The sequence below is a fragment of the Arachis stenosperma genome, chromosome 6 (assembly GCF_014773155.1).
Source record: "Arachis stenosperma cultivar V10309 chromosome 6, arast.V10309.gnm1.PFL2, whole genome shotgun sequence".
Classification (NCBI taxonomy): Eukaryota; Viridiplantae; Streptophyta; class Magnoliopsida; order Fabales; family Fabaceae; genus Arachis; species Arachis stenosperma.
In genome coordinates this window covers 142,991,321-143,063,409 of record NC_080382.1, presented here as the reverse complement: position 1 = coordinate 143,063,409, position 72,089 = coordinate 142,991,321, and the positions used below count along the sequence as shown (strand labels likewise).

The window sequence follows — 72,089 nt, the reverse complement described above, 5'->3', positions numbered from 1 at the left end:
GTCAAGAAGATAAAAAAGTGTTTGATATTTAATATATATTTTATAATAAGTAAGTCTGAACAGGATTATTAGTTAATGACCTGAATATATTATGTATGGTTTTTTTTTTTAGTTCATGGAATTATATATATGGTTAGACATTTTTTTAATTAGGAATGAGATTTAAATATAAATTTTTTTAAATAAAAATAAAAAAATTAAACCATTTAAGTTATAATTGGTTGAGATATATGGTTAGACACTTCCTGAAAACTTTAGACCATAGAATTACTAGATACACTATTTGATAACTTATTTTAAAGGGTTTAAACTTTTCAACAATGTAACTAACACATTTAGAATCTATGTACCTATCTATCTAGAGAGAGAAATTTGTTGCATTGGATAAATAATAATAAGTTGGCCTAAATTATAGGATTTTTTATTTTAATATGAAAGAGTTAATAGAGTTTTACTTTAATGTTATAAAAAATAGAGTTTTACAGGAGGTATTGTTCTGTACAAGCACAATATATAAATTATGTATTGTATTGACAATATGCAGTCTGTGTATTCACAATATACTGACTATATATTATAATTTAATATTAAAATAATACAATACGCAGTCTGCGTATTGTTTTTATAAATTAAAAAAAATTGATCTTGACAATTCACACTTTATGAATTTTATAGTCTCATAGAATTTTGTAAAACACCATAACTTCCAATATTAAAAGATTATACCAATTCTTATCCAATATCCAAAAAAAAATTAACGTAAATTATACAACAAAAATACTGTGTAGAAGTCAAATCGGTAATTATACATTTTGTATAAATATATATTATTTAATTTATTTTTAATATATTTTTATTTTAATACATATTTATTTTATATGAATAATTATTGAATAATTAATTTTCTATATACACCATAATTATTGATTCCATAAACTTGTATCTAATAAGCATTAGATTGCGTGTGTGGGTATATATAATATAGGAAAATATAATATAAAGTTACTGCTTCATATTTATATACCAATTGTTGTCTACTATCTAGATTATTAATATTGTCTAGCTACAGAAACTTATTCCTATTGATGACTTTGACTGATAAGTACATATGATATATAAAACTCAATATTTGTGTCATAATATTATATTTTTTTAAGTTTAAAATGATAAAAATAAATCATATGAATAATTATATTTTTAATATATTTTTAAAATAGTTTTTTAATTTATTTAATTTTTTTGTATAGATTTTTTTTATTTTTTATTTATTTTATATTTTTTTATTTTACTAAAAATCAAATTCTAAATTTTTTGAATATAAAATTCTGATATTATATTATAATATTATTTTTTTAAATTTAAAGTGATAAAAAAAGCTACATAAATAGTTATTATATCTCTAATAATTTGTAGGGGTGTGTATGTATGTATTCATGTATATATATAGTTGAGATTAAATGATCAATATTCATGTAGCTTTAAATAAAATTATACCATTTATTATTGCAACTAACTATTAAAAGAATACTTTATGGATTCAATTGTAGTAAATTCCTGAAATATTTCGAAGAATATACTTAATTATTACAGTTAATTTACAAATACAGTATTATTAGTTTATTATTCTTAACTCTATACATATAATATAAACATTAATACTATTTATAACTAATTTTTTTTATATTATATAAAAATATAGTTATTATTAATTATTTAAATTATTTTTTATTAATAAAACAAAAAATCCGTATTAATTGTTAAAAAATACTAACATTAAAATAATATCTACTTCAAAATGAGCAAACCAGTCAATACAATGCTATCATCACTGTGAATCACTTCTTCTTAAGCTAATAGCTAATAAATCCCTTAGGTAAGAGCTTAGCTTTTTTTAATTTTGTGTTTGTATGAATAATATTTATATAAAACTTATTTTTTTATTTGTTTTATACTATTTTTTTTAATTTATAATAAATAAGAATTAAATTCCAATTTTTTATACTACACAAATTTTAATATTATAACATAAAGTTATTCTTTTCAAAAGTTATAAGTTATAAAAAAAGATATATAAACAAATTTTAAATATATCAATACACCAATATTTTAATAATTTTTAATTATTAATCTTAATTATATATTTTAATTATTTTTAATCGTTAATATTATATATATATATATATATATATATATATATATATATATATATATATATCATATACATTTGGGGATGTAAAAATAATGACTTTATAGGTGGGAACTGAGAAGATTAACGGTCAAACAGATACGGCCAAGGAATTAATTACTTGATAGCATGTGCATCCACTTTCATTCTATTTTTCATAAGAGGAATTAATTTATAGACCTACCACACATCCAATTCTGACTAGCTACTATAAGTCTATAACTATAACTATATGATATGCCGTACCAAGTTAATTAGTGCCCCTTCCTTGTGAGTTACTTATTATTATCATACTCCCAAAACTTGAATTTGTTCTTCAACGTCTGCATATGCTAATTAAACAGTGAAGGTGATATCAATTATTCTCACTTTTGATGATCTGATTAACAATATTATATATTATATACATACAATACTCTTTATTATTATTATTCATGATTATTAGAGATATACACTAAACTATGACATTCAAAAAGTTAGAGATATAATTATGTTGTCTTTTTTTATTATTTTAAATTTTTGAAAAAAATAATATAATAAAATAGTATTAGAGCTCTATATATGTTCAAAAGAAAAAAAATTATATAAAAATTCAAATCAATTTAAAAAAATATATATTTAAAAAAATATATTAAAAATATTATTATTTATGTTATTTTTTTATCAGCTTAAATTTGTCAAATAGTATCATGATATAAAATATATTAAAATAATACAGTAACTAGCCATCAATGAATTCATAATAGAGTATCAACGAATATCCTGTATAATAATATCATCTAGTTATAGAAGAGGATAAATTTTTATTTAGAACACAATTGACATAAATTCAAATCACAACTTATTAGAAATATAATTATTTATGTTATTTTTTATTAATTTAAATTTAAAAAAATAATTTTATAATATAATATCAAAATTTTATATCTACAAAATTTAAAATTTGATTTTTGATAAACCCTAAAAATAAAAATAAAAATAACATAAGACAAATAAAAAATCGACAAAAAGAATAACTATACAAAAAAAAAAAGTAAATCCAAAAAATAACTCTCAAATTATTTGAGGGGATGGATTAAATATATAATCATTCATATTTTTTGTTAAAATTAAAGTCACATTTCTTTTATATTTTGATAACATTTTTTAACAACACTTTTTAAAAGATATTGCTGAATACTGAAAATGTGTTACTTTAATGTTAGCAATATTTTTTTAAAATATCATAACTACTGTAACTATCATAACATATAGACATACTAAAATGACCTATATATATATATGATAAATTTATTGTCTATTTTAATAATCATAATCACATATAATCAAAATAAAATTACAAGCTTCATTCCCTTACTTATTTAATTTGCTTCAAATGGCTAGCTAGTAATACCATTGTTGATTAATACATTAATAATGTACAGAGTATAATTATTATTGTACATGAAGCATGCTATTTCTACTATTGCTCCTCATGGTGGCTATAGTGCTATACTCTTGCAAACCACATTCTTCTGATGCCCTTACACCTTCATCTTCTTGGTAATTTGAAGAAGAAACAAGAGGGTGGTAAATTACTGAATTGCCACTACTATTCTCACCCCAATTAGGCCTAGTAGTAGTAGAGCCTATTATAATCTTATCCTCACTGAAAACCATGTCTCCATGGAAGAACTCCAACCCATTATTTAATAATCTTTGTGGAATAAAATTAGTATTACCCACCATTTCTTCTTCAATTTCATTGTTGAGGTTTCCTTTTCTTTGCACCATTTCATCATGATGAAGTCCATTATTACCATCATCAAATTGTATTTGTTCTTGATGATAAACTACTTGTTGTTGTGTTGAATTATTAGAATAATAAGTAGTAGTAGTAGTACCTTGTGATTGATGAAGATGATTCAATAATCCATCACCAAGGGTAGGATGGTAATTATCATAATCAACATCATTATGGAATCTCCCTCCAAGCTTGATAAGTAGTTTCTTGATGGAATCTTGGTCATTGAAAGAAGATCCTAAGTAGAATTGTTGGTTATTATTTGTTGTGCTATATGGCAAATTTGGTATTGGCAACACTGGCATGAAGTGTGGCCAATAACATTGTTGTTGAGTAGTACTACTATTTTCATGAACCAATAAGGAAGATAAGGAATCATCACCAATAATAACACTCCCTCCATTAATTGATGATGTTTCTTGTTGCTTGTTGATTCCATTATTGCTACATGCTTGTAATTGTTGCTGTTCTTTATTGCGGCGGTTCTTGTTATTCCCAAGAAGCTTCTTTTTGAGCCTTGTGTTCCAATAGTTCTTTATGTCATTATCAGTTCTTCCTGGCAATTGAGCAGCAATAACTGACCACCTATATGGATTATTTAATTTCATATATACAGAAAAGCATTAAGGAAACAAAATTAAAAACTATGATTTATATGATAAGTAGTAAATAATACTAATTAATCATAAGAAAATGTATGTATATGCATGCATGTATGTATGTATGTAGTAGGGTAATAATCAAAGTTGAAAATTCATTTAAATTTAAATATAGAATTTAAATCATAAAACTGAATTAGTAAATTTGGACCTCAACTTGTAAAATTCTCTTAAATATTAATAATGATGAGTGAAGAGAATTTATTATTATTAGTACCTGCTTCCAATACTAACATAGAGGCTACAAATAATGTTGTCTTCTTCTTCAGAGAAATCACCATGCTTGAGATTAGGGCGAAGATAGTTCAACCACCTTAGACGGCAACTCTTCCCACAACGCTTCAATCCTATAATACAATAATTAATTAATAACCCACAAAATTAAATATTAAATAAATTCCCTATATTTGAACTATGTACTATACTACAAAACACCATAGCTATATATATATATAACCTAGTTTAGTAACATATTATGTATAAAGATCAAAGATCAAGGAAAATAGAGGAAACCCCAGAAAAAAAAATATAAAATTTATTTCTGGGGTTATATATGATGATAATGATTGATTACCAATTTTTGGAGGCAAAGCAATCCAATTGCCACCAGTGCCATGTTGTTGTATGTATGATTTGAGCTTAGCATCTTCTTCAGGAGACCATGGCCCTTTCTTCACATTTGCTTTGTCACAGCAAGGAGCTCTCCCCATCTTTCTTTTGGTTCTTAACCCTATTTGCTTGAATTATAAGAGAGAGAGAATTTTATTAATATAAAAATTATGAGGGGATGGATATACATAACATGATTCCGAGGACAATAATCCTTATTCTCACTATTTTTATATAGTGTGGCAGCAGTGAAGAAAGGTAACTGTTTTTTTAATGGAAAAGTCTAGAAATTATTTAGTAGTGTAGTGTGTTGACAGAATAGGAGAATAAGCTCTCTTCTTCTTGTCTTTCTTAAACTAGAATCAAATTTAGATAATAGAGATCCAAAGTAGTGAAAATTGGTGAAAATTTTAAACTCATCAAATATAATAATAGAGACCTTAAGTGTTTAAATGAGTTATATATATAACTGGCTGAATGAAAATTGGTAAATTACTATTATGGTTTCTAATATTTGAGTAAAATTTTAATTTAGTTTTTAATATTTTAAATGTTTTATTTCTGTTTTAAAATTTTTTAACGAATTTAATGTTATTTTATTATTAAATTTTGATACAAATAATTAATAGAATGATTAATATGAATATTAACAGCATTATTGTTAAGTTATATTTTTTTTGTGTGTTAAAAAAAATAATCAAAATTTTTTTGTAATATTTTTTTTATTGATTTCCTTCTTGTAAAAAAAATTCAAATTTTATCCGTTATTAATCATTAACGCTCCAAAATCAAAACAAAACTTTGACATTTGGTGATTGTTGGTGATTATTGATAAATCGATTTTACTTATGTACTAAAATTAAATGTTATTGGATCTTTAATACATTAATTTATCGTATCAAATTTAATTGTGGCACAATATTTAACATGTTTGAAATTTTTTGAGATTGAAATAGAAAATTTAAAATATTTTAGGACTTAAATAGAATATTTGAAACATTAAATACTAAACTAGAACTTAGTCCAAACGTTAGAGACCAAAATAATACTTTACCTTATATTATTCGTAAAATACTTTGTGCATATAAAAAATAAGCTACTAAATTAGTTATCATATATTTTATATAAATATATATTATTTAATATTTTAAAATGTATTCTACACTAATACCTAAATTAATAGATTATTTTACTTAGAATAATTCTATATTATTTTAAATGTACAAAAATATTATTTTATATTATGGGCTTTCTAATAAAAAATCATTGATGATATGTTTTTAAAGATAATATAAAATATATAATTATTTATGTATCTTAATACATTCAATTCATTAAGTTGTTAAAAAAATTGATAATATGATATCAAATTTTTTATAATAAAAAATCTAAAATCTGATTCTTTTTGTTCTATATATAAATAAAATAATTTTGCATAAGACTAAATAAAAATATATCAATGCAAAATTCGATAAATTCAAAATAATAAAAAAGATTTATATAGATATATAATTATTTATATTCACTGAGCATCTTGAGATGCTTGCATTGGAGCATGCATGGATTTGAGTTGCACCGTACTGTTCTTTCTTTTTCTCCTTTGTCAACAAAATTGTTATATCTGCAATTATTTACATATACAGCTAGTTAAGTAGTTGAAACTTGTTGTTATAGCTTGCTGTTTATTAGCATGCACTACTTTTGTCACTGGTTCTAGCCTTTCCATAGCATTAAAATATATATTAAAAGAAAAGGTAATAAAAGTCTAAAAAGTTATCACAATTGTTATGATTCAGTTTGAGTAAATAGTTTAATTAAATTTAAAAAAATAACTTAAATAATAAATATTTATATTAAAAATAGTTTATAAATAAATTATTTTATATTTAATTTTTTAATTTTAAAAATATTTATTTTAAAAAAATATGATAAAAAAATTTATTATAAGGGAAGTTATTTTTTAATTTTTTTTATAAACATTTAAATAATTTTTTAAAAAATTATAATTTAATTTTAAAAATTATACCAAATATTAATATTACTATTTTTTATAAATAAAAATTTAAAAAATAATTTTTAAAACTTTCTAAAGAGACTTTACGTTTGATTATTATTTATAACTCTGGTATAACTTTCGGACAATATTTTAAATACTTTGTCATGTCAAGATTGTTTTATTATGTGCATGAAAGCAACAACTTATACCGATGTAAGTTAAATTCACTCTCATCTAAAGCGGAGAGATTTTGCATGGTAAAATTTTTTGTAAGTGATATTAATTTTTTTTAAATATTTTTGTGGTGTTTTGCTTAAATTTAGCGATTAGTAAAAATTTTGAAGATTTTTTTAGTGTTTATATTTTAGTTGTTTATCCCTTTTTATTTGAGTTTATGTAAATTTTTGTTTGTCAATCTTATAATAAACACGGAATACTAATCTTTTCTTTTATTATAAGTCGAGAATTTTATCAACGATCCAAAAAAAATAATAAGTGTTAAATAGACATATTTCTTGCTAGATGAAGCAAGCTTGTGCGTCATAATAAGTGTATTGTAAGATTTAGTTCAAACTAAGTAATTAACAATGGATTTTTAAAATAAATTTATCGCTACTACGAACATATATGACGGTCGTTTGAGTTTGTTAATTAATTTAACGATTTTTTTTAATTCACTAAACTTGCATTGCCATCACAGAATGCAAAGGATATAACAAAGGATTTTACAATTGAACAGTTTATCCCTAGTTAAAATTTAGGGGGAAAATTATCTTTCAATTTTTCGTCGACATTTTAGCTAAATTCGCCTCTAATTACTGATAAAAAAATTGTCACTAAAATTTGTTGGTAATCCGAAAAATTTTAGTGCTTATTCAAGAATATAAATAAAAAGGTGAAAACTCATGTGTAGTCGACTTCACGTGAAATTGATAGTTGAGAAGTTGATAATTGAAAGCTGTTAGATGAAAATTTAGTTAAATCAGTTAAATTATCTAACGGTTCTCAACTGTCAACTTCACGTAAAGTCGACTGTATCTAAATTTTCACCTAAAAAAAAGTGAAAATATGATAATTCATTTGACGAACCTTAAAACGGCTAAAATTTTTATATGTGAATAATTTTAATAAAAAATACAAAAATATTTGATCATTTTAGTGTTCTAGACGATTGTGGTAGTAGCATTGACGTTTTGTAATAAAAAAAAATTTTAATCATAAAAGAACAAAACGTTACTGACATTTTATAATAAAAAAATATTATTTTAATTATTAAAACATAAAACATCATTGACGTTTTATTAAAAAATATTATTTTAATTGAAAAAACACAAAATTTCACTGCCGTTTTGTAAATAGCCATAATTGTATTTAACACATAAATTAATTCATAATGAAAGATTTCACTTCTAATAATACAATATTAAAAAAAAAATTCCCTTAAAAGTTAGACCACAAGATTTTGAAATTTATAAGGGCATAATTCCGTTGAAAAGTCAACAAAGCTTCCCAAAGAAAGAGAAAGAGGGAAACGCTGACCGAAAAACTTGTAGACTTTTTTAAATCCTGTTATATTATTTTTGGTTGGTGACCAAACGAAGAATAATAATAATAATAATAATAATAATAATAATAATAATAATAATAATAATAATAAACTCTCTAAAAAAAAGAATATCAAATAGATTTTTAAGGATTTTACGATGCTAGTCCGTTAGAAAAAATAATTTATGAAAAATTAGAGCAGTAGATTTATAGTGTTTAATAGAAGAATAAATCGTGTCGTAATTTTTCAAGAACCTATATTTTATGCGTTTTTCTACAAGTTATTTAATATTTTTTAAAAACTTATAAATTTATATATTATCATTTTTACAAAGAGTTACCTAAAGTTATATATTTTTTATAATACTTACAAATTCATTGCGAAAATCCATATGTCATAACACAACAACATATACAACAACAATATATAATCAATAAAATATATTATTTTTTATTAATATTTTGTCAATAAAAAATTTTTATACTAAAATTTAAATTTTAATAATACAAAAAAATATTAATACAAAATATTAATAAAAATACTGGCTCACTAATATTTTAATAATAATAATAATAAGAATAATAATAATATTGTGAAAACCGAAGCAGCATGCATTCTGAAATGTTGAATTGCTAATTATTAATTAAGTAATTAGTGGTTGAGCTTAATTTAGCACTATCACTATCTGTTTCCATTGTACGGTATTTCAAAATCAAGGCACAATAAAATAGAAATATAGTGTAGAATTAAGTCAGTCGTCAACTCTAACTAAATTAATCGGAACTTACTTCAAAACAAATTTGAAAAAAAAAATATTTAATAAAATTTTTTGTTGCTATCTATGTTTTACTGTAAAGAATTCTTATATATCTAAAAACATTATCAGAAATACTCTTTTAATAAGAGTATTCTTTTTAGTTATATCCAAATACATTTAGATTCTTATAAAATGGATTTTAAAGCCAATCTGATAATTAGGTCTGATGTGTCCCTACAAATGAAAAAACCTAAGTGCAGAGTTACAAATCTCCCAAAAAGAAATAGGATTAGTGTTAGTTTAACTAGGAGACAATAATAAAAAAAATATTAATCACTTAATATTTTTCTACAATTATATTATCAAAAATTAATCACTGCATATAAAAATATATAATTATATACCTCATAAAATAATTAATTATATTACTAAAAATAAATTTAATTATCTATTTATTACATATTTAATTATTTTACTATGACATTAATTATTTTAATAATTATGTAGTTGAAAAATTTTATAAATTAATATGTATAAATACATACAAATAAATACTTACTAATTTGATGACCGAAATTTATTGTACTTCATCATTGCTACATGATGAAATAGTGAAATGCACAGCAGTTATATTAAAAAATTAATCTAATTAATTGTAATTTTTCAAAGTAGCGGTTAGATCAACCATGCTATAAAATAAGGTAGGCTATTATTATTTTATCTTGAGTGCAGTGAAACTGCAAGAATGAAAGTCAAGAATCAATTAGGCTAATGTAACAACAACTTAGACTAATGATTAGACTTTATTTGTTAAGGAAAAAGGGAGCGAATACTAGCCTTATATCCTTATTCTTTCGGAGTTTCTTATGTTCATATTGATCTTAATTAATAATCTTCAGAAAATATAAAAGAAAACTTATGTTCATATGAGCTAGCTTTATAGCTAAAACACAAGAATCAATTTGCAAACTGATATAGTGATAATTTAATTAATAAGGATAAAATACTATTTTAATCTCTCAACGTTACGCTAAATTCTAATTTAGCGTAACGTTGAGAGATTAAAATAGTATTTTAATCTCTCAACGTTAAATGTTCTATTTTTACCTCAAAAATTTTTAAATAGATTCAACGTTGTCCTACTATTAAATTTGACATTAATAATTATCGGAATAAGTGATATGAACATCAATAACATTACTAGTTAAGTCATATCTACATAATTAGAATATTTTTATAACACTTATTCTTTTTAATTTTCTTTTTGTATGAAACTTCAAATCTTAACAATCAACTATCAACGCTTCAAAATCAAAGAAAAAACTTTTATATTAGTGATCACTGTGGATCAATTTTCCTTAGATATTAAAATCGAATGCTATTAATTCTTCATCAATATGCATATTGTTTGTGTTAAATTTAATTGTGAAATAATGTTAAATTCGCTTAAAACATTTTTGAGATTAAAATATAATGTTTAAAATTTTTAGAACTGAAATAAAAAATTTTAAATATTAGAAACCAAATTAAAATTCGACTAAATGTTAAAATCAAAATAATACTTTACCCAATTAATAAATTAAGCCTAGGGACAAGGGTCTTCTTAGAATTTAGAAGGGTAGTTAGTGTGTTATCTTCACTTGACCCATGTTGTTTGAAATATCATTAACAACTTATTGACAAGTTTACTACTCATGAGCACTGATAAATTGACAAAAGGTGAGTTTTATGATACTTTTTATTATGATATCTAAATTGTCTAACTTACTTTTAAAAGTAAAAAATAAAATGTTTAAAATAAAAAATAAAATATTTAAAATTTATTAAATATTATTTATTTATCTTTTTTAATACGTTAAACACAATCTCAAAAGCACCATAGCATTCACCTTGACAAAATCATTGCAATGATTTTTGTATTTTATATAACAAATTTTAATGTCATTTTATTTTACTTTTGTGTTTTATATAAACAAATTTTGACGTCTTTTTTTCATCATCATCATTATTATTTTTTATTATATTTTTTTTCTCATTCATAATTTTTTTAAAAAATATACAAATAAATAAACAAATAAAAAAGACAAATAAGAATAAGAAATAAAAAGTATAAGAAGAAGAAGAAGAAAAAACAAAAACAATGATGATGAAAGAAGAGAAAGAAGTGGAGTGAAAAAAAAAAAGGATAACCGGGGAAGGCTGGCGCTACACACGCAGTGAACAAAATGCAGAGTGCGAAACACTACCTTATGCAATCAAACACAATTCTATCCTTCTAAACTCATCACAATGTTTTTACCAAAACAAACAAATTAATATCACGGGAGTATTTGAACATCCCGAGTAAGAGTGCATCCGAATCCAATTTTCATTAAATAAATAGGTCACTAAATTGCTGGTTACCGAGTAAAGTTAAATTTGAACATTCTGAGAATGCATCCAACAAAAAAAGGAGGGCAATTAATTGCAAAGTAGCAATGCAACTCAATTAAGTCGACCAAACTTAATATGCTTTGTAAAGAAGTATATATACACCAGCTCCAAAACTGCTAATTCAAAGGAAAAGAAATTCTTGCAATATGAACATTTAGTAACAATGCAATTTCCAAGTCACTGTTTCGGTATAACTATCATAGTGTAATCCCAGGAGTCGGAAAAAGTGTTGTCTTGTGAATGTTATCGAGGCCACAGAAGTGCATTACTAAACGCTCCAAACCAACTCCAAAGCCACCGTGTGGTGGTACACCATATCTGAACCATCAACAAAGCAATTAGATTTTGATATAAGGTAATTCAATTTGCTGAAAATATGAATCATTCCCTCTGTCCAGTAATAAATATTAACGGTTGGTTAGACAGTTGTAAATTCCAAAATTTAATGTATTTGGATGATAAACCCTCAACTCTCAAATTAGTTCGCTGACAAAATGACAATTCAAATATTGATAACTATGCCATAATAGACAGAATGTATAATGCTTCATTTTTGTTTTGAAAGTAATTCATCATTCTAGCAAACTCTGCCTATGTCAAGCTTGTTGCAAACATTATATAACCAGTCCCAAGTCCGGAAAAGAGAAGGATTGTGTTAGGCTTTCGATTGCCAATATAAACTTTGTTGAATCATGGATCAAACCATCATTTTTGCCCTAGAAATATCTAACAAAATAGTGCTCTCATTATGTGGGTGGATTTTCAGGTACTATGAAATAATTATCAGGGAACCATTTTGTCAACAAGAAATAATGATTTCTGTCAAGTGAAAACAATATTTCAGGTACCATGAAATAATTATCCATTTTTAAAAGACCAATTTGTCAACAAACTAATATTTCAAGGGTCAAGATAATGGGTTACCCATAAGGACACAAATTATGTCTAGATATACTGATTTTTAGACATAACAATTTTATTAAAATGATAGTAGCTGCCAGAGTTAAACAAAGATGAACTGAGCCGTGAAGAAAACCTGAAAGAATCAATATATGTAGATATCTTCTTGACATCAATGCCGCAAGTCTTAGCGCGTTTTTCCAACATTTCTGCATCGTGGACATGCTGAGCTCCTGAAACGATCTGCTCACCTATGGGACAAGCAACACAAAACTTTGAATAAAAACAAGTGACAAATTCCAAGCTTTTGTGGAAATACTTATATCTATGAAGAAGCAGTGATGGCTATGAGAAATACTTGCACAGTCCTAGAACAACCATATCCATTTATTTCCATTTATAATGTTTAAAAACTATATAAAATATCAAGAATAAGTGGCTATTGATGTTTTTAGAACACATATTAAATGTGCTCTAGGAGTTTACAAGTATTCTCCTGTTGATAACAATATAGATGAAAAGTTTAATGAAAACATTTCTTGTATTAATACAATGTATGGCAAAACCGCTTATTGCTTACCTCTAATAAAAACATTAAATGAGTTGGAGTACGGTGAATTATCATAGCAAGGCATTGTGTAAAATGGGCTTACAGCCAAGGGGTACCGGTAAAGGATATAGAACTCCATGCCATACCTATACACAAAAATGACAACCCAATGAAGTCCAAAATAATAGGTCATAAAAAGTAAATAAAATATTTGCACTTCTTTGTTATGTGTGCGCGTGTGAAAGAGAAGGAATTACCTCCCTAAAACAAGCTCCCCCAACTTCCTTTCAGCTTCAGTATTCAAGTCACCAAAAGTTTCAATCTCTACTCCAGCATCCTGTGAAGCAAAATTATTAGTGCGTGCAAGACATAACCATTTCCTAAAATTCTTATTAGCAAAGTTAAACAAAATTCTGAGTGTTGAGGTTTGATTCAACAGTTGCAAAGAAAACCGAGATACATCTATAAGAGGAAAAATAGAGAGGAAGCCTCAGCATCAATAAAGAACGGGAACCTAATTAGGCATCAAGACAATAATTTCATCCATTTTGAGACTATAAACCCATTTTAACTTGCAAGCACACGAGATTATGATATAGACTGCTAATAAGTATAAATGTTCCTCAAGCCCAGTTATTTTTCAATTAACAATAGGGACTCCATGACATTTTCTAATAAACCGTTGACTATTATGAATCATGTTGCCCTTGACATTTTAGTTGAGATTAGAAATTAGAAACTAAAACGACATAACTTTTCACAGTGCAATAGCACCATATGATCCATGTAGCCCGCATAAACTAGTGGACCAGGACTTTGTTATTATCACGGTTCTTGTATAATCCCTCCATTTTTTTTACGCATGTCTTACTAAGAATAAAGTCAACCCATTCAATAAAATATAAATTTTTGTGCATTATTTGTGAATTAGATACTAAGAAAATTTTTAAGCTTACCTTGAGCATCTGAACCCCTTCTTCATATGTTAGCCGCAGAGTCTGACGAAGATACTGCATATCAAGGGGATATATCAAATCATAGAAGCCTTTACGCATTGCATTCATTTGCATTCACAATTTTCAACTGGTGGTTCATAACATAACAAATACAACATAGGATAACTAAGAATATTTACCCTTATTTTTTTATGGAGAAAAAAATTTATTAGAATACTGGTGGTTCACAATTAGAAGATGCTTACCTTTTAAGGTTCAAATGGGTACTGGAGTGCCACAGCTTCAAGCTCCTTCTTACAATTCTAGTTCAAGCTATCGAATATTGAGACAAACAACCTATCAACCATATCCATAACCTGTTCAAAACTCAATATCAGTAAATTACATTATGTACCTCAACACAGATGTCTGGGTGTGAGGGAATCTTCAACCCTAAACACAGGACCAATTTCAAAAACACGGCCAACATCAGCATATATTGGCATTTGCTTGTGGAGGTGTGGTGATTCAGCACGGCATACAGGTGCCCTTTATAGTTCAAAAGAGCAATCAACTTTGAAGTGTAGATTTCAACAAAGTCTTCAGATGACAAGAATTTTCTGAATGCCTACCCAACAATGCAATGAAAAATAATTTGATCCTTCGACTTGGCATCATGGGGAATATCTATTCCTTTAATGTCTTAGTATGCATTTACCGAGTAAATTTAAAATTTAAAGCAACCAAGATCTTAACAACGTGTAATTAAAAAATGAACGTGAATAAGTAGAACTCTTCAGAAAAAAATTCAGATGAAATGCTTTACGTTTCCAACTTGTGACTGAATACGGAAAATTCCTTGATTAGCCGGGGTTCTGAGCTCAAATACTCTAGACTTCAAACGTGTATCCTGATTAACACGAACAGGTTGTTCACCAGCCTACATTCATTAAGGTAGCGTTTGTTTTCAGGGGCAGGACACGGAGACATGGACAACACTTGTTTAAAAAGTGTTTGGAAGCACAGACATAGACAGTGGACATATTGTCTCCGGGACGGTTTTTTATAATTTTGTGTCCACTCTTTTACGAAGGACAATGATGGACACGGAATTTGAAAGAGTGGACACGGACAATTTTATAAATTTTGTTTTCTTTTTTTTCCATTATTACCCTTCTTATTTTTTCTATTGCGTTGTTCAGAGATACTTTAAATGCAAAAACTAATTGTTTTTTCATGTAAAAATGGATTTTTTTAAAATTAATTTTTTATTTAAAATTAATTTGGCTTATTAACTTAAACAAAATTTTTTATTAATCAAACTCAAATTTATTTTTTTTGTTAATCTTAACCATATGTATTCCTACATATTAATAATAAATTTTAAAATAAAATAATTATATTTATAAATTTTATTTTAATATAAATACTAATATATTTTTTTATTAAAATTTTTTATCTCTTCAAATATTTTTTTCAAGTTCCGTCTGTACTCCTACGTACTCTCATTTTTTATTAAATTAATTTGTATTGATGTAGAAAATTTAGAATCACAGGGCTATTTTAGTCATTTCATATAATATTTTAGTCTTGTCCATGTGTATCCAAACGTAATACTAGACATTACATTAGTGTCTTGTCCATGGTATCCAAACACAATACACAAAAGATAATTTTTAGTGTCTCCGTCCTATTGTCTCCGTTTCAGTGTCATGTCCTGTCCTGTCTCTAAAAACAAACGTAGCCTAAGAGAACTAGTTAACCGATGGATGAAAAGAATTGATGTGCAACTGCGATTTTAGACATTCAGGAGAATTTAATAATACACAAAATAAAAGAAAAAAAAATAGATGATCAGTTCCTGGAAACAAATCACCCTAACAAAGAACGAGTCAAACAGGTTAACAAAGAACCAGACACCTCCAATCAATTACCTGAAGAGCCTTCTCAATTTCAGAACACAATACAACTTCCTCACTTGAACTTCCACCTATCAGAACAAACCACATAAGCTATAATCTCAAGCATTGATCCTCAACAAAATGTTCAAGTAAAGGAGAATAAGAGGAAGCGTTAGAGACCGTTCTACCATTTACTAGTACAATCTTTACCAGCAAGTGTTAAACCCTACTAAATGCATTGCCACTGTTTCCCTTTATTTCTATCCAAAATCAAATCTCAGACGCTAACTAACCTGCTGTGTGGCGCATTTGATTGGTTCCGAAGGGACCGAAACAAGACCTTCAACATCGATAACAGATTCGCGGCTCAGCGCCGCAGCGTACTTCACCATCTGCACGCTAACCAAATCTCGCTGCTCTTGCACCAAACACTGCACGGTGAAGCCCTTCTCTCTCACAACCAACAAGGCCATCTTCTTCCCAACGCGACGGATCGCCTGAACCCTAGCTCGGATCAGAACTTGCTTCCCTTCTAGAGACTTCTCCAGATTCACAACCCGTGTCCATGGTCTTCGACTGCAGGAACTCCATTGTGATGTCGCCGTAGTTTCCAGCGAGGGGGTCGTCCTCGTCGACGGCGAGCTTCGATGCGGCGGAGGCAAGGGCAGTGTCCTGCCGGTGGCGGAGCTTTTCCTGCTTCATGGCTTCCATTTTGGACATTGATAGTGATGTAGCAATTAAGAGAATGAGTCTCAATTAATACTCAAAATGACCTCTTAAAATTTTAATTGACTCTAATTGTACCTGAAATTTTGTGGTGTTTCAATTTGGCCCTTTCGTCATTTTTCGTTACTGAAAAACTGATTTGGCAATTTTGGTTGACACCTGATATATGACAGTTAGATGACGTGGCAAAATATTTGAAGACATCAACTTAACCGCTAAAAATTTTAAATAAAACCTAGCGGTCTCAATTTTTCTAAATCTCAAGAGTCTCTCCAAGAGTTGAGAAGGATGTTGGGGAGCAGCAATCAAGGCTCAGGAAGCTCTAGTAGAACTCGTTCGCATGGTGGCTGAGTTAAGAACGTATACCGTGACAGAGGTAAAAAAGTTTTCCATTGGTACGGTTGTGGGTTACGTCCTATTATTTGATGGTTTGTAAGTAATATCTGTAACTGAATTCGACTAAGTGACTCCCAGCATATTAAGGATACAAATATTGTAACCCCAACTCCAAACGGATCCGTCATCTGTCAACACACAGAAGAAAGTTATTGCGGCAAAAAATAAATTCCAATAAGATGAACATGCATAAGATTGCATCAGATACCTAGTACTCATGGTGCTACATATCTGTATAAGCACAAAATTCCAAATACATCCACATGATATTCACTCTTGCAAAAGCAGAGTATAGTAATTGATCCATTTTGAGAGAGACTGAATTTTTTTTTCCTTGTTAGCACTTATCAATATTTACTCAGAGACCCAAAGGATATAAAAAAGATAAAAATTGGATATATTTATTCACACCATTACACTTATAATACAATTAAGAAAATGCATAAAATTTGTTATATAGTCTCAAATATATTTTTTTATATTAATTTCATATAATTGATGTTAGCAATTATTATTGCTCAAAAAATAGCTTTACATGTAGTTTTAAAATGCAGTCAATAATACAGTAAGAGTCTGGCAATATATCATTAAAAATCATTCTAATGTCTTAGCTGACATAACAATTTATCATATATTCCTTATTCCCTTCTATAAGCTTATAAAGAAAAAGGGTTCAATTATTCCACTTTTGGTTAAATTAATTAAACATATGCTTAAAAAAGCCAGATACTACATTGTAGTGAATCTTTCGTTTATTTATTTATATTGATTAAGTTAAGAATTTTGCAATAGTGAAATATGTTAGAATGCATACAAAGCTTTAAATATCATATGACCAAATAAGTCTTTAGTATAAGCAGACGAAGGACTTCACAAAACAATTCAACTGAATCAGTCAAATATTATAACCGTTTTACTCTTGCTTGGTGCAATGAAAGCCATAGACGGTTGAAAAGGCTATATACCCTTCATCTTTAAGTTTCACCTACAAGTACCAAGTAGTGAAAATAAAAATCTTCTCACTTTCACTCTTTCTCTGTTGTCACTCAACGCCTTTGTTACTTATGTTCGAATACATAAAACTATAGCTTTTCATTTATTTCTTTCTTCCCAAAAAAAATATTTTTGAAACATGATCCAAAAAGTTAAAAGATGCAATCTGCATACACTATCAGCAGAAAGTTTTACCCAAAACCTAATCTAACAACAAAAATTTCAAACTTTAATACATACACTTTAATTGGTTATATAAGACAACAAATTTGATTAGATGACGCTGCAAACAAGTTTACACTACTCTTAATGTATCAAAATTAATTAACTTAAAAAATAATAATAAATAAAGGAAAATTGAGTAGGTGTGAAGAGTTACAGTGTTACAAAACCTACAAGAGTAAGATTATAATATGCACCAGAAGTAATAGCAACAATTTTGGGTGTGTCTGCTTTTCCTCCATTAGGGTAATAGAGAGAAAAAAATGAAAAACAAATCTCATGACATAGAGCGAAAAAAATGAAAAACAAACCTCATGCAACATTTTGTAAAAAATAGAGCATCGTATGTTGAGAGCAACGATTTTGTTACTAACCTGTTTTTGAAAAGATGGTGATTCCCAGGCAATTAGTCTTCACAATGGGGGGCGAAACAAGTAAGAAAAGCTTCAAATTTTAGTTACAACGACACCCATGGTTCTTCTCTAAGAGTACGTATATGAAGGGAGGAGGAGGAAGAAGAAGGGTCAATTGGGGGGTTTCATTTTGAGGTGATTAACGTTTGAGTTTTGGTTTACCCCCTTTCTCATGTCACACGACTTCGTTTTTAAACAATTTGGACGCCAAAAGTTAAACCACGTTGTTTTGATAGTGCCAGGTGTTAACCAAAATTGCCAGGTCAGCTCTCTGGTGACAAAAAGCGATAGAAGGGCCAAATTGAGGTGCGTATCAAAATTTTAGGGTATAATTAGAGTCAATTGAAACCTTGATGGCTAAATTTAGTCCGGGGTCAAATTTCAGGGGTTATTTTGAGTATTAACTCGAATTAGTCTACCTCTCATATTCACACCCAGTTCTTCAAAAAAAAATTTAAAAAAATTATTCACCAAAAACTAATTCAAAAATAATAACAAAAAGTTTTTAAATAGGTTCCTAAAAGATCAATCTAAAATTGAGTCAAATCTTTTTAGATATCCAATTTAAATTTAAATCTCTAAAGATAGTTTAATTTAAATCAAATTTGATCTTTATTGAATTAGATCAGATTTAATTTAAATTTAAAGTTTCTAAAAATAATATACTACTAAATAAATCAGAATTAAATCAAATCTTCAAACAAATCCTAATAACAAATCAAATTGGCAAATTAGAATTCTATGGCCAATTGACAGAGATAATACAATTAGGATTCAGGAAGACCTATGATTAAGAGACTTTCAAACAATTACTCCTAATCCTAATAACTCAGAAGGTCGAAGACTAGAATGGATCTCAGATTTGATGCTACCAAACAAAACATAGAACCAGATCTAATTCGTGAGGCATTCAATCCAACAATTGTAAATGCTATTCTAAATTCAACAATTCACCAGGAGGAGGATAGAATTACCTGAATGAAAAAAAATCTGGGACATATACAATAGCTTCCGGTTATGGGGTGGCCTTTCAATCTTTTCACCCTCCAACAAATTTTCTTCCAGAACACTGCAGAAAGAAAGAATTATGAACAGTCATTTAGAACCTCGGATGTCAAACTGAAAATTAAAAACTGTATGTGAAAAGTGATGCATGAGGGTTCACCTGTGAAACAGAAATTGGGACAAAGAATCCAAACAATGATACTGATTTGTCCAAGAAGCCACAATGAAGAAGAATCGGTTTTTCATTGTCTCTCAGCATGCCCTGACGCAGTTGAAACTTGGCATGCATGTGGCCTCCCTGTTCCATCTCACACAGATCTCCGATGGCAGTTGTGGCTAAAATTTTTTAAATGGTTCAGTGACGCTAACGGGAAGAAGATGAGGAATTTGGTAGCTATTACAACTTGGTTGAATTGGAAGACTAGGAATGCATTTATTTTTGAAGGAAAAAGGAAGTCCCCCCTCCTAGTTGCAGAAGAAGCTCAGTGAATCTTCCATGAACTTCAAGATTAAAGATGTTCTCTCACTCTCTTGAGACATTTATTCTTCTTCTTGTAAACTAATTTGTTTCTTGGTGGAACATTTTTAATACTATTATTTATTTGATGTACATTTATTTCTAGTGAAATAAAATGACTTTACCTTTGATAAAAAAAAACAACAAAAACTAAATATAGACTATTTTTTTAATACGTCTTATTCTCTTCCTTTATAAAAAAATTTATTCTCGAATTTTGTTTAATCACTTTTGAAAAATAATCTATCAACTGGGTTTACTGTGCATATTTTTTGTTCAAGATCACCTAAACTATATTGCACTTTATTGTATGTTAGACTACGTTTGTTTACAAGGATAAAACGGACACACACAAAAACATAAAATCATGTTTGATAAATGAGATATGAACAGAGACATTGTATTCAGAGACACTGACAAAAAAAATACAAAATACTAACAAAAAATATAACTTATTTTTTATTTTTTCTTTCATTATTCTTATTAATTTTTTGTAATTATATTTTTTATTATTATATTTTTCATCTCAAATTTTTAATGCAAAAAAGAGAATAAATTAGATTTTCATAAATTGTTCTACTTTATTACTAAATAGAATACAAGAATACTAAATTCTGTGTCTCTGTCTTTTATGTCTTATTCTTAGTGTCTTGTCTTGTCCTGTTTTCATAAACAAACGCAGTCTTAAATACTTAAGACATGTTTCATGTAGCCGCTCACTATAGAATGAAATTGGTTGTCCTTCACTTCTTCCATCCACATTAATTCCTTCAAAATTCACCAATAAATATGCAAAACCTTTAAAATCCGACATGTAAACACTAGGCAATTCATAGTTAGAGATATGAGAAACTGAAAATTCTTTGAATGCCATAGATACTAATGCATTATTGTCTAAACTATAACTTTCAAGATTTCTCTAACAAGTGTGTTTATTCTTATCAGTTTCTTTTTCTTTTAATGACTCTTCTCTCTCACAATTCTCTGTCATTTTCTCAAAATTCTCTCTTTTACTCAAATATTTATTCTTTTCATTGAAACACGCACTCTTTTTCTCAGTCTTTTCTTCTCTTAAATTATTTTTTTCTCTTATTTTTTAAATTGCTCACATCCTAAGGACCATTTTGAGAACTGTTGCACTTTTGGTTCCTCCAAATACTCATCTCTATCTATAGCATACTCAACAAATTCTTCTATCTCTGGCTGTGAAGTAAAATTAAAGATAGGATCAGAAGAAGTTTGCTGATGTCGATCTATAATATTCTTTTTGAAATCTGCAATAGTAAATTTTGTCGTATTCTCAAACTTTGCTCTTTTAGAATCCTGTGTAGAATTGGAGTCTAAAAAGCACCAAGTTGCTATAAATTGTTGTTGCACATCCACTTCAATTGTCAAATAGACTAAATCTTTCATTGTTGCATAAAGATAAAGTTTGATTTTATCTGCAATTTCTTTGTTTAATCCAATGAAAAAATTTTCTGTAAAAATTTTAGGACCCTTGTTAACGTTAATTTTGCACATCAAATATAGCAATTCCTTATGGTACTTTTTTATTGATGTTGAATTTTGTTTCAACTGACGAAATTTTTCAAAAAATTTATTGTGGTATGATGATGGCGTACGCCAATTTTTCATGATGTATGATGATGGCATTTGGATTAAGTCACTCGTATTTGTACTTATAATTAGCTTTTATCCTCAATTGAACATTTAAACTCAATATTTTTATCTTTTACCATTCTTAAAAATTCTTTTATGGTCGTACTTTAGAAATCAAATAAAAATATAAAAAAATAAAAAAATTCGATACAACGATAAAAATAATATAAATGAAATAAAAGACAAAAGATATAAGATGCAGAATACAAAGAAATAAAATAAAAAAAGATAAATAATTATTATTTTTATAAAAAAGAGATCAAGACTATTAGTTTATATTTCAAGAGAAGGAAGCATTTATGATGCTTATAACCTTAACGTGAGTTTCCCCTTCTTTTTTTGGTCGGAACCTCATCCCAGTCTTAGCTGGGTTAATTTATAACGTTTGTCAAAATAATAATGTAGTCATGACCAAAAAAATAATTTGTAACGTAGTTAAAACAAAATGTTGGGCTACTTTTATGAGTTTCACAAAATATGTTATTTTCTATTGTCCAATAATTATGGTTTTTATATACATAAAAATGTCTATTGGGCCTCGGCCCCGTTGGAAAAAATAACAATGTCCTTGAAAAACATGTTGAAAAGAGAAAAAATTGGTGCACATCTAAAATAATTTTATACATGTATTTAATTATAGAACAATACTAGAGAACCAAAAGAGTATTAGCAAAACATCAGCTAAAATATTTTTTTTGAATTCAAAATCTCTACGAGTTAATAAATATGGATATTTCTTCTGCTAAGTATCAGAATGTTTCTTTTTCATACTAAATGGATGTTTTTTATATATTTTTCGAATTTTTTTTGTATTGCAAATGTGAATGTCTCTATTTCTTTAAGAATTTTATATTTTTTTAATTTTATAGATATTTAATTATTTTTACTAAAATATAATTGGATGTTTCGTTTGTTAAGTATTATGATTTTTTTTTTCATATTAAATGAATATTTTTAAAATTTCTGTAGTTATGTAATTTGCCGTCTCTTTAATCATCAAAACGGCACCAAATATTCTAAAACGCAAAGAGTAACATCCTGACGATGATGTTACCGTGCTATGTTTCGGTGAACCATTTTCCTTTGATGGAGAATTTTAACCCTCATTCATCACCACCATCTTCTTTTCACTCAACCCTCTCACATATTCCTTTTTATTTGTATTCCTCACAGTTTTTCTTATTGGCTTTGAACTTGAAGAAGAAGAAAAAGAGGTATCACTCATTACTAGAATTACATACCACAAAATACACGTATAAAGTGTCACCACTGATCTACTAAACACCGTCAAGAACACCAAAATCAATATCATAATGACGATGGGACGAAATCATCATTGTCGGAATACGCAAATCGAACGACTTGGAATAAACCTTATTTCTTCTCTCATCGAGTTCAGCTAGAAGTTCCCAAAATTTGTCTAATCCACGTGTTGAGTATGGATTCTTGTTGACGGTGGTGAACTGGACGAATCAGATGTTGGTGATAGAAGATGAGTGGGTCGCGGTAGAGAGGCGGAGAGAATCTGACGGTGAGAGAGAGAAGTCTCTGTGTGATTGTTGGAGGTGGGTAGGTTAATGTGAGAGAAAAGAGGAAGGTTTTTATAGATTTTAATTAGGTTTACTTAATCAATTTTAAAATTTGAATTTAAAAATTTTAAAATTAATTATTAATATAAATTAATATGATTTTGTTTAGTTTTTGCTTGATAACCTTTTGATTCCATATATTTTTCCTTAATTATATAATAGCACATTAACAAAATAATTATATTTTTTATCCAAATAAATATGATTAGATAATTATATAAAATACTTTTACATTGTTCCAAAAAAAATTACGGATTTAGTGATGAAACAAAAGAATTAATGTCCCTTGTTTTATTAAATATACCATGTTCACGTAAACACTTTAATTATGTGTAATATTTGCCATTTTATATCTTATAAAACTCATGCAAAAAAGAAAAAGTCTTATGGAGTATATATAGTTAGATATATATTATTCTAATATGACTATATTATGGTGATTATAATATTTTAAAAAGTATTGTTAAATTTAAAATATTTTTTTATCGTTAAACAACACTTTTTTAAAAAAGTGCTGCTAAGAAAAAAATATTATACTATTATTGTTAGAAGTAAAGTAGTTGTGAGTGGTGAATAAGTGACTCAAGAGAGAGAAGCAAAAAAATCTATAAAAGTCTTTAATTTCGTGCAATCTTTGCATGACCACATTTAAGTTGAAAGAAAAACATTGAAAGAAAAGAGTGATAAAAACATGAAATCCTATAATTATTCTTGAGAAGAGGGTTATGCAGATAGTGAAATTTTAATGTGTCAATTATTTACATAATATGTAGAGAATGATACGCCAAAATTTTACTATTTGTATAATCCTCTTTTTAAGGATAGTTATACGATTTCAAGTTTTTATCACTCTTCTATTTCATTGTTTTTTCTTTTATTAATTTAAATGTGGTCATGCAAGAATTGCACAAAATTTAATACCCTTATAAATTTTTTCGTTTTTCTCTTTTCAGTCACTCATTTACCACTCTTAATTACTTCACTTCCAACAACATTATTACTCTTTTTTATATAAAAAAATAGTTTGTATGTCGAAAATAATTCTTTCGATAATGATTGTAAAATAAAAATGTACAATGTTGTGTTGTTCCTAACTGTGAATACATCAAAATCACAAGCTACTTAGACAATAATTAAATATAAAATTATGAGTTTTTAAAGTGGTTAAGAAGATAAGGAGTTTGGCTTTTTATCAATCAAGATAATAGATATGGCAATTATTATAGATGATCTTTTGTGATGTCCAATAATGAGGCAAAATTTGTAGAGCAGCAATAACAAGATATGAAGTCAAGTAATGCAATCATAACCCCACGCATATATTTCAGGCAAAAATATTTAAAAGATAATAAAAATTAGTCTAAAATTACTTTATTTTATATTTATTAATTACTTTTAAAATAAATACATAATATTAGATATAATAAATATATAACTTTAAATATTATATACATAAAATTACAAATATTAATTAAATAAAATATTTTAAATTATTGTGTCTATAATATTACTCTATTTTACATGGGCCAAGTCACACTCTGGGAGGAATTTTTGTTTCTTTTTATTATTCTTTTTCAGCTTTTTATGGGGGAAAATAGAAATGGGCGGTCCTAGTTATTTTATAAGAAGTTTATTGACTACACGTTTTCTTTCCTTAATTTGAAAAATGCGCTAATCGTAAAAATGTTTCTTCGATTATATTGGAGGTGCTTTTGCGTTTTTCTCTTACTATGCCAAAAAAAAAAAATGTCACCGTACTCAAAGTGGTGACTACTAATTACTAAATAAATAAATTTTAAAACATAATATATTAATAATAAATTTTAAAAGACAGTGATAAATTAATTCAAAAAACTGATAAATAATAACATATATATTGATATTATTAATTATTAATAAAAATTAGTTATAAAATTTAATGTATATTTTCATTTATAATTTTTTTGTTTATCTATCAATCTTTTATTATTTTTTTTTTGTGACTATCAATCTTTTGTTTATCTAATTTTTTGTTTTTTACTTTCGTTACTAAATTATTATAACTAATTAACTATGGCGGCGACCATGGTGGCTAAGTGAGTGATGACTATAGGTGGTTTTAAGTTGGCCCACAAATAAGAGATGGACACTTGGCACAATTTAACGACTCATTAAATCGAAACATGATAAAATTAATCCAACTATAGATCCTAAAATTTAAGATATGTAATTAACAGTAAAAAAATATTAAATCGTTTTTATAAATGTTAAAAATATAAATAAGATAATTTAAACGTTAGAGATACAAATGAGACTTATTTTAAATGTTGAGGATAAAAATAATATTTTATTTTTTTAAAATATTTTAAAAATTTTAAAGATAATAAAAAATATATTTTATCCAAAAGATATATTAATTTTGACTAAATAAATAAAATAAGATAAAAGTATAATTTTTAAGTTTGATTTAAAATGTTAGAAACAAATACCATTCTTTACTTTAAATAATAGTTAGAAGCATGACCAAATAAAATAAATAAGATCCAAGTGGGATTTGATTTTGATGATAAAGACTTAATTTATGGTGTTCATCGGATAGATGGTATGATGTCTCTGACGAGACCTTTCTGTCTCACTTTCGATTATCTTACTTCAATAATTATAATCTCTTGGTCTCTGTCAATTATATCAAATCAAATAAACATTATATTGTGTATAGTATAGATTAGGTAATTATTACACTATCTAAAAAGTAATGTCTAATTTACAAAAAAAATGTTGAAATTTAATATTTAATTTAATAAATATAAAACTAAATAATTTTTAAATATTTAAAATTTATTATAAAAAATAAATTAGACAAAAATTAGATATTAAATAATAAACAATATAAAATTGGTATATAGATTATTGCATATCATATTTGATAACTTATTATGATGTCCAAGTAAATTAAGTTACTATACTGAATGTAATAACATAAAAGGCACAGTGAGGTAACAAAAAAAAATGTCAAATTAAAGATTAGATTATTAGACGAAAGAGATTATGAAGATATTTTTATATACAATTTTGTATTGCAGTTTGTTATTATAATTTTGGTGAAAACTCAGTACAGTCAACTTTACGTAAAGTTGATAAATGAAAATCGTTAAATAAAAATTTAATCAAATCAGTTAAATTATTTAACGGCTCTCAACTATCAACTTTATGTGAAATTGACTGTACTTAAGTTTTTACTAATTTTTTAATTTAATTCAAAATTTTGTGATTTTTATTTAATCGATTTATTTGGGTTTTTGTTTTTAAAAAATATCAACTAAAGTTATCCGTATTAAAAGATAAATATAATATAAGTTGATAAGTGATAACAATAAATAATTAAATAAAAATTTATATCACATTCACAGACTAGTATTTAACTAAAAATAATGTATGATTAAAATAAATTATATAATTAAGCATATTGTAAATAAAAAAGATAAGTTTGAATGTTTGACAGTTAAAAAAAAAAAAACCCCGTTAAATTTCATGTAATGGGGTTCAGAAATTTTGATCGGTTAATGGATTCATATATTCCGTTTCACTTAATTCATATGATTTGCCAGATATAAGATTTATCTCAATCCAATCCAATTGTTTCAATTTTGATCAATTTAAAATTTGAATTTAATTATATAAACGATATTGAATTAAATTGGATTTAAATACCTTTGAGGTTTCGCTTATAGAATAATGCTTAATATATCACATGTCAATGATAGCTATGATCTTAACCAAAAAAGAAACCTTTAATTTTCAGCTCATGCTTTATTTTAAAAGTAAATATGATTGTCTCATAAGGTGATGAAAGTTGTTTATTTCCTTTTATGATTCATGTACCGACAGAAAATTAATTGGAGGCGTTGACAATAAGAAGGTAAATATCTCTAGTAGAAGCACTTTGATGTGGGTTATGTTATTTTTATTTTTGAACCCAAAAAAAATAATAATAGAAGAATATCAAATTTTATTATTTTTGTTATTAATTAATTATTAATATTTAAAAATATAGACTAAAGTATGTTGCTGAATTACTAAATTAAAAAAATTAGGTTAAATGTGATAGTTAAAAATAAATTTTGATAGTCATCTAGTAATTCTCATAAAAAAAAATAATAGTGTTACAGAATTAATAGATTTTATTATTTTGAATCATAAAATGTCGAAGAATAATATTAATTAAATATTAGCTAAAATTTATTAAAAAATATTGTCTTCTAAGACTTTTTGTTAAAAAGAAAAAAAATTGTACAGCTTATAGTGTTAAAGTGGACAATATCTTTAAACAAGTAAATTGAGCAATTAAAAAAAATTCATTTTATATATTGTATAGGCCATTCTTAAACAGTTCAAAAATTTTCTAATTTTTAACACATTTCATCACCTAAAATTAAATTTAACTACTACACTTGGTAACCTTAAAGTCTCAATAATAAAAAAGAAATGTTTAAAAAACACTGAAATTTAAAAAAAAAAATTTAAAGAGAAGCTAAATAAATTATTGAAAAAATAAAAGTTAAAAACTTCCTATCATATATAGAGCATCAAATTAAAGAAAATGAAATTTGCATGAGTATAATGATGGAGATTTGAAGGTAAGTTAGGAAATGGGAGGCAGATAAGGATTGTGAAGTGTGATGTGTTTGTTGAGCAGTGGGATTTTGGATTTGTGCTCTTTCCATCTTCCCATCTCTTCTATCTTTTCTTTTCTTCCTCACCAACCATTCATCCATTCATGTTCGCCATCACCACCTTTGTCTTCATTTAACTACAATATATTCATAATTCATGCCTTAGCTTTATTTGTTTATTTATAATTATTGTAATAATTGCTTTTATATTTTTGTCTCTCATCAGCTAGCATGCATATCTACCTCTTTCTCTTCTCATTAATCATTGCCTCATTCATTGAATACACAACGGATATATATATATCTCTTATTAGAAGTTTCCTTGAGGTATAAGTAATCCTACAAATGCTTAAACTAATTCTTATGTTGAACTAGCTTGCGGCTCTGATGGCTATGTGTGTGGTTGCTATACACGGCTAAGGTTGGAAGTGAGTTGAGTTAGATCAAGTTTAAATTTGCATTATAAAAATTGAGTTTGGTTCATGCTCGACTCATTAATTAATAATTGAGTCTATTTTTTAAACTTAAGTTCATCTCACGAGATCGCTCAAATTATAGAGACAACAAAAGATATATATATTTTCAATTAATTCTAATATTATGTTATATTAATTATAAACTTATTAGTTATTTTTAATCATATTTATTGGAGAATTAGAAAATAGATAAAAAATAAAACATAAAATTAGAATTTATGAACAAATTCAAGTTTAGGTTTGAATATCAACTTTTTGATAATAAGTATGTTTTTTTTATAAATAAGTGTATCATAATGTTTGATATAAAATTAAAATTAACATTAAAAATTCTTTAATAATAATATTTTTGATACTATTGTTTGAAAGTAAATGTAATCCTACTTGAATTGTTTTTTTTATTAGACATAGTTTTATTTTATTTTTAACATAGGCGGCAAACAATCAAATTAATATGAAAATAACTATTTTAATAATTATTTTTTATATTCACAACGTATTTTTTTTTTATGAAATTAAGTAATGTGAGAATTGAAGTTATATATGCTGCTTGCCTCCTTTTAAAGGGTCTAATTGGAATTCTTGATATTAACCTATAAGCAAGTTTATAATATTTTTAATGTAAATAAATTATATAAATATATATAAGTACTTAAACAATTAAAAAATGACATAATACCACACATATATAAACAAATTTAATAACATGTGTCATGTACGAGATGAATAAATAAGAATTTATTATAAAATAAATTTAACCCTCCCAAAAATATTTCAAGCTCCGCACTGTATACACAGTTAATGAGGAGTATGATTAATACAGTTGATGATACAACATAATCATTATTAATGTGAACATATCAATAGGGATATCCTTCAATCTTAAGCTTTAATTTCTTTTTTCTTTTTAATTTTATCTATTATTCTTAACTCACTTTTTGTGTTATCTAGTACTATTCCCTTTCCAGCGAGAGACTACTGTTGTATATGTCTAATCTTAATTATTCCTAATCATCCTTTGGTTTAAATTTAAGCATTACTTTTTGTATTTTCTCTACTGTGTCAAACTAAGTCAAAGTTAATTCCATCTCAATATTGACTAATTAATTAAGTGATAATGCTAGAAACATTACATATTTTAATGATTGAAGAACTTTAGTTTATTAAATCACGTACTATAGTGCTCATGTCGTGATGCAAGCATATTTTATACTTTCTAAAAGAAAAATGGGTATTGATGAAAAATCCATGTTCCTATAGAATCTGAAGAAATTAAATGCTTGCACATAATTATCTTTAACATGCGGTTCTAAAACAAAACTCTAATGATAAAAATAAAACAAAAATTATTGATGGATACCCTAAATACACATGCATCTAACTTTTGTATAAATTTTTTACATATGTGACTATTTTCACATACTGATTCCAGGAACATAATCATAATTAAAAATAGTTATAATAGTTAAAGATATAATTATTAATGTTATCTTTTTCTATTAATTTAAATTTTTAGAATAAATAATTTCATAATATATTATCATTAGAGTTCTATGTTCAAAAAATTTAGAGTTCAATTTTTAGTGAATTTAAAAAAAAAACATATGACAAATAAAAGAGAAAAAAAAGATCTGTACAAAAATTAAATAAATTCAAAAAAAATTTATTTGAAAAAAAAAGTACGTATTAGAGATATAACTAGAGGTATAAGTATAATTATTATTATCTTCTTCTATTAGTTTAAATTTATGGGATTAGTAATTTCATAATACCATATAATTCACCTTAAAAAAAATAAAAGACTTGTGCAAGAAGGTTACGCAAACCTAAAAATTAAATAGACTTTTGTGTGACCAAATGTTTTAAAATAAAAATAAAATATTTAAAATTTATTAAATATTATCTATTTATTTCTTTTAGTAAGTTAGGCACAATATAATACGTACCATAACATTCGTCTTTTTTAACTTGTCTTATGCTAATTTTTTTTAGAATTAATAAGCATTGAATTTTAAATCTTGGATCATAGAAGTTATACTGTTATAGTGATACTACGTTATAAAATTACTTTTCTCTCAAAAATTTAAATCAATAGGAGGAAGTATGTTAATAATTATATTTGTAATAACAATAGTAATTAACTGTAACGAGATGATAATTAATGATAGAACTTAAAACAAACACTAATATTAAAAAAACAAAAAAAATATTTTCCAAAAGAAAATTGCTTGGTCTAAATTGGAGATACACATAAGGCTGTCAAAAGGGATAATTCGACCAATTTAGAGACTGTTAAATTTGTGGATTAGATGGGTTAAACCGTTTTAATTTTTAAGCTTACTTTATTTGCAGGCCATAATTTTTTAGTTTGAATCGTTTATGGTCAGTTCGTTTATTATTTTATTTTATTTTTTAAAAAATATTTTGATAAAAAATATCACTTTTAAGTCAAAAATTTTTAAAAAATAATATTTTTTTAGTTGATAGGTCGGATTTTTGAGTCGGATAGAGAGAAATATCGACTAAAAATACTTTTAAAAAAATAAACGAACTACATATTTAGCCCGTAAATTAACCCGTTTAACCTATCATTTTTTCGTGTTAATCGGATTCAACTCGTTTAACACAAAATTTAAACAGATTTAATTTTAGAACCAAAATCCACTAATTTAAATGGATAAACAAAATAACTCATGAATTTAGTCCATTTTAACTGTCCTAAATCATACACACATGAAAGTTGAATGAATCATGAAGCATGCATTTAATTTGTTTCCCTATAAACAGCAAACTAACTATATTAGAATATTAAGAGCATCAAAGACAATAAAATGCAACAAAAAATCATCATAACAACTCTGACGGCTGAGATGGCAAGAAAGACGAAGCAAGGAAAGAAATGATAAAGATATGATATATACAGAAATTATTTTTAATATGGAAAGAGAGATGGTATTTTGGTTGAATATTGATATTTGAAGTGTATTACGGTAATATAGAAATCATTCAACACGCCCCCCACGTGTTGCAACACGCCCCCCACGTGTTGGCTAAGAAGCTGCCACGTGTCCAACACGCTCCCCACGTGTCCATCACGCCTCCCACGTGTTGCAACACGCCCCTCACGTGTTGGTTTCCCACCCAAAAAATTCACTCATCTGTGATTATATCAAATACTCTCATTTTCAACAAAAACACCAATATTTTTTCCATACAAAAAAAATTAGCCTCATATATATGCTGAAAGATTGAAAAACATTTTATATGTTTCGTCTCAGTGGATATTGCTTTCATATTTTAATTATTTCACTTTTTTTCATTATTGTTACTTTGCTCCCTTGGCTTCATGAGTGCGTGGCAACATCTATCAAACTTGTTTTGTCCTTTTAACTTTATTTATGCACTATCTTGCAATTGTCATCTCAAGTCTTTTAGGTAAGGAGAGGGGAGATACATGCATTATCCTCTTAGTGCAATTCTCTCCCAAAAAAAAAAATGTTCCATTTTTTAATGTTACTAAAAATATGCTAATTACAAGTCGAAAATTTTCGGATGATAAATGGTTAATAAAAAATTGTAAGATCAGAAATTAAAAATTTATTTTTACTGTTTTAATAAAATTTACGGTATAAATAATAATATATAGGTTGCGTTTGTTTACAGAGATAGGACACTAAAACATGGACACAGAGACATAAAATCATATTTGGCAGATGAGACATGGACAGAAACAGTGTGTCAAGAAACATTGAATTAGTGTATTTTGTGTCTATTCTGACAGGAAGGACATAGGGATATTAAAAAGGGGACACAACTTATTTTTCATTTTTTTTCATTATTTTTGTTAATTTTTCATAATTATATTTTTTTATTATTATATTTTCTTCATATCAAATTTTTTGAATAAAAAAAAATTAAATTTTCATAATTTGTTCTAGTTTATCACCAAATAGAATACAAAAATACAAAATTTTGTATCTCTGTCCATCAGTATTTTATCCTGTTATGTTCTCAGTATTTTGTCCTATCCTATTTTCAAAAACAAACACAGCTATAGTGACAATTTTAAAGTTAAATAATGGCAGTTTTTAACCGTCACAAAATAAATAATAGAGATCTATAAACTAGTTCAATATTAAAGTTAGAATGATTGGCGGTGATTTTTGTAAACCGTTAGAATGAACAACCGTCACAAAACAATAACAATTAAAGTTAGATGATTTTAAAAGAAAAATAAAAATAAAAAATTTGCCTAAATCAAGCCATCATGTATCACAACCTATTTGAAATTAAAGTTAACTAATATATATAAAGGAAGAGAGTTGGATTAAATAAATTGAGCCCAGTTCTAAATTATCAATTAAATCAATTTAATACATGTCATACCCAAGTACTTATCATCAAAATACAACTTGATAATTGATTATGTAGTCAAATTCCACAAGAGATAACTTCAATGGTGAAAGGATAAACAAAAGCTCAAAGGATCCCATATAAAATAGTAGTATATTTTTAATTATATTTCACAATAAAATATCATTAATAAAAAAATTGACGTGATGTATGTGGAGTATTATTTTTTAGCTGCTGTAATTTTTGTTTCTCTTAATATACGAGTTAATTATTAAAAAACAAAAAAATGATAATGGATAATTCCGGTAAAATGTAAGATAGATATGTTATTATATAATTTAATAATACTTTTGATGAAGATGCTATGATTCTTTTTTAAGGGATGACCTTATCCACTTATACGATCGAATAAATTGATTATATATATATATATATGCATGAACGAAGACAATTTCACAAATAGCTTAATAAACATCTCATTTTAACTAATCAAACAGAATAAACACTTTAATTAGTGTATTCATCAAGGGTTCTAAATTAGGGTTTTCTATGTTTTAATCGAATCAAATTAAATTAGTTAAATTTGTGATAATAATTTTAGAATATAATTAGGGTCAATTAGGATCAATTATTATTATTTAGCATATCTGAATATTTATTATAGGAGATTATATTTTTATTATTACGATTCTCTTAGTATCTATAAATACTCTTTTTATATTATATCATTCCAAACAACTTAAATACATTCAATAACAAACAAATATTTTTTTCAATTTAGTCTCTTGTTTCTAACATAGTACAGAGCCATGGTATTCTTTTTGAAGATGATAGATTATTTTTTTTGCGGTGAAATCACCGTAGTTTTTGTATTTTTTTTTATGCCATCTTTCTTTATCTTTTGTCACTCTTTTAATGTTTTTTCACCTTACCGACTAGCTTATTCTCTCCGTCTTGTGTCTTTTTGAGTCAAATGATCAAACACCAATGTCATCGGCTATTTTTCGATTCTCATGAAGATATCATATAGTTTTTGCTCTCTTTCAGCAGTTTTGTATATATTTTTCTCGTAGCAGTTACGTCTGCGTTCTCTCATAGCAGTTTCATCTATATTTTTTCAGCTCGTAGCAGTTTCATCTATATTTCGTTTATATTTTCTTGTGACAATTCTGTCTGCGTTTTTTATAACAATTTTATCTGCACTTCTTTCAAATAAATGATAGTTTCATCTGCGCTTTCACAGCAGTTCTGCCTGCGCTAATATAATTAAGTGGCCACAATTTAATTTATTAATTAATTAGATACAATAGAAAAAGAGTTATCCATCTGCATTCGAATATTGTATTGCACTCGTGTGGACAAGTTTTAAGATTTATAGAAATTCCTTTATCTTGTTCGCTAAGCAAAAGATTTTTTTAATAATTTTTAATTAAGCAAACCTTTTAATCAATTATTTTTCTATAAACTTTCGGTGGCCAGCCAATTTCTTGGTCAACAATTATAATCTTAATAAGAACGTTGTCTTGTCAGATTTTACTTACTCTCTTATTCTTATATATTGTTATATTAAAAAAAAACTTGTCAGTGACTTTGACTTAATTGGCTTCATGTTATAAATTAAGTTTAAGTTTCTACTTTTTCGTGTGAGTAAATTATAAATATATATGTTGTAAACATCTGCTGATGAGATAAGTGATATATGTATATTTGACTCCCAATAATACAAAAGAAAAATTTAATATTAATTCTGTACTATAATCCATTATGTAGTGTTTGTTTTTAAAAATTAAAATGAATATTATATTTAATAATTAGAGATTAGAATTAAAATTTTAATTTTTAGCCTAAAAATTTTTAATTTTTTAATATTTTCAAACATATGAATAAAAAAAAATTAAAACTTTTAAGATTAGAAACTAAAATTTTAAATTTATTTTTCAAATTTTATATTTATTTTAAATAATTAAACATAATACTTAGATATAACTTAATATAATATATTTTATATTAAATATAATACAAAAATTTAATTTAATTTAATTTAATTTTTTTATTTTTATCTTTTAATATTTATCTCTTAATTTCAATTTCTTTTCTGTCTTAGCAACAGGAATATATTGAAAGGAAAAAAAGTAAATTAAGAATGGAGGAGAATGAAGTGTATTATAATTAACAAAAAAAAAGGAAAAAGGATGTATTACGGCTATTAAAAAAACCATGTGACCGTACATGTGTACTATCCAGTACAGTTAGATGCAATATTCTAATATTCTTAATCTTTATGACCATACATTAGGTTGATATATTGTTTTATTTTTTAAAGGTTATTTCGCCGCACTCTTTTTTATGCTTATTTTTGTCATATTGTTGAAATTCTTTAAAATTATTTTTAAATTTTAATTTAATTTTATTTTATCTTTACTATTTTAAATTATTTTAATAATATTTTTGTTGTTAATTTTTTTTACAGTTAATAGTTAGTATTTTTTTTTGTCTAATTTTATCCTTAATTATAGTTTGAAATATCAAAATTGATCATGAAAAATTTTGATGTTAACAAATTTAATGATAAAATAATAATCTTTTATAATCAAATTTGCCAATATTATAATATTTCATTAATTATTTTTCTTTTATATAATCTTTCATTAATTGCTTATCTTCTATTTAAACCTATCATTACTGTGATCTTATCAATACTTCTCTTTATTATCAGATTTAGGTTATCGTTTTTTACTTTTTTTTTTAGGGCTCTTTTTCATTATCACTATTTCGTCGTCCTCTCACTGTTACTAAGTAGCCATTATCATAGTTAAGGTTGGAATTAAAGAAGTAGAATAGTAGAAACAAAAAAGATGATAATAGTAAATGATGATGACTTATATATTTTGACATGTCTAAAGTTTAGACTCGATTTTCGTGTGACTTAAAAATATTAGAGTTTTAATTATCATATTTATAATAAGATAGAGGTCTAAATAAATAATCTGATAAAATTATTGAGTGGAGTTTAAATTAAGGTAAATCTAATTTTATCTGATTTATAAATACTCTTAATTGTTTTGTACCGGCTAATTGTGCATTATCTATCTCTCTTTAATTTTATTAAGCTTTCATTTACAATACAACTTTGAAAATTATCATCTCTAATTCTCAAGCTTAATCTCTAAGCAAAACTTAAATTGTATTTTATTGCAAGAGAAGAGATATTTCTATCCAGCTTGTCCTTCAAACATGTGAATTGGGCCTTCTCTCAATTTTCACTGAACACACACATATCAAATAATACACCAAACAATTTGGACCATATATTCATGAACCCAACCATGTTTGTTATCACATAGATATAGTTTATTTTACTTCTCGACTCAACAAGAGATTTACAATTTATTCATAGAACCATATACCTAAAACGTTTTATGACAAAGTTTCTTTTAACTCCATTATAAGTTATAACTAAATTGTTGCATTGGATATACTTTCTTTTATAACATATTCTAAAAGTTATAACATTCCTCCTGTATTATTTCATGACATATATATATGCGCACATGGTATAAAAATCATTTTTAGTGACAATTTATTTTTTTTACAATAAAAATAATTGTTAATACATTTATTACTTATAATTAAAAAGTTTTTGTGATAATTTATTTTAATGTAAGTATTTTTATGTCAATATAATATTTTGAACTGTCAGATAATTTAATATATTTGATTAAATCTATTTGACTGAACTATCTAACGGTCAACAATATCATCTTTATATAAAGATGTCTTCATAAAAGTAATCACTTTATATAATAATCGTCGGTAAGAACTTTTTAATAATTATAAAACTCTTTAACGTGTGATATTAATATATAATAACAATGACAAATATATAACTGTCACAAAAAATAACTAAAAGAAATAATAATCATAATACTATAGCTATACCAAAAATTTGCTACTAAAGGCTAAAACTAGTTTTTTTTTTTCCATGTGAACTATTAAAAAAAAAATCAAATAAGCTTTTGAGATGAATAATTATGTCAAAATTGGAATTTTTTAACAACAACGTTGGTATTTTTTTCTCCTTAAAGATCAATGAGTGTATTAAAAATATCCCTCAAGAAGTCAAGAACTTACTCAATAATTTTTTTCACAGACTCCTTATAAATTCATCATCACAAAAATGTTATTTTAGATATCTACTCATCTATTACACAATAATTAAATTTGATTCTCTACCTTCTTTTAACATCTCAATGTGTCACACAAATAAATACAAGCCAGATCGCAGCCTTCTAACTAAACTGCCTAACACCCCCCATGAGTAAAATATGGACAAAGTAAAATTATTCTCAATGAGAGGAAAGTGCATGAAAAAGAAAGAAATTAAAGAAGAAAAAAAAAAGCTAATAATAATAATAATAAAAGGCCTGAAATATTCTGAAGATCATATTCTCTTAATTGTGCTACCCACTTTCCACGTGATTCCACGTATGCCATCTACCATATACACACTCATCATGCATGGTACAAATTAAATTCATCTACAATATACTTTTATTATTTACTACACTTTAAGGTGGAAACTCAGGTGTAGTCGATTTCACGTGAAGTTGATAGGTGAGAGCCGTTAGATGGTTTGACTGATTTGACTAAATTTTCATCTTACGACTTTCAACTATCAACTTCACGTGAAATCGACTGCACCTAAATTTTCACACACTTTAATTTAATTTAATTTTTTACCCCATGTTGAAAATTAAAGGGAGCTAGGGTGAGTCATGAACTTTCTATTGGTCAACGCATGAGCCAAAATTTGAGATGCAAAATTAAATTTAAGTTTGATTATTATATTCATATAATTATTGCCTCAAAGTCTTTCATCTCTTGCCTAATAAATAAATGAATTAGTCCCCACAAAGCACCCCCTATCACCTATTTTCAATCATAAACCCTCTTATTCCTTCACACCCTCCTACAAGTAATTAATTCAATTCCTATCATCATCATTTCCTACACTTACTTTTGTTGTTATATATATTATTATATCAAATACTTTCTACAAACTACTAAATTAAAGTAAAGTATATGCCCCATAATTTATGTGATCATGAATTTTGATCTTGGTCTTGCTCTTGGAATTGGCTTCCATGATCAAGAGAAGAATTGCATGAAGAAAAAGGAGGATGATCCATCAAGAAAATGCAATAATAAGGCATACCCATCTCTTACATTAGGACCAGCAATAATTGATGATGATGATAATCATAATCAAGGTTCAAAGATTATTGAAGACTCTAATAATTCTTCTCCAAGTGCAGTGTCATCATTTTCCAACTCTTCTATCATAATCAAGAAGGAGAAAGATCAAGAATTTGAGGTTGAGATTGATGAGAAGGCTCCATCATCATCAAGGGATGAAGATGGTAACAACACAAAAAGGAAGAAACTTAGGCTCACAAAAGAACAATCTACAATCTTGGAGGAAAGCTTCAAGAACCATTCTAATCCCAATCCGGTAATTAATTAAATTCCTTATAACATTACTCCATTTTATTTATTTATTATGTATATGTTAGCATGTTATTATTATTAAAGGAAAAATAAAGACTATCCTCCTCATCAATCTAATCTTTCAATCATAGTTATTAAAACCTAATCTTCTCTAACTAATATTTTCTCTAAAAGTAAAACTCAGATTATTAATTACCAGAAGTTAAAAATTCAGTTGCAGTTAATTTTATGTAAAGTTGATTGCTGAAAGTCAATAATTTAACATATTTGACTAAATTATCATGTAAAGTCTCTCGACTATTAATAATTTTATGCCAAGTTAACTGCAATCGAATTTTCGCCTTTATGAGAATCATATATAGTATTAGTTTGTTTTTATTGCAACACACTAATAAGTAATAACACCCTTTTTTTTTTGCCCTTTTGATATCTTGTATAATAAATTGATCACTTTTCCTGATCAGAAGCAAAAGCAAGAATTGGCAACACACTTGCATCTGCTGCCGAGACAAGTGGAGGTATGGTTCCAGAACAGGAGAGCCAGGTATGGTTCCCAGAATAATATGCTTCCATATAAATATTTTTATTATTTTTATGAAACTGTTTTTTTTTAATTATAATTAAAGCATTGTTTTCATTAAAAAGATTTTATTTGGGAGCTAAAAGATAATTATTGAATCCTTTAATTTAAAGCATGAAACAAATTTTATAAATTTATTTCATTTATCATTACTTAGTTAAAAAGTACTCGGTTTTAAGCATTTCTTTTTAACTTTTTCACCTTTTTACGGGAAAAGTTTATTCACCAATATGAACGTGAAAATAACTGGAATAGCACTAGGAGTCTCGTACTACTCTACACTAGCAAAAAGATTTTTATGTTTACACTATTAATATATTAAAATTAAAAACTTAAATATATATAAAATTTATCTTTTTAAAATTTTATTCATGACTTACTTTATTCGTAATCAGATTAAAACTCTTATATTTTTATATTTTTATGAGTAAATATTCTTTTCGATTTCTAATAATTTATTTACAAGAAAAGTTATCATTCTATAGTTCAAAAATTTTTAATCAGTCCCTATTCATTCAAATAATTGATTTAAGTAGGGATAATAAACATCTTTCCAAAAACTTAAACTGATTTTCGGATTTAACAAATATCGAACTCTTGACTTTTCAGATTTAGTACTCTAATACCATATCATGATACTACTCATCCCAAAAACTTTAGCGGATAGAAAAAGATAACACTAATGGTTATATCTCTAATACTCCATAAACCTTTATTATACACATTATACAAATATTCCATTGCCTTCTCATACTTTTCTTTTAAGTAGTCTCTATTAATAGTCTAAAAAATTCCTATAAATAATGACATGTTGACGTGTTAGAAACCGGTTAGATCAATAACAGAAATTAATTAGATTAATTATTTAAATAATTAAAAAATTTGTAAATTATGAAAAGACGGTCTATTCTTTAAAAAAATGTCAAGAATAATTGAAAAGAAAAGTTACTCTATTTTAATTTATTTTAATATATTATATTTGATGGTCACAGGACAAAGCTGAAACAAACAGAATCAGATTGTGAGTTCCTGAAGAAGTGCTACGAAAATCTAACAGAAGAGAATAAGAGGCTCCAAAACGAACTTCAAGAACTGAAATCAATGCAAACAACAACACCCTTTTCCATGCAAATTCCACCAACAACTCTTACTATATGCCCTTCTTGTGAGACAATTTGGGCTAATAATAATAATAATAATAATGGGGAATTATTGCTTATAAGTTCAAAAGCTCATCAACATCATAATCATTTCTACAAAAATAATGGATATCCATTATTCAAACACTCATCATCCGCAACATGCTAGATTTACATATAGAAGGCTATAAACACTATACAGAATTTTCAGGGGAATTATTGTTGTATTTTGTTATGGGTATTTAATTTTGTGATATGGTGGTGAGGTCAATTATTATATATCACTTAATTAGCAAAGTGTAATGTAATTAAATCTAGCTTAGTAGTATAGAGAGCTCCCATGTGATTTTTTTACCGTCAAATTTTAGATTATAATAATGCAATACATAGCTCAAACAGAGTTTTTGTTTTCTTTTTTTTTTAATGTATTTTGATTATATATTTATATGTAAGATATACATTTAGGAGAAACGCTACTATATAAGAATAAGAAAGCTGTCACTTCAAATAAGTTTTCTTCAGTTTATTATGATTGATTAATAATGTTGGGCATGTCAACAATATAATTAGTATTCTAGGTGTCCCTTTCACACACACATATATATATGAATTTAATTTTGATATATTAAAAGTGTAAAATTACACAGTCATATAAATATAATCGTTTTTTAGATAATTATTCACGTATTTAATATAAAAATAGTTATTTTTACTCATATAATTGTATGTAATTAAATACCCGTGTAAAATAATAATTTTATATAGATAATGCATCAAAATTATATATATATATATAAATCGTTTATCTTCAAAATTTAAACCGATAAAATGAGATATATGAAAATAATCATATCTGTAACATATTTTTTTTTATGTAAGAGTCTCTATTTTAAATTTGTGTAGATCTTTTGCATAAGGTTTTTTAAAAGTAGAATATTATTTTTGTTTCTAACGTTTGGGGTAAGTTTTAAATTGTCCCTAACGTTTTAAAATTAACTCAATGTTATTTTGTCGTTAGAAATCTGTTAACGAAACTGACGGCGGGATAAAATTGAGATGATTTTGAAATGTTAGGAACTTAAATAGGACGAATATGTTAGGGACATAAAATATTTATAGAATGACTAGTACATAAATTTGTGGAAAAAAATGATACATATACAATAAAGTAATGTGATTCTAGTTATTTTACAAATATTTCATTATAAGTAAAAATCTTAAGAGTAAAATTAAAAAAAATAAATATTTAGAATTAAAGTAATGTGATTAAGTGTAATTTACCTAAATGTGATTAAAAAATAATTGAATAACTATGTACCGTAAAAGATTGATATTAGTGAAGAATAAAATTAAAATTTATTTTTATGTATCGTTTTTGTCCCCAACATTTTCGTCATATTTAAGTCTCTAACATTTTAAAATCGTCTCAATTTTGTCCCGCCGTCAATTCTGTTAACAGATATTCCTAATGACATGACAACATTGAGTCAATTTTGAAACGTGAGGGACTTAAATAGAACGATTCAAACCTTAGGGACAACTTTAAGACTTATCCCAAATATTAAGGATAAAAACGATACTTTATTTTTTTTAATTTATATTATATTAAAACTCTTTTTTTTATTCAATAAAAATTGAACTCTAAACTTTTTTATTATAAAAATTCTCGTACTATATCATAAAACTATTTTTTCTAAAATTTAAGTTGATAAAAAAATTATATTAATAATAATTATATTTCTAAATATTATCAATTTAACCGAAAAGAAAATCGTAGTATTAATTTATTTTTGACAACTTAAATTTTAATATGAAGTGCATTACCGATAATCATTAATAAATGATGTTATTTTTTGTTACAACTACTGATGGCCGAGAAAACAATATTCACATCTTAAAAACTTAAACTTGATTTAATTTTTATTATTATTATTTTTTTAAAAATACGGTTGGCTAGAATATTGAGAGTCGTTAAAAATAGAATTATATGTATCAGAAAAAGATTTTAAAAAAAATAATTTTATAATATAGTATCATAATTTTTATGACCTAAATAAAAATCTATAATGCAATCTTTGTTGACTCCATCACCAGAAAAAAATTCAGAAGAATTTAAATTCTTGGCAAAGTATACTTTTTTGTTTCTAAAACTTTTAAAAAATTCTAAAAATACATCTAGGTTTAATTTGTTTCAGTTTGTTCCTAACAAACATTTTATATATGTTTTAATTTTATCCTTAATATTTTAAATTTATTTAAGAATTTTAATATATTAGAGCTTATCTTGCATAATTTATGCTTTAAACAAAAAAAAGTGACATTATTTTCTAGTTTTCTCTCTATTTTGTAGGAGTCGATCATAAGAGAAAAAAGAAAACAAAAGAATTTAATTTTAATAGAGCTGAATTTGGCTCAATTGGGACCATTATGCTCAGAGCCTGGCCTCAAATACAATAATGGAGGATAATAATTGATTAAATGAGCGATTATAACATCGGGTTAGAACTTAGATGCCACATCTAGACTCATAGAATCACTTTATATTATATACACTTCGATCCTTTAATTAATAAGTGAACAACTTCATTTAATTAATTTTCAACAATGTGAGACTTCACTTCTTGTACTTGGTATCTAATATCCCTTTTCCACTACCAAAAATAGATAAATAAATAAAGGTCCCACGATCACTAATTGGTGGTAATTTATAGGGTGTTCATGGATCGGATTCGATTCGCATATCTGCGGTGTTAATCCGAATCTGATATGAAAATTGTAGATATAGATCCGATTCGCAATATTTTTGGATCGGATCGGGTCGAATCCACACACTGATCGGATCGAATTGCAGATTTTGTGTTGGTATCCGTATATTCGCAAAAATAAAGAAATAAATAAGTAAATATTTTTTTATGTTTTATTTCAACTAATAATTATCATATATGTTATATTATTTTAATTTATTATTTAAAAAAAGTATGTTTAATATTATTTTAAAAGTAGACATATTTAAAAGAATAGAAAAAATAAATTTTATTGATATTTTTTCAATAAAAATAAATTTTTAAAAATATTTTTTGTGTTTTGCGGATATATCTGATACTCGATCCGATCCGATCCGCAAATGTGGGGATCGGATCCAACCTTAAAAACTGCGGATATTAGGATCTAATCCGGTGATTTTAGTGCGGATTGAATCGAAATTTTGACATATTCCAATATGATCCGCATTCACCCCTAGTAATTTACTAATTTTTTATTTCCATCCATGCATTTTTTTACAAAAAAAAAATATTTTATGTTTGTTGTTATTTTTTATCCTATAACAATTAACGATTCAAACTATTTTCCCACTATCTTTTAAAATGAAATTCAATGTTGTATGTGTGTATATGTACTAGGGTGTAAATTATCGAATCGGACCGAAAATTATCGTAAATCGAACTAAAAATTATAACAATCGATTTGAAAACCAAAAAAATCAATTTTTTTAGTTTTTTTTTTTTGACAAAATCGATCGGTTGTTGTAAAAGGAGCAAACTAAACAGTTGTTTATCTATAGGAATCGAATATATTGATTCAGTTGGTTTTTAGTCTAAAATCGAACTAAACCAAACCAATAACACTCTTATTATGTGCCTTTCAAATAAAAGTTATATAATATGCTTTTTTACAATAATATTAAATTTTAAATTTTAAACCCTAAATTTTAAATTTTAAATTCTAGCCTTAAACTCTAAATTCTCCAAAAAAATAAAAATTAATTAAATAATTTTATAATAAAAATATTAACTAATTGAAATTAATTTCCTATATTTATTCCTCCAGAAATTTTTTTCCATAAAACTATATATATATGGATGGGAGTATACATGTGGAGTCTAATCATATATGGCAGCAGATAATAATAAATGAATGAAAGAAAATTGAAGATGAAGCTTCAAATCTAAAAAGATTAGGCCGGTGAAGATAATATATATTTGACATCCACAAATGTCTTTGCATGCGAAAGAGAGTGAATTTCAACGCACAGCATGCAAAACCCCAAAATTTGGAGCAGCCAACTCTATGAATCCACTGAATCATCATGCCCTTCTAGAATGGGGTTTGTGTGTTAGCTTGAGTTTCTATCATTTTTCTTCATTTTGTAGAACCAATTTATGGTTATTTTAATATACTTTTAAATATTTTTTATTAATATGAAAAAAAATTTCCTTAATAATTTATAAAACATTAACAACAATAACGTGGATGTATCATAACATAGTTTAAATATGTGTAAAAAAGTGGTGATATATCATTAGTGTCATGTGTCATAACACGATTTGTTTATGCATTTACTAACATATTATTCTTACAAATAATTTAAATTAGCACGGAAATTTGTTAAATATCTCGATTTTGTCTCTAAAATAAAAAGTTGTGAATCAAATTAATTTTTGGATTAAAATTTTTTCAATTTTTTTTCTATAAATAAAAAAAACTCTCGTTATTTTTTAAACTTATTCATTTTCATCTATTTTTTATATGTAACTTAAATAAAACTCTTGCTACATGTATAATAGAAAAATTATTTAAAAAATCTACTGTACAACAAATCATTTTATAAAAACAATTACAACATAAGAAAATATTAAAAAACATTCTCACTACAAGAAAAAGCGTATTTTTTGATGTCAAAAATCGACGGCTATTTCTGCCGTCGATAATTTTCAACGGCTTGCTGTCGATATTACTAAAAAATAATTAAAAATAAAAATATTAAAATCGACAGCATAGTCGTCGATATTTTTATAATGCATTAATTTATTTCTCTATTATCGTCATATAATAAGTGAACCAGAAGTCGATAATAAAATCGACGAATACGGCGTCTATTTTATTATTTTAAATATCGACAATTTTACTGTCGATAAATTTGAACGGTCTAGATTACTTTCTAAAATGGAATGAACGGTCTAAATTTAATCTTTATAATAGACGTTATATGTGTTGTTTTTTTTATTAAAATCGATGAATATGGCGTCTATTTTATTTTTATATTTAAAAGTTTATTTGTATTATTATCTAATATTCTGTTTAAATTTTATTTTTATATTTAAAAGTTTATTTGTATTAACGGTTTACTATTTTTCAAATAGAAAAAAAAATTAAAACATATAACTATTAAAATCGACGGCAAAGTCATCGCTTTTAAAAGTTAAAATAGACAAATCTAAATAATTAAATCGACGGCAATGGTGTCGATTTTATTCAAGCACATATCGACGGCGTTGACGTCGATTTTATTAAACATATTATAGACAAAAATGTTGTTGATTTTATTGAGTGAAATATCGACACAAAGGCTGTCGATTTTATTGAATCAATTATCGACAAAGAGGACGTCGATTTTAAATAATAATATCGACGGCAATGCTGTCGATTTTATTAAGAATGTAAAATTCTCACACCCATATTACAGACGTAATGGATGTCGATTTTATTAAATTATTATCGACGGCCATGAAAGCCGTCGATTTTATTAGCATTTTGATAAATCGACAGGTTTTATAGTGACCAACTGCGCTATCTATTTTGCCGCGAATTTCAATATTATCGACGGCTAAGCCGTCGATTTTAACACGATCTCTTTATACAATTGTTTTCTCTTTTTGTTAAACTAAAAAAAATTTCATTGCTCAAATATAAAATTATTAAATAATTATTTTAAGAGTAATTAATATATTTCAATCAAATATAATACATGATCACCAATTAAATCGAACTAAACTTAAATTATGTAAACCTAATGGTGATAATGAAAAGCTTTGTTTTGTTGTTTTGTTTTTTCTTACATGATAATAATATATATCATTGTTCCTTTTCAAATTCTAATGATATATATTTTAATGATGAAAGATAGAAGGAAAAAAAATATATAAAAAGATATAATGTCTATATAAAAGATAAATTTGGTCTTTCTTTAACTATTTTTTAAACAAATTATTTTTTGGAATTTTCATATAGTTGGTCTTTTTAATTATTCAATCAATCAAAATTCAAGTAGTAATAGTAGTCCTCCCTTAAGAAGTTAAATAAGACTTAAATAAGTTTTTTTTTCCCCATAAAATATGCATGTTTTGAAGCAAAATTAAAAAAGTATCTATTTTAATCAATAATTATATTTTTTAATTAAAAAACTTTATTTATATATTGTCAAATTAATTAATATTTAATTATTATAAATCATTTGAATGATCAAAGTTTAAACAAAATATTTATAAAAATTTTATGTTTAAGTAGTACGTGATAAATAGAAAAAGAAATTAATGGTGGATGAAATATTAAGGATTTTGAATTTGTGAAAAAAAAAAAAGAAAAATTGTTCTAAAGACTAATTTGTTTTATGATATTTAATTTCAAAAATTAAAATAAGTTGTTCAATAAAATTCAAAAGACAATATGAATTTATTGCAATGATAACATACGAGTAATATGTGTCAACAAATTGACACATGAACAAATCATGTTATGATACGTGTATTATTTTATATTTATATTGATATATCTTGTGCCGCTAACTAACACATCATTCTATTACACATGATTGATTTATATTCTAATCCGTAGCACTAACTATTATTCATGTTATTTTATGACGTCAATACACTGTTAACAAAAAATATTCAAGAAACTAAAATACGAGTTATGTAGTGAAAATTTAAATCTAAATTGAGATCAGACAATTAAAATTAAAAGACCAATTTAAAAATTGAGTGAAAATTTAAAGGCCATTTTAAAACTTAAAAATTCTCTTATTTTTAATTAAGGTTCTTTTTAACAAATCGTAAGAATTTGAAATTTTTTTTTGACAAATTCCTTTTAATTAGACGAAGAATTTCTTTTATATATTGAATTGTATTTGATTTGAGTATGTTTAAGGTACGTTTAAGCTAAGAGAATAATTTTTGTTTGGATAAAATAAATTATTAGAATTACTTTAAAAGATATAATATAGTTTTAAAGTGTGTAAACACATGCTCGATAAAAATTGTTCATACCCTGACCCAATGATAAGAATCCAGGTCCAACTAAAAGGCCTAATCCGATAGATTAAGCCTAGCTAAGCACCGACCTTCACATAAGAAGTCGGTGTCCACTACGACTTGCTCTAAAGAAGTCGGACATGAGATTAGCTGGCAGATAAGCACTCATTCAAATGAGTAACCGCCCCTAAAATCTCTCTAACCGCTTCATAAAGTCATATCTTAACCTCCCTAAAATAATGGGACGGTTAACATCCTAAAGATATGGCACTACTCCAACGGTGGTTATTGGCTCACCACTATAAATACACTGACATTCCTCAGGTATCTCTAAGCCCAATACTCTCTAGATCTGCTCACACTCTTGCTAACTTAGGCATCGGAGTGTCTTTGCAGGTACCACCCCCTCTTCCGCCATTCATTCAGTCAAATCTCCGGTTACCCACCGTAACAAAAATATTAACATTTCACCTAAAAAAAACTTTTGACAAAATAACAATATACAAAACTGATGAGTTATTAAGACTTACTTCTTCCAAAAGTAATGTAGATCAAATTAGTTTTGGTTGTTTAATTAATGGTAATTGCTATGGTATCTAAAAGTGTTTGTCTAACTTATCAAAAAGGGTTAAAAATTAATATTTAATTTTAAAAATATAAAAATAAATAATTATTAAATATTCAAAAGTTACTACAATAAGTAAGTTAGACAAAAGTTAGACACCAAGTTATAGACACCATAGAATTCACCTTAATTATATTGGACCAAAAAAGGTACTAAATTAATTCCCTCAAAAGCTTAATGTACACCGAATTAACTACTGTGATCACATCAATAAATTGTGATAATAAATAATAGTCTTGATCATTTCATCATCATTCTTGTCATTTCACCAATGATTTTCATTAGTCGGCAAAACCCAGTTAGCCACTAATAATTAATAAAATAATTATTTCGTACATGCATGTGTTCATATTCTAATGTATCGGATGCTATAGACAAGTTAATCCTCTCATCAAAAGAATATATATTAGAATTGTAAATTTGATGACAAGAGTTAGGTAACCTTTCCACGTAATACTCATAAAAAGGTTTGGGGATAATTTCCATACAGAATATATGTAAGTCTTTATTTTTATATATATATTTTTTAAAATTTTAAACAATCATGATAATTATTTTAAAAGATAATGAGATCTTTAATAAAAAAATATTTAATTTAAATTTTAAAATTTATTTTTATGAAATTGATTAATTTTTGTAAGTTTATTTTTTTTATATGAGACTAATTAATCCTATAAAAATAAAATTTAAAAATTAAATTAAATATTTTTTTTGTTAAAGATCACATAATCCTTTTGAGATAATTGTCAAAAGTTTTCTATTTTCTTGGATAAGAAAGTAGAATATAAATATTCCTATTTATTGTATGATTCATAAAAAATATTTGATTTCGTTACTTTTTAGTTTTAGAAGAGGCGCATTACAAATGTACGAAGATTCTTTTATGATTAAAATACACTTTAGCTGTTTGAGTATTTTTTTCATGCGCGTCATAAATGTTAAATAAATAATTTTAACCCTTTTGTATTAAAAATAAGAAGATTTGAACTTGTAATTTCTTAGATGAATATAGAAAAATTATACCATTTGAACTATATTTTATTGGTAATAATTTTAACTTTTAGCTTTTGTTAGATACTTTAAATTTAATTTTTTATATATTAAAGAAAAATTTTTTATATAAAACCATTTATATATATTTATTTGATAAATTATGTCCATATATAAAAAACTTCATGGAAACAATATTTTTTAAGATATTATTATTATTATTATTATGCTCTTTTGGACCTCAAAGTAGGTCTAAATTCTTGGCCGAATGAAATTAGGACCCACAAATGTAAAAATAAATAACCAACAAAAACCATGAAATTTATGTCATTCAACTCAATCCAAGAACTAATTTTTATTTTTCTTTTGTCTCGGGTCAACTTCTTTTCCCCAATCAAACAAATTTTTTTTTTAGACTTCTCCAATCAAACATTTAAACCCAATTCAACTCAACCCAATAATTCTTTTAGCAAAAATTGATCACTTTTGTTCCTAACTAATTCACAACTGTTAAAGAGATAAACAATGGACTTCTTTACTTAATTGCTACTATTTATAAAACTAATTAAGTTCAATTAGGAAGTTAAATTTTGAAATTATTTTATGTTTTAAATTTAAATCCTAAATCTTAAATTTAAACTCTAAATGTTAATCATAAACCTGAATTAAACCTTCTAAAAATGAAGATTAAGAAAATAATTTTACAATAAAAATTTAATTAAACTTGACTAATTTGATTTCCTATATTTATTCTATTTAGTTTGGTTGGAGGGGTTTATTTTTTTATGCTTTGAATCCCCAAAAAAAAGTATTAAAAAAAATAAACTAATAAACTTTGATTTGGGGGATTTTTTTAGGGTTAAAAACTCTCACATAACAAACAAAATTCTCTATAGACACCCAAAAAAAAAATCTCTATCAAAGAAAATGTTTTTTTCGCAGTACAAAAGCAATATAGTATATTGATTATTTGTGATAGAAGAAAGGAAAACTAGCTGCTCTCAAAAAATCTCGAGTGATGAAGAATAACGGACCAATTAGGAGTAAGTATTTATTTTTATTAGTCAAATTTGATTTAGAAAGAGTAATTATTTTCATAAAATTAAATTTAATCTATTAATTATTATTTTCCTATTTTTTTTACTATTGAGCATGTCTTGCTAGTTTTTGATGGATTGTAATCACAGATTTTGCAGAATAAATTATAAAGTATTAAAAAAATTAATTTACTAAAAACCGGATCCTTATATATATTCTAAAGACTTAAGACTATTATAGTTAGTTACTAAATTCTGGTCAATATCTAATCAGTAAAAAAAAGTGAATAATCTCATATTATTGGATGAAATATTGCACCATTAAAAACATTATTAATGACTACTTGATGACTATAAATCACAAAAGTTACTGCTTTTATTAATTCAAAACATTATACTTAATATATAAATCAAATTATTAATTGAACTCAACTAATCTTTTTTCTTTGTCCATTCTAAACACAAGGCAACTCTGAACATTAGATATGATCTCAAAATAACAAGAGTCAATATCGACCAATAAAATAATGAGAGATAAATTTTATGGTCAAAAGGAAAATAATAGTTCGAATCACAGCTAAGACCCCTAAATAATTGCTCAATAATAAAAAAAATAGGAGTAAAGAGACAGCAAAGAGATTTGCTTAACTTATACTGTTATCAGCATATCAAGAAATTCAATTTTAATTGATTTTTTGTATTTTCAATTGACCATAGAAACAAATGATCACATATCCAAGTTGTTCCGAAAAAGAAAACTTAAGAAGCATATGAATATAAAATAGACCAACATGGTCCCACAAATTAAACATGGATGATGAGTAGCATCACAAGTTTTGTGATGGATATATATGTTCTTGTCATATATATCATCATCATCATATACACTTAGGGGAAAAACAAAAAGGCTTTATAGGATCCTTACAAACTTATATGGTACAGAAATTAAAGCTAGCTCCAAAGTCGTAGAACTCTTCTGCATGCACCAAAAAATCACAACTTAAGAGTTACACACTCCCCAAATTCTTGTATAGTTGATGTGTAACAACTAAAAAATCAAAGGCACAATTTCATAATAATAATAATAATAATAATAATAGCGTGAAGTGTATATAAATATATATATCAGTGAAGAGTCTGACTAACAGTTAGCTATATTAGGAAAGTTGTAACTAACTCCTAAGAGCAAGTCCAATGGGAGTCCCAATTTTGCTTTTTCCTGACACTAATGAGTCCCCAACCGTTGGAGCAAAACAAATAGCGGTCCCCACACATTTTTCTAGGAGAGCCAGGCCCTCTGAGCAGGGACTTTGGCCAGCCAATAATAACTTGCCAAGTGGCAAGTTATTATTTAAATAAATAATTATATAAAATTATATTAATTATATTAAATAATTATATTATAATAAATAAATAATAATTAATTTAATAATAATTATACTAATTATTTATATTAAATAATTAAATAATAATTAATGTTATAATAATTATAATAATTAATTATATTAAATATTGATATTCTTATTTAATTAATAATTTATTAATAATTATAATAATTAAGTAGATTAAATAATTAAAATTTTATTTAATTAATAATTTATATTAATTATTTATATCATAATTAATATTAAATATTATTTATATTTATATTGTTATATTAATTTAGCCATTGCAAAACTAGCCGTTGTAAAAATAGCTGTTAGAAACTAGCCGTTACTATGTTACCGTTATTATTAATAAATTAATATTTTTTTTACTCTATATAAACCACTTAGATACACTTCTATTCTCACACTCTCTACTACTCTTCTTCATCTTCTTCCAAGTTTACAAAATCAAAATTCTGCTACTATTATTTTTTGTTCAAAAAAATGGATCCAAACCAACTCAACTCTTTCTTCAATTACTTACAAAACTTTCCTCAAATTTCAAATACCCAACAATCTCAAACCTCAAACTCTCAAGTTCCAAATCAAAACTTCACACCACCAAATACATTTCAAAATCCAAATCCACAAAATCTTTCTAATTTCAATTTTCAAGCTCCTTATAATAATCAATTTCCTATATTCCAACCGCAAAATCAAAATTCACAAACACCCCATTTTCCATTTTCATCCATATTTAACCCCTCTATCGGAAATGTTACTCCAACTTCCTTGCCGTTTCCAACTCAATTCAGTGCATCAAGACATAACTCATCTGGTGTTGGTGGCTCTTCTAACCCATCCTCTCAGACTCCTACACAATCTAGTCCAAATTCGCAATATTCAGATTTTGCCAACCCTCATGGATTAGATGCTATCGACCTCAATGATGATATTGAAGATCGGAGGCAAGATAGTATTCAACACTGGCATTGGAAAGAGGATGAGATGTTGATCAGTGCATGGTTAAATGTTTCAACTGACCCTGTAATTGGTACCGATCAAAAGGGGGAACATTTTGGAGTCGAATTCATAGCTACTGTGTAGAATTTTGCACCGACATGACAAGGGGGGTAGTTGCATGTAAGAAACGATGGTATAAGATCAACAAGGCTGTTGCACAATTTGCTGGTTGCTACGATCAAGCTAGTCGAAACATAAGGAGTGGTTCGAACGCTGATGATATAAAGGAGTTGGCTTATAAACTTTATTCCACAAATTGTGGTCAAAAGTTCACTTTTGAGAGGCATTGGAACATGCTTCGGTTGGAGCAAAAATGGAGAAGCCAACTACCTACACAGAGTGGCGGCTCAAAAAGAACCAAGGTTAGTGCAACTGGAGCATACTCATCCTCATCAAACCCAGAAACACCGTTGGCTGACGAACCCGGTGTGGACTCTCCCGTTCGCCCACAAGGATCAAAGAAGAGCAAGCGAAGAGGTAAGGGAAAAGCACAGATGTCTGAAGATTTTAGCGAAAGAAAATCATCGGTTGTCAAAAAATTATCTCTCATGGAAGATATTAAGAATGTTAGAGAAAAGGAACTAATGGAAAGGGAAAAAGAAAGAGAAGAGGAGAAGGAACATAGAGCAAAGATGATGGCAATCAAAGAGAAGGAGATACAAATTCAAGCGGCAATGAAAGAACAAGAATTACAAACTCAGAGGTATATTAAAGAAATGGAGATAAAAGCAAAAGAAAGGGAAATGGATATGCAAGTACTTAATGCTGACACGTCTACAATGAGTGAGAAACGACGAGCTCTTCATGAGATTGCATGTGAGAAAATAATGGCCAAGTGGTTTACTTAATGGTTCCTTGTATTCGTAGTGTTATGTAGTATGTTCTTATTTATTTATTGCGTATTACTGCTATGTGATGTAGTTTGTTTTATTTACTTCTGATGTAAGTTTTTAAATTAGTCAATATTATTGTGCCGTTGTTGTTTATGAAAGTGACGGTTGCAAAACTAGCCGTTGCAAAAGTAGCCGTTGTAAAACTAACCGTTACAAAAGTAGCCGTTGCAAAAGTAGCCGTTGCAAAACTAGCCGTTACAAAAGTAGCCGTTGCAAAAGTAGCCGTTACAAAAGTAGCCGTTGCAAAAGTAGCCGTTGCAAAACTAGCCGTTACAAAACTAGTTTCTCCACTTATAAATATCAACTATCAATGACTCCACAACTCCACTTCAACTCTTCTTTCTCACCTCGACAGAGAACTAAAAATTACATTTCTCCATATGGCTAAAAATTTTGATGATATGTTTAATGAGGCTTTGTATGGTAAAAGAAGACGGCAAGATAACACACTGATAGATAATTGGATCGATGAGTATTTACTCGAAGATTCAGAAGAAGAAGATATCGATAGAAGCCCTATCCCAATTACTCGTAGATGGATCAACAGAGATCGAGAAGCAGGACATGATCGCCTTTTTCAAGATTACTTTGCAGATGAACCGGTGTATAATGCTGACATTTTTCGACGGAGATTTCGAATGAGAAGAGATGTGTTCCTTCGGATAGTAGACGCTCTCTCAAACGTCTATCCGTATTTCCACCAGAGGGTTGATGCAACTGGAAGAAGAGGCTTGTCGCCACTTCAGAAATGTACCGCTGCGATACGGATGTTAGCATACGGCGTAGCAGCTGATGCTGTTGATGATTATGTGCGCATAGGCGAGAGCACTACAATTGAATGCTTGGAAAAATTTGTTGAAGGTGTCATTTCTGTGTTCCAGGATGAATACTTGCGAAAACCCAATCCAGATGACGTACACCGCCTGCTACAAATGGCGGAGGGTCGTGGCTTCCTTGGCATGTTGGGTAGCATTGACTGCATGCATTGGCAATGGAAAAATTGTCCAAAGGCGTGGAAAGGTATGTACATGAGTGGTTATCGTGGGGTTGCAACCATTGTACTTGAGGTTGTAGCATCTTCAGACCTTTGGATATGGCATGCGTTCTTTGGAGTTTCTGGTTCAAACAACGATATCAACGTGTTAGATCGTTCTCCAGTATTTGATGACATTCTAAATGATCGTGCTCCGGAGGTAAATTATACTATTAATGGTAACAATTATACAATGGGATACTACTTAGCAGATGGTATTTATCCTGAATGGGCCACATTTGTCAAATCAATCTCAAAGCCACAAGGGGAGAAACGCAAGTTATTTGCACAATATCAAGAAGGGCAAAGAAAAGATGTGGAACGAGCATTCGGAGTGTTGCAAGCACGCTTTGCAATTATACGTGGTCCAGCTCGTTTTTGGGAAAAGAAGAAGCTTGCCAACATAATGAGAGCTTGTATTATATTGCATAATATGATTGTTGAGGATGAAAGAGACACTTATGCAGGAAATTTTGCTCAAGGCTTAGAGTATGATGATGTTGAAAATGGATTATCACAACCTCAGCTGGGAGAAGAAGATTTTGCACCATACCATCAATTTCTCCAAAGAAATGCCCAACTTCGAAATAGGCAGCAGCATAGACAATTGAAAGAGGACTTGATTGAACACATATGGCAATTTCACAATGCTTGTCGTCAACTGTAGAATTTAATTATGTTTTTTTTGTATTAAGTAATTTTACAAATTTGTGTAATCCCGAATTATATATTGTGTATTGTTGTTATGTATAAATTTATTTAATATTAATATCTTTTAATAGTGAATTATTTTTAAATTTAAATATTTAAATTATATTATTAAAAAAATTAATTACATTAATTTTAAGTATTTTAATTAATTAATTAATTAGGTGGGACCACAACAGGGACTAAAGTTAGTTCCTCCTAATGGAGAAGAGAGAGATGCTTTGAGTTCCTATTTACTGTTTATGACGCAAAAGCTGATGTGGAGTTACTTTTTATGACAGGTGGGCCATAAACAGGAACTGGGATGAGTTCCCTACTGGAGATGGTCTAACAGATTCAGTTAGTTATGCTGGGCTGGCAAAAGCTGTTACGGAATGCCAGCTAGACTCAGAAGTTAGTTGCAACGAACATAGTGCGTGAAGCATCGGCTATAAATAGCAAACTGTGTAACTAACTCATTGCATTGAATCATACAAATCAATCTCTCTCTCAAACCAATCTTCTATCACTCTCATCTCTCTTTTCTCTATCTGTTTTCATTTTTTCTTTTGGGAAAATTCCACTTTCCTCTCTTGCCAGATGCTAAATGACACTGCCCTCTCTTTTATTTATAAAATGTACATTTCCCTCCTCTATAACTTTTAAAAAACCTTTTCTTTAATCTATTTTAAATTTTTTGTGTTAACTAATGTTAATTTTATCTATTTTTTAAAAAAAATTATGCGTTAACGCGAGATATTTGTACACCAGACTATTTTTTTTAATAAATGAGAACAGGCAAACAGCAATTCTAAAAAAGGTCATAATCTTGAGCGCCATTTTAAAAATTACGGTAATTTTTATGATATTATGCGACATGATAACAAAGAAACCCTAATTAAGAGGTTAAAAAATATAAAGATGGTGATAACTTAGCTTACAGTTAATGAAGAGGTGTTGATCATGGAGCTAGACGGTAGTGAGGATCAGGCAAGTAATGAGGATCCATATAGAGGGTTGCTTTCTGATGAGCATGAAGGCCATCCATCACCATGAACTGCATGTCTTCAGAGGGTTTCCAGTGCCTCTTCCTTTGATTTATGAACCAGTTGTTTATTTGTTTTTGGTCCAAACCTGTTGATTCTGCCAATGCCACCTTCTCTGATTCCTGTAGTCATTTTAAAATATTATAAGGGGAAATTTTGTAATAACATTCTCATAAAATCATTTATCCTAAAAAAAACTAAGTCTATGAATCATGAATACTGAAACATCTTAATATTTTATTAATATTAAAATATAAACTAATTTTTGTAATATTTTAATATCTTTTTTATATTATATAAAATATGTTAGATATTTTTGTATTAAAAGTTAATAATACATAATATTTTTAAACTCAATTTAAGAATATATTTCAAGAACAATTATAAATACGTCAACATGTAATCATATTTGGATGTGTCTAAATATATAAAAAGAAGTATTTTTTATTATAACGCAATTAAACAAGTAAGACGTGGGTCATACAAGTGTCAGATAAATGTCGTATTTAAAATGTGTTTGAAATATGAACACAGAGACTCAATTAAGTGTACATGTTTCATAGGCTTAAACATACAAAAAAAAAGCTACATAAATAACTTTATTTTTTGTTTGGACTCGATTCTTAGGTAGGTCTTTTCACTTTGGAACAATAAAATTCAAATTCTAAATTTTTTGTCCATCATATATACATAATGAAATCACTCACCCTAAATGTTCAAGATGAGAGCAAAGTTTGATGCCATATCCTTTAAAGGGAAATTAGTGTGTCATAAGATACAAAAACACCCAATATTATATAACACAAATCTTGGGCAAAAATAGTATACACTTTACAAATAAAGTACTACTATCATGTGACTATGTATGAGGTTGTAAAGAAATGTAAGAAATTTACATACCGAAGGATAAGGCCATTTGTAATGAAGTTCCCACCAGTTAAGGAGCTTCTGCCTAGCTTCCTTAGGCAGTTTTCCTTTCTTCTTCTTCTTGGAGAGTTCTTGCTTAAGGCTACTCAAGTAACCACTATATTTTCTAAGCAAATGGTTCTTCAGTTCACGGTCTTCAGCTCTTGGATCAATCTCTGCTACTTCTGTATCTCCACCACTGTTCTCTTGTTCCTCTTCCGATGAACCACCTCCTTCTCCTTCACATTTCTCATCTGAATAACCATCAACAATGATAAACATTTATGGCATGAGGAAAAATTTTAGGTTTAATTATTCTGTTACTTTTTATACATGTTTTTTTTTTAATTAGGTATATACATCATTTTTAATTTTATAACGACATCCTTTCTAATATAAAAAATATTATAGTTAACTTCATATTACTCTGTAAATTGGAAGTATTCATAATTAAAAACTTAATTAGATCTTTAACCACATGTTTTTTTTAAATATTCTGTTAATTTTAACGTTTTTTACATGAAAAGAACCTAATTATAAAATTAAAAGTTGTGTAAGAACCTAATTAAAAAGAAAAAAATATAAGAATCAAATTACAAATTTAGTAAAACTATAAAGAACGATAGAGTGTGTGTTTGGATTTCAGTTTGCAAACGTGAGTTTACATAAAATTGATTTTAATGAAAAGTAAATTTAGGTTAATTTGATTTATATTTGGCAATCTTTATATCAAAATTGATTATAGTAAAATAAATATTGTTTGGATTATACTACTCAAAATCACTTTTAGATGAAAAATTACTAAAAAAGACATTCATTTAAATAATTTTTTTTATATACATGCAAAATTAGAAAACTAACAAAAATAATATAAAAAATATTTATCATATAAATAAAATAAATACAATAAAAAATAAAATATGAAAGAGAGTATTATAAATTTTATAATATCAAACAAAAAGAAAATATTTTATAATTTTTCTAGTACTGTCAGTACTCTTTAATTTAGTATTATTTTGGATTATAAACTTTTATTATTTATGATTCTATTATTATTTATTTATTTATTTTGTCCTTTTTTTATAGAATCATAATTTATATTATACAAAACTTTGATAATAGAGTAGTATATAATAATTACAATTACAAATTTTACAAAGTCAGAATAAATAAATAAAATTAATACAAAAGAAAAATAGAGTATATTAAATAATAGAAAAAATAATAAGAAATAATAAAAATTTCATAAAACCAACAACATATATCATATGAACAAAAAAATATAATAAATTCAAATAAAAAATAAAAAAATTCATACACAACGTAAATACAATGCAAGGAAAGATAGGAAAAAAAATTTATATGAACAAAAAATAATAAAAATATCATAAAAAAAGTCAACAATATTTGTCATATGAATAAAAGATCACTACACAAATAATATAAAATATTTATCATATAAATAAAAAAATAATAAAAAATATAAAAATTAAAATATAAAAATGAATACTAAATATAATAAAAAAATTAAAATATTCAATTTGCTAGTAATTGAAACAAATCTGAACTATTTTGATGAAAAAAAAAAGTTGTAACTAAGAATTATGAAGAAACAGGAAGAACTACAAAGAACTACTGTGAATGATAGTTATTGGTATCCTTTTTATAGAAGAAAATAAAGGATATGGTTGATAAAAAAATAAATTTTTCATCTAATTTTTCAAGGGTGATCACTAACCATGAACGTGAAATACAGAAGCTACAAATTTTAGCTTCTCCTAAACGTGCGTTCAAAGACAGAATTATTTCTATCCTCTCCAATGTAGTTGCCAAACACACTCAGAGTAATTAAACCTATGTAAATTTATACTTTGCTAGCGTAAATACTATATTATATATGATGGATAACTTTTCATAAAATATATCTCTTTGATCAATTCAATTATTGTTGATTAATTATTTTATCATGCTACTAATGTGTGTCAAATTTTATAAAAGGTGAATGTACATTTTGATTTCATGTATACAAATTAAATTAAATGGTGTGGACCCAATTATTTTAGATTAATATAAAATTTGATCAACAAAATCTATATAGTATATAATATAAGTTTAGAATAATTTGATATAATTACTTCAATAAAAAAATATTCAACAATATAATATACTTAAAATTAAGCCATAATAGTTTTGATCCTTGTATATATGAGCATGTAAGAAGTAATTAGTAGACACATGCATCTAAATGAAGCAATATGTAAATCCATGGTTGTTTTAATAATCCAATTATTGTTATGCTAAATTAAGGCCTTTTCCATCTTTCAATAGGAGAGGCACACATAGTTGTTAGAGTACTACTAAATTATTTGTTAGTGCTCTTTATAGTAATGATTATAGTACTAAAATATTGAATAAGGTGCACATCAACTATTTAAGCCAGAAATAAGTGCACACACCCAACAATAATGACACATTTGGGGTTCAATTTCTTTTATAACTTGTATATTTTGATAATCACATATTTTTTATAAGACTTTTAAATTTAAAAAAAAAAACTAATTTCACTCCTAGTTTGATAATACATTCCTTTTTTTTTTACAAATTTATACAAACATATAATGACAAAAAAATTATATAAGAAATGATATTATAGAAAATGAGAATGACATTAGTATTTTTCTTAAATTAATTATAAAAATAATTAGTCCTTAGCAACGGACAATATTATTTGGACAACTTTAACAATATAAAACAATTATTTTTTCCAAAGCAAAACTTTAGTTTTGTCAATTATACATTTACTTTTTCTCTTAATTTTACTTTTTTTTTTATTTTGCATGATTATTAACTAAAAATTGTTCATATATGGATAGGTTACAAAAGTTGTTGAACGAAACAGCATTTTTTGTTAAACAACTCATACATTTTCTTTTTTCACTTTGCCCATAAGTTTTATTCATTTTAATAGTTTCCACACGTGGGAAGTTTACTTTAAGGGAATAGGATACTCCAAAAATACCTTAAAATTGCTATTATAAGTGAGGCATACACTCTCATTGAAAAGGCAGCCATTGATGAAAAACCCACTCTTATCAACCTTCTGTTCATGTTATTATCATTTTTATACACGGTATTTTCATATTAATGTATTTAAATGTAATATTCTTATTGATAAAGTATTAATTAAAAAATACAAGAAACATAGACATTCATTAATATTACTAATCATTAAAAAAAGTTTTTAGTAAATACCATTTTTATCATTTTGATACATATACACGGAGAAAGAAATTAAATTTAAAAAAAATTACAAAAATATATGAAAAATGCTACTTAACCTGCAATACTATTTCGTCTTTAATCAGTTTTTAAATTCAAAAATTAATTATATTAAACTTTTATATATTTCATTTCTAATTTTTTTAGAAAACTAACCACCAACTTAAATTAAAATTGATTTTCATTCTTAAAATATCTCTTAAATTTGAGTTTAGGATTTAATAATTTAAATTTAAAAATTTAGAGTTTAGACGTTAAATTTTTAGGTTTATTTTTTTTAAATTATATTTTATTTTAAACTTAAATATACTTATTTTAAAGAGATTAATTTTATATTTTAAATACAAGAAATAAAAAATATAAGATGCTAAATTTAAAATGTTTCTTTTATTCATTTAAATGAATCTTAATAGTTATTGATTTAAGAAAGACTGAATTTCATGAATTATTTAAATATATATTTTAAATATGAAATTAATATTTTTCATATATATATTATTTGGAGTAGAAAAACATCCATTCGTCCCACAGTGTCCATGGGAACTTGGAGGACTGGAACGGCATCCAATGTATTCTTTCAGTTATTGTGCTGCTGCTACTAATTGAGTAGATTATAGTTTCTGACTCTAATATTTAGGTAAATTTTAAAATTGTTTTTATTTTTTAAATTATTTAATTTAAGTTTTTAATATTTTAAAATTATATTAATATTGTTTAATTATTAGTTATCTGTTAATAGAGTTAATGATGTGATAAAATTGAAACAATTTTGGATTATTAGAAATTTAAATACAATAAAAATATTAAGAACAAAAATAATAAATTATTCTTAAAAAAATTACCAAATCAAGTATAATAAAAATAAATTTTAACAGAATAAATTACATTACAAATTTAAAAATTTTATTCATTATTAATAGATAAACTTCTGTTAAAAATAAAAAAGAACATGCTACTTTTTTTTGTCTAAAATATACCAAAATTTTTTAATATTTAGTTTAAATAAATTTTATTTTTAACTTTAAAGTAAATTTTAATTGTATCATTTAATAATATTAATAATTTTACGACATATAATCACTTAATTATTTTTTAATTACATTTAAATAAATTATTTTTAATTGTATTACTTTCATTCTAAGTGAATCTATTTTTTTTTTAATTTTACCCTTAAAAATTTTACCTATTATGCAATACTTATAAAATAATTAGTTCATAAACTTGTAAAAAAAATATAATACATCTACAATAAAATATAAATTTTCTAATGTATTGAACTTCTTTAATGTTTAATTCAATTAAATTTTATTTTTAATTTTAAAATAAATTTTAATTTAATCCTTTAATATATAATATCAATTTTTACCATAAATAATTATTCAATTATTTTCTAATTACATCTAAATAAAATATTCTTAGTCACATTATTTTTATTTTAAATCAATCTTTTTTAATTTTACTCTTATTATGATATTATTTTCATTCTAAATAATTTTTTTTATTAAAAACAAAATTAAAAAATCAACTGAATAGTTATCTATTGTAAAAAAACTGAAATTGTTGAAAAAAAAAATAAAATTTATATAAAGCTAAAAATTAAATTAAATTAAATTAAATATTTAAAAAATTAGATATATTAAAAATAAAACAATATAATTTATACTTTATTGTATATATATCATGCTTTTTTTTAAAAATTTTTTTTATTAACCATTCTACAAGTATCAATAAAAATCTTGAATTTATAATATAATTTATTCTGTTAAAATTTAATATCTTTTTATTTCATTTAGTAATTTTTCTAAAAGTAATATATCATTTTTATTCTAAATATTTTCATCCTATTTAAATTTCTAATGTTTTAAAATTGTCTTAATATTATCTTACCGTCAATTCTGTTAACAGATTACTAATAACAAGATAACATTAAAACAATTTTATAACATTAAAACCTTAAATAAAATAATTTAAATATTAAGAATAATTTTAAATATTTTTAAATATTAAAAATAAAAATAATACTTTATTTTATTACATACTCATTCTAATTTCATAATTAATTGAAGACAACAAATGATAATAGCGTGTGTATGTGTAAAAGGAATTATATTTATAAAATGAGTAAAGTGATAATTAAATTCTTGAAGATGTTAATCTTGAATTAATTAGTCTTTGAAAAAAAAAGTACTAATTAACTAGACCTTTTAAGATAGTAAAAATGTTGAGAAGTATATCCTTCTGTCAATAAATAGTGTGAAATAAAATAAAATTATTTATGTATTTTGTTATTTACAGTGGTGCATGTCTCATTAATGTAACATGAGTATGAAAATGATATAGTTTTAAACAGTGAAATATTTATTATCTTTTGAGTTTTCATATATTCTTTATCAACTATTTTCTATATTTCACAAATCTTATCAAAATAAGTAAAATTTCGTTTAAAAAATTATTATTTATAAAACTCTTTTATAGATAGACATATCAAAATAATTAATAGTATATATAAATATCACTATAAAATTTTAGTTAATAAATTAATAAAAAATATTATATATCTATTTTTACTATCTTAAAAAATTAAATTAATATTTTTTTAAAATTAATTAATCTAAAATTAAAATTTTCAGAAACTAATGGTCACTTTACTTTTATAAGAATGTTGTCATATGATACAAAACCCAATGAACCGTTTTGCTTAGCAAAATATAGTGTGAAAATGTATGCTGTGGTTTACTAAATCCAAATTGATTAACTAGGAAAACCCTAAAAAGAATCACTTTGTCAGAACTCAGAATTAATGAAACCTGGGAAAGACAACAAGCAGCTTAGAGTAGAGTAGAGAATTTGGGTTTGTTTTAGCAAAATAAATAAAATTGTAATTATTATTATTATTATTATTATACTATAAATAAAGGGTCATACTTCATATGGAATTGTGAAGAGTGGACAATATTTCCAACAAGGTGTATAAAGTGTTCAAAATTTAAATTAAAATTGTACTAACTTGTCAAATCATGGGGTTAAAAAAAGAAAGAAAGAAAGATGCTGTGCTTACCTTCTTTCTTTGATTCAAATTAATGGCGAAGTGATATATATATATATATAACCCTAAAAAATTTTTAAAATGGTATAATATTATTATAAGCTCGTGATTAGGGTTCTGTGCATCTTCTTCTCTATCTGGGTCCCCTATAATCCCCCACGATTTGAAGAAGGTTGGTAAAAAATGTTTTGGTCAAAATTTCATGCCTCAGTACAGAAACACCTCGAGTTTTCGAATTTCAAGAATTGCAGAAACCATGCGCAAAATTTTGTGCCAACATTATTTTAGAGGGAAAAAATTCTAGGCCAGAATTAATGAGCTTTTTTTGGAGTGAGATTCAGTTATTGTAATAAAAAATTTGTTTAAAAAAACCCTAGTATTAATATATTTGAGATTATCTATATTAAAAAAAATTGGACAACTTTTATATTTAACAAGAGAGTATTTGGTTGGTTAGACTTTTATTTATTTAACGCATAATTTTTTAAAATACAACAAAAATTTTCAGTTTTAATTGTTTAAAAAGTAAAACCCTAAATTAAATTTTAAATGTAACCAAAAATAATAATTTTAATTCTAACTCTTGTTTTCTGTATGGACTCATAGTCTTTGCCGACATTGAATTTTAGAAGAAATTGTGAAAAATTGAGAAGGGGGTGAAAAGTGAAATAGGGCACTTGTTCATCATTACCAACCCTATAAAGAGAAAGTTTTATAATTTAATTAAAATAAACACTATACCTTGGAAGATCCTAACGGGTCCATTGCAAAGCATATTTAGCTGTGTTTCTATTCTTCTCATGAAATCCATAGCCTCTTCTATAGGCCTTGTTAATTCCTCTCTATACTTCACAAGCATGTCATAGTAAGCTTCCTATTAAAAAAAATAAGTAAATAAAAAAAAAGTTATTATTATTAGTGTCTCTAAGGTCACATAATAATTAATAATCTATATTATTCCATAATCAAATCATGAATCAATCAATCAATCAATACCATTAATTAACAAGTAGGTGAAAATTAAAATCTAGAAAGCCCAATTTAGCAAAAGAGAAAACCCACCCAAAAAAGAATAATAGTTTATAAAAATAAATAATAATTTAATTTAAAAAGAAGACCCCACACCATGAATTGGTCAAGTTCTGGGTCCTTATTGGAACTTTCCCTTGAGCTAACTGAAGATCGTTGCCGTGCCTCAAATTCCTGCCTCGCCGCCACCAGTCGCGCCACCACTTCCGGCGGAGCTCCAACCTACAAATTAATTTGTTATAGATAAACTATTCTTTAATTTAGCCTTTTTCCTATAAAAAAAACTAGCTATTAATTATTAGTTTATAACTATATGAAATAAAAAAAAGGAAATAATTGTAATTGAATTAAATAATGTTAGATTTAAAACATCTTATAATTAAAAATTTTATCTATTTTGGAAAAAAAAAAGAATGGTTAATAAATAAAATAAATTAATAATTAAATGAAATGATAAGTAATTAATTACCTTTTGGCAATCCATGTAAGCTTCTAAGAGATTAGAGTAGTGAGGATGAGCAATGATTTTGGCTTTGATGGCATCAACTTCACCACCACCATTATTGGAGCTTTGGTTGTAATTCCCTCCTTGTTGATGATGATGGTGTTGCTGGCTATGGTGGGGATGATGCATATTATTATTGTGATGAAGAATTGGAGTTTGAAGATGATGATGATGTGGGGTGGTGCTAATTGCTTCAGTCTTCACAACAAGAACTTGATGATTATCATCAGATTCAAAACATTGTTGATGATGATGATCTGAAGATTGAAGATTAAAGGTGTTGATTGGAACTTGGTGGTGATGATGATGATTATGAAGAGAAGCACTATTAGTAGTTGATGAGTACAAGAAACTTGGCCTTATTGCACTTCCACCTCTCTTTTCTTGCCTCAAATTATTATTATTATTATTAGGGTATTCCTCCATCTCCATTACAACCCAAAAAAAGAAGGTTTTTTTCTTAAAGAAATTAATAAGAAATCTTCTCACTACTAATACTCAGCTAAAAAAAAGGAAGAGGAAAAAGAGAAAGTGGTAGCTAGCAGAAAGAAAAATTAGAGAGAGAAATTAGAAACTACCCTACTTTAATTTGTTATTTATTATGAGTGGATTTTTCTCAAAGGATAGTTGAAAAGTTGAAACCCTAATAATGAAAACCATATATGAGAGAGATTTAGTATATGTGATGATATGCCAGAAAATTATGGTTTTATTTTTGTGTTGGCAACATACTATTATGGAAAAAAAATAAAAAAAAAGGAAGAGGGTATAGAAGAAAATTGAAGCATAAAGGAAAGGTAAAAACTCAGGTACAGTTGGCTTCACATAAAGTTAATACCTGATAATCGTTAGATAATTTAACTGATTTGACTAAATTTTTATCTAACGACTCTTAGTATCAACTTTACGTAAAGTCAACTACACTTGAGTTTTTACATAAAGAAAATTAAAGTTTGGTGAAGTGAATTAAGATTATGATTGCACCGCACTAGATTTTTTTTAACCAGCGAAGAAACACTCACATGTAAATTTGTTGTACGGATTCAGAGAGAGAGAGAGAGAGAGCTGGTTGACAAGACTTTCTTTCAATTTTATTATATTTGGGAAGAGAAAAATGAAAAAGAAGTATTTTAAAATCATCATGTAAAAGCAAGTAGTAGTATAGTTATTCTTTAACAAATCTTCTTTTTTCTATTTTATAAAATAATTTCATATCATATAAAAATTTAAAAAGTATATGAGAAAAAACTGTGTATAACATGACATCATATTTTATAAAATTAATTAAGAAATAAAAACAGAGTTTTTTAATTTTGATATGGGGATGGCGTTGATGATGTGCGGCGTTATGGGGGTTTGGGGTGTTTGACGGAGTTGTGACGGCGCATGTAAAGAAATCGGTGGCACCGATTGGAGGGAAGGAAAACGGTGGCACCGATTTGTGGGAGAGGGAGGTGCCGAAATCGGTGGCACCGATTGGTGGCTAGTTGCCACATGTCCCGCATGCAGGTGGCTCCGCGGTGCACCCCGTGACCTTATCCCCCTATACCCCTCTCTCTCTCTTTCACTTTGCAACACTCTCGCTTTCACTCTCACACAAATCCCTTTCTTCTTCCTCTCCACCCCACACACCCCCATTGTTGGACCACCACCAGATCAGGGAAAGAGGAAAAAAAATGCCAAAAAAAAGAAAAACTAAGGAAGTAAATCAACCGGAGCTTCATATTGTTAACTATTTTGGAGATCCAAATCATGTAAGTTTTTTTTTCATAATTTTATTTAATGATAATGATGGTGATAATTTTAGATTTTATTATAAGTAGAAATTAGAAATTAAACATATATGTATGTATTTTATTATTAGGTGGTTAGAAATAGAAATAAAAATAGGATTAATCTTGTATGTATGTATGTATGTATGGAGATGAGATGAATATTTGTTTGTTGAGATGAATGTTTGTGGCTGTTTTGTTTGTAATGGTGATAAAGATGAAGCTCTCTGGATCTCTAGGTAGTGTATGAATGTAAGAAAAAAGAAAAAAAAATATCTGAAAAAATAGTACAGTAAATTAAAAAAAAAAGAAAAGAAAATCTGTACCTAATAAATTGAAATAGAGAGATATTAATATAATATATTGTTGTTGTTACTGTCAGTATTAGTAATCGAATTTAATTAACTGTAACGATTAATAATAAAAATTTTATTAGTTAATTTATTTATGATCGTTAATTATTATGATTAATAATAGAATTAGTATATATACTGTTAGAATAATAGTAATGATAATAAAAAACTAGTATGTTGTTTGGTTTGGTTTATAATAATAATAATAATAATAATAATAATAATAATAGTAATAATAAATAATAATAATAGAAAAATTAGTGTATGTTACTTGAATAATAATAATAATAATAATAATAATAATAATAATAAATCATGAGTATGGTACGTTTTATACTAATAATAATAACAATAATAATAATCATAATAATAGAAAAATTAGTATGTATGTATGTATGTACATGTATGTATGCTGTTTGAATATAATAATAATAATAATGATAATAATAATAATAATTTATTTGGTATGGTTTTTTTTTATACGAATAATAATAATAACAATAATAATAATCAGAATAATAGAAAAATGTATGTATGCTGTTTGAATAATAATAATAATAATAATAATAATAATAATAATAATAACTTAGTATGCTTTTTTTATTATACGAATAATAATATTGATAACAATAATAATAATCATAATAAGCTGTTTGAATAATAATAATAAAAATAAATAATAATAATAATAATAATAATAACAATAAACAACCCTTGTATTTTCCATACAAATGAGTCCCGTCCACCTGCACCACTGGCTTGCAGTGTCTGAAGGCCCTTATACAGGGGTAATAACTCCAGAAGACTCTATGTAGAACACGTATATCAGGAACCAAATCATCCCCCTGGTAAGCTGGCATTGTTTCAAAGTGAACCACTGCTGATGGCTCTTTGTGGCACATGGCCTCAAACCATATCGGCAAAGCTTCATACGATGCTTCCCAACTTCCGAAAATTGATTCGACCGCCTGCTGCTTTGCTAACCAAGCCTTGCGATAACTGATGGTGTAGTTAAACTTTGACTGGATATCAGCAATTACAGATTTTACCTTTATAGACGGGTCAACCTCTACCAACGGCTTTATTGCTTCCGCAACTGTCTTGGAATCCAGCTTCGAATGGTCTTGAGAAATAGTAGACCTGGTACAGGTATGACTTCCATTGTACCTCCTTATCTCCCAACAGTACTTCTTCTGCATTTTGGTTACCCGGATCAACCAGTCACAACCATTCCCATATTCTATACATTTGGCATAGAATGTCGTCGGTTCCGACTCATATACCCGATAGTCCACACCTCTCCGGATGGTATAATCTTTCATTGCCTTGATTACTGCCTCCCTTGAGCTGAATTCCATCCCCACTGTGAACTCACCATCCGCCACAACAGGAGGGGCTACATACATCAAAAGTAACAAATGCTTCATTATGTACTCAGTAAGAAGTCCTTCATTACAACTCAATTAATAAACATACTTTACTAGGTAAGATCGTTATAGTCTTATTCTTCTCTATTCCATCTACGTAAACAACAATTCAGAGATTCACGTAGCTAGCTAGGTTTACGCACCTGTATTCATATATTCCGGAAACTCCGATGCGTGCATAGCCCCTAAATCCAACGACCGCATGAAAGAAGGCTCTTGAAACGGATGCGGGTTTGTTAGTGCATTTGCAACTTCCGCCACATCTGCGTTCATGTCGCCAACAGCTTCTTCTTCGTCCTCGCCTGGACCGACGATCTCATAGTTACTTTCAAATTCATCTTCGCTTTCACTATTATAATCTTCCAACTCAATGTTACGGTCTGCTTCAGATTGCTCAAACTCAATATATAACTCGATGCACGATATTCGGTGGCGATTTTCCATGTACATTGAAAACATTTCCTGCATACTCGCTTCGTCCATCACATACTTGGTTTGAAATTGAACAAACCCGCCAAACACAGGTAAAGGATACCTGTACAATATACACGATATTCTCCTACATCTTTGCGTGCTTATCTTCTCACAAATCACACCTTTCAACTCCTCAAATGACAATGTGAATGGAATAACAACATCTAATGGATTTTCACACACGAATTGAACTCCCTCATATGTTTGTAATAAGATCTGCCCGTAGTAATAAATCTTCAATACAACTCTATCATCCATATCACTATCTATTTCCAGCCTCACAGAAATTTTTTTTACCCAAATGAAAGACAAGAATCAGAGAAGAGAAGAGAAGAGAGGAGAAGAGTGCGAACGAGGAAGAAATGGGGCTTCTGTGATGCCAACTTCCGTTTTTGTGGTGACTAATGACAAATCGGAGGGACCGATCGCTGCACACCCAAATCGGTGGGACCGATTTCTGATCCCGGATTAAAAAAAAATTTAGCCCACACACAAATCGGTGGCACCGATTTCATACCCACCATCTTCCCCTTCCACAAATCGGTCCCACCGATTTTCTTCATCTCTCACACAAATCGGTACCACCGATTTCCCCTACCTCAAATCGGTGCCACCGATTTCTTCCCCCTAAATGCCAAAAATTCACCGCCGCCATAACAGTGTAAATAACCCTAAATCATCATATTTCCGCATTACACACACCCTAACATCGTATATAAAAAAATCAGCCATAAAAACAATGTATTCCAAAATAAAGATAATAATCATAGAAAATATTAGACTTATTAATCATTTTGTAATGTGTGCACGTGAGAGAAGAGTTAGAATGGCGTCATATTTTTAATCTTTACATACACTTAATTTATTTTAATCATATAACTAATACGTTTTATTTTTAAAATTTTTATTTTAATAAAAATTAAAATAAATTCAATACTAATTAATTCATCAATCCAAGCATTAATAAATATTTTTAAAATTATTTAAAAGTTAGCTATCGTAAAAATTAGAGAGTACAGATTTTTTTTACTCTAATTGATAATATCATACATCTAGCTATTATATGTATGCAAATTATTTTATAATAGAACTTTTTTCCTATCACCATAAAGTTAAAAAATAAGGAGAATGCAATATAATTTAGAAAAATTACACACAAAAGTTGATAATATAAAAAAAAACTAGGAATAATGATATCATTTTTCTAAAAATTAATCACAAATAATATAAAGATTTAAATTTAAATATAAATAAGGATATAATACACACACTCTATCTCTCAAGTAGTGTTCGGATCGGGTTGTTTGATTGAATTTTTTCTTTGCTTTAATAATAATAATAATAATAATAATAATAATATCTTTTGTGTGGAGCTTTAATTTCTTCTCCTTTTTGTTCTTCATATCAATTATTGCACAGTTGAAACGAAAACCGTTGTGTGTGTACACTTCAGGGATCCTTAATAATCAATTATCATGTCAGACTTGTATCTTAACAAGCTTTTGTATTTTAAGAAGAAAATCAATTGTCTCACTTTTATATTCTCTAGGTAATATACTCCTTATCAGTGTAATAATAATAATAATAATAATAATAATAATAATAATAATAATGAACTTAGTAAAAAGTAGGAATACCTTACACTTTATTTATATTTATATTTTTTTATTATTTATCTCATTAGAAATGTTAATGAGATACTAATAAACATATCTTATTATCGCTGTCAACAAAATAAAAAAAATATTATACATATTTTATTTGTAAACCTAGATACGTTCAACATTAATTTATGGTGTGATTTGAGATTTAGAAGTTAAAATTAATATAATTTACTATTTTAATTATATCAGTTTGGTTTTTATCTTTTATATCATCTAAGATAATTTTATTCAAAAAATTCCGATGTGTATTATATTAATTTGAATTTATTTTTAAATTTAATTTATTTAAATTATTGTGATTTAAATTAAATTTAAATTTAATTAAATTAAAAATAAATACACATCATAATCTTTTAAATAAAATTAGATTATATTAAAAAATAAAAATTAAACTAATATTATTTAAATTATAATAAAATATATCACTTTTATTTTCTAACTCGATTCCAAATCATATTTTAAACGTATTTAGTTTATAATCAAAATATGTATAATAATTTTTTTTACTCTCTCAAACAAGAATATAATGTAAAAAAAAATCACGTCGTCTTTATAATAAGTAATATAGTGCAAAAATATAACTTTTTAAAAAAATGTACAAACTCACAAATATTGAATTTATTTTATTTATTTAAAAAACAAATCCACTTTATGTCATAGCATATTCCAAGTAGGCAGAAACTAGAGTGTGAGGGAATTTTGAAAAGATGTCGAGAATAATCGTCACCACATTTTATGATGAAAAAATAAAGGAAAAACCTTTAAATTTATTAAACCAATCTTTTAAAAATAAAAATGGAGAGTTCCGAATTGAAATGAATAACGTTAGAGTTATATTAAACTTTTGAGATGAGATTCAATTGAGTTAGAACGAGTAACTTAAAAATTTTGATTTTTTTAACTTAAATAATTTTATCAACAAAATTTTATTTGTTATAAATATAATATTAATTTTATTTTTTATAATTAAATTTATCAATATTTTAAATATTTGTGGATAATACTAGTTTATTGATATTTGAAAAGCTAAACAAAGTGTAAATAAATAAATGACTTGTTTTAAAATATAAAAGAAAAGCGACAGATTGGAGATTTGTAAATTTTTGTTGATAAAAGAATATGAGTAGTGCACTCTCTGGTCTCTAGCTACTTAAGTTGAGGTAGCTCAATAATCTTACTCTTCCATGTTCCAGTTTGAGTCTCAGTTTCAGTTCATTTGTCATTCAACTTTACTATTTCTTCGCCAATTCCCCATGCACACTTTTCATGTCTTACATTGAAATTTGATCCCTATTTTTTTCTACTCACTCATGCACAACAAAACAGGGAACAAATAAAACAAACAAATATACAGAACATAGATATGGTACATTAGTACGTAGTCCATTAGTTCTCTTTACCTTATCTTCAATCAGCATATATA

General features: G+C 26.4%; 7 protein-coding genes and 1 pseudogene across 7 annotated transcripts; 4 read left to right on the top strand and 4 right to left on the bottom strand.

The window, feature by feature from the left end:
* Positions 1–3,470: 3,470 nt before the first annotated feature.
* On the bottom strand, positions 3,471–5,423 carry LOC130935926 (transcription factor RAX3-like). The gene is made up of 3 exons (XM_057865853.1): positions 5,202–5,423; positions 4,845–4,974; positions 3,471–4,553 (listed from the first exon to the last, which is right to left on the bottom strand). The coding sequence occupies exons 1-3, from the start codon at positions 5,335–5,337 to the stop codon at positions 3,620–3,622; spliced, it is 1,200 nt and encodes a 399-aa protein (XP_057721836.1). The 5' UTR covers positions 5,338–5,423; the 3' UTR covers positions 3,471–3,619.
* A 6,315-nt stretch (positions 5,424–11,738) lies between these two features.
* LOC130934892 (aspartate--tRNA ligase 2, cytoplasmic-like) lies at positions 11,739–17,044 on the bottom strand (annotated as a pseudogene).
* Positions 17,045–38,285: 21,241 nt separating this feature from the next.
* LOC130936267 (homeobox-leucine zipper protein HAT9-like) lies at positions 38,286–40,866 on the top strand. The gene is made up of 3 exons (XM_057866315.1): positions 38,286–38,767; positions 39,228–39,307; positions 40,336–40,866. Exons 1-3 carry the CDS (start codon positions 38,360–38,362, stop codon positions 40,649–40,651), a joined length of 804 nt encoding a protein of 267 aa, XP_057722298.1. The 5' UTR covers positions 38,286–38,359; the 3' UTR covers positions 40,652–40,866.
* Positions 40,867–50,853: 9,987 nt separating this feature from the next.
* Positions 50,854–65,480, bottom strand: LOC130932871 (homeotic protein knotted-1-like). The gene is made up of 6 exons (XM_057862325.1): positions 64,941–65,480; positions 64,568–64,693; positions 64,184–64,316; positions 57,112–57,371; positions 56,107–56,333; positions 50,854–51,138 (listed from the first exon to the last, which is right to left on the bottom strand). Exons 1-5 carry the CDS (start codon positions 65,406–65,408, stop codon positions 56,127–56,129), a joined length of 1,194 nt encoding a protein of 397 aa, XP_057718308.1. The 5' UTR covers positions 65,409–65,480; the 3' UTR covers positions 50,854–51,138; positions 56,107–56,126.
* LOC130934891 (uncharacterized) lies at positions 52,034–52,636 on the top strand. The gene has a single exon (XM_057864415.1). The coding sequence runs from the start codon at positions 52,034–52,036 to the stop codon at positions 52,634–52,636; it is 603 nt and encodes a 200-aa protein (XP_057720398.1).
* Positions 52,651–53,400, top strand: LOC130934890 (glutathione S-transferase T2-like). The gene has a single exon (XM_057864414.1). The coding sequence runs from the start codon at positions 52,651–52,653 to the stop codon at positions 53,398–53,400; it is 750 nt and encodes a 249-aa protein (XP_057720397.1).
* LOC130934889 (uncharacterized) lies at positions 53,826–55,606 on the top strand. Its single transcript, XM_057864413.1, has 2 exons — positions 53,826–55,114; positions 55,468–55,606. The coding sequence occupies exons 1-2, from the start codon at positions 53,826–53,828 to the stop codon at positions 55,604–55,606; spliced, it is 1,428 nt and encodes a 475-aa protein (XP_057720396.1).
* Positions 65,481–65,592: 112 nt separating the features above from the next.
* LOC130934888 (uncharacterized) lies at positions 65,593–69,260 on the bottom strand. Its single transcript, XM_057864412.1, has 3 exons — positions 68,672–69,260; positions 67,848–68,497; positions 65,593–65,619 (listed from the first exon to the last, which is right to left on the bottom strand). The coding sequence occupies exons 1-3, from the start codon at positions 69,258–69,260 to the stop codon at positions 65,593–65,595; spliced, it is 1,266 nt and encodes a 421-aa protein (XP_057720395.1).
* Positions 69,261–72,089: the final 2,829 nt, after the last annotated feature.

Coding starts and splice junctions, on each gene's coding strand:
- LOC130935926 (XM_057865853.1), bottom strand. CDS start 5,337: ATGGGGAGAGCTCCTTGCTGTGACAAAGCAAATGTGAAGAAAGGGCCA. Junction 4,975..5,201: donor TGCTTTGCCTCCAAAAATTG/GTAATCAATCAT, acceptor ATTGTATTATAG/GATTGAAGCGTTGTGGGAAG. Junction 4,554..4,844: donor TATGTTAGTATTGGAAGCAG/GTACTAATAATA, acceptor TAATCCATATAG/GTGGTCAGTTATTGCTGCTC.
- LOC130936267 (XM_057866315.1), top strand. CDS start 38,360: ATGAATTTTGATCTTGGTCTTGCTCTTGGAATTGGCTTCCATGATCAA. Junction 38,768..39,227: donor ACCATTCTAATCCCAATCCG/GTAATTAATTAA, acceptor TTTCCTGATCAG/AAGCAAAAGCAAGAATTGGC. Junction 39,308..40,335: donor TTCCAGAACAGGAGAGCCAG/GTATGGTTCCCA, acceptor TGATGGTCACAG/GACAAAGCTGAAACAAACAG.
- LOC130934891 (XM_057864415.1), top strand. CDS start 52,034: ATGGATCCAAACCAACTCAACTCTTTCTTCAATTACTTACAAAACTTT.
- LOC130934890 (XM_057864414.1), top strand. CDS start 52,651: ATGACAAGGGGGGTAGTTGCATGTAAGAAACGATGGTATAAGATCAAC.
- LOC130934889 (XM_057864413.1), top strand. CDS start 53,826: ATGGCTAAAAATTTTGATGATATGTTTAATGAGGCTTTGTATGGTAAA. Junction 55,115..55,467: donor GACTTGATTGAACACATATG/GCAATTTCACAA, acceptor TTTTTATGACAG/GTGGGCCATAAACAGGAACT.
- LOC130932871 (XM_057862325.1), bottom strand. CDS start 65,408: ATGGAGATGGAGGAATACCCTAATAATAATAATAATAATTTGAGGCAA. Junction 64,694..64,940: donor CTTACATGGATTGCCAAAAG/GTAATTAATTAC, acceptor ATTAATTTGTAG/GTTGGAGCTCCGCCGGAAGT. Junction 57,372..64,183: donor ACCCGTTAGGATCTTCCAAG/GTATAGTGTTTA, acceptor ATGGTTATTCAG/ATGAGAAATGTGAAGGAGAA.
- LOC130934888 (XM_057864412.1), bottom strand. CDS start 69,260: ATGGATGATAGAGTTGTATTGAAGATTTATTACTACGGGCAGATCTTA. Junction 68,498..68,671: donor TCCGGAATATATGAATACAG/GTGCGTAAACCT, acceptor TGATGTATGTAG/CCCCTCCTGTTGTGGCGGAT. Junction 65,620..67,847: donor ACTGCAAGCCAGTGGTGCAG/GTGGACGGGACT, acceptor TTTCATTATTAG/GGTTTCAACTTTTCAACTAT.